This window comes from Cupressus sempervirens, chromosome 3 (assembly GCF_028749045.1).
Source record: "Cupressus sempervirens isolate cs-2001-9-10 chromosome 3, ASM2874904v1, whole genome shotgun sequence".
In the NCBI taxonomy this organism is placed as follows: domain Eukaryota; kingdom Viridiplantae; phylum Streptophyta; class Pinopsida; order Cupressales; family Cupressaceae; genus Cupressus; species Cupressus sempervirens.
The window spans coordinates 731,916,597-731,988,685 of NC_143120.1; the positions used below are offsets into that span (position 1 = coordinate 731,916,597).

Sequence of the window (72,089 nt, forward strand, 5' to 3'; positions counted from 1 at the left end):
TCATCAATGTCAAAGAGGGAGATTGTTGAGAACAATTGATTAATTGTGTATTATCTTTGATGTTACACAAAATGTCATAACATTGTTAGTCAATGTACGTCGAGCTCACTTGGGTGATGAAGATAGTTTTCTATGTTTGCTAAGCATTCTAGAGTTTGCCAAGTTCAGAAGACAGTGTCTATTGAGTTCACTCGGGCGATAAAGAGAAGTTTGCAGAAGTTGAGTGTTAACCGAGCTCACTCGGTTAATGAAGGAAATGTTGGATAGAACCAGTGTTACCAAAAGAACTTTGTGGATATGTAGTATTAACCAAGTTCACTTGGTTAACATAGGAAAATCATTTTTGAGTTAGTGTCTACCAAGCAGGGTTAGCTAACAAAGGATTTCCTTGTTTTGGCATATTGAGTTCAATTGATTTGTTTGTTGGTTCTAGCTGACTGAGGAGATGAATATTAAATATTCTAAGTTGTATTCAACTTGACAATGTGTAAGATATAAATATAAGGTCAAATTGAGGATTGAATGTGTGGAACATAATAGAAGATTTGAAGATGCTCAGAGGAAGTGAATTAGAAGGATAAGCAGAATATCCTTATTGAGTTGCAAAGATACATTGAATCAGGAAGGATCAAGTATACAAGCTAGAATTGAGATCTATAATCAGCTATTCGGTTACATCAGAAATCATGTCATCTCATTGTTACTCTCTAACCATTGTAATAGTAATCTAAATCTCTTAATAGATTTGGCTTAACAACTATTTGTAAATCCTCTAACAAGGTGGCATTTCTAGATTGAAGTGTTTAAAGACCTCTAACAAGGCCACTCCTAACAAGGTGATTAAATCCTCTAATAGGGTCACACTTAACAGTGTGTTTTGTAACTTTTAATAGGGTTGACTCCTTATAGGGCTCACTTCAGAAGAATGAAAATCAGTAACTAGTTGCAACTGGTGGTTTTCCCCAAATTGGGTTTCCAAGTTAAATCTCGGTGACACTTTTGTTCATGTTATTTATTTTATGTGTATGCAACTAAGTTAAATAAGGCTAATCATAGAAACTATCTTAAGATTTGCATTTGCTAAGTTACTGCTTCTATTTCAGTGTTTACTGAGTTACAACATTTGCTAGTGTAAACTGAGTGCATGTGTGTTTACCAAGTAACAACAAAATATAGTTTTTGATTTGTATTGATATCTAAGGGATCTGAGATTAATTTTAGTGGTAACTGATTCACCTCTCCCCTCTTAGTTACTCCTCTTATATTTCCAACAGAGGAGATTTCTCAAAGTCTCTAAAAACCATATTATTACATTCCTTCTAGATGCTTCAACAAAAGTGTGTGCGTGTGTATGAAGGGGTCAGGGGGATTTTTTGCCAAAGGAGTTGAAGTAGAGGGTGTTAAAATGGGGATTTCCATCTAATAGAAAGTTGTTATATTCATCTTCTAAACACAAAAGGAGGTTGAGCATGTGAAGGATGAGATACCAAATAGTAGTGGAGAATTCATAATGCAGGAAGAGGTGGTTAGTACTTTCATCCTTTTTACAAAGGTTGCATATATTGGAAAAACTATAACTATGCTTGGTGAGCTTATCCAAAGTAAGGATTTTTCCATGAAGCATAGTCCACCAGAAGAAGTTCACGTAGGGGATGAGCTAGTTTTCCCATAGTTTCTTCCTTTAAGTAGTATACCATCTTAAAATGGATGCACTTGATTTTGATACTTTTTAGCCCTCCCTAGTGTGGTTTTGATTTCTTTTTATCTTGTCCTCTTCCATTTCATGCTTCTTCATCATCTCTTTCTTTCTAACATAACCCTCTAGGTGTTGTTTTGATACCCTTTTGACCATATCTCATGTTTAGTTCACCATCTTCCAATTTTGCCTGCACTAGCTCCTAGTTCTTTCTGTGATACCTAGGATTGGACCTCTAGGACTAGGTGGACTCAAGTCGACCTAGTCTAGACTAGGTCATTGTCAACCCATGTTGACCTATTCCTCTCAAGTCGACCTATTCCCAGGTAGTTTTGGAGCTTAGGGCCGGAAAGGCCTCGGGGGTTTAATTAGTTTGTGATAGTTACCTAATTGGCCTGAGTTATTTACCCGCCCCAAAACTAGTATAAAACAAAGTTTGAAGGCTTCATTTTCATATCTCATTCTCAAGCTATCTCATCTCCTTCTTGCATCAAGATTCTTCTATCAAGATGGTAGTGGAGTTTGTCTTTAAGGAGAAGATCTTTGAAGGCTTCATTTTCATATCTCATTCTCAAGCTATCTCATCTCCTTCTTGCATCAAGATTCTTCTATCAAGATGGTAGTGGAGTTTGTCTTTAAGGAGAAGATCCATCATTCCAATCCATTCAATCTATTTCACAATTCATCCATGACATGTTACATACATTTTGATACATGAGATTTTGGTTTCTTTGATATCTTTATGGTTTCTTTGAGTCAAGGATATGAAAATTACATACTTGATCACATATCAAAGATAATTGCATCTTCAAAGGCAATTGTATATTTTACTTAATATTATTCAGATCTACTACATGCAAGCATTTCCTTTACATTTACATTTCTCAATTATGATCAATTCCTTAACCTAGGCCTTGACCAAGGAAAGTCCTCATCAAACCCCAACCCAAACCTTCCTTTTTTGTGTTGATTTGCAGGTTGGGAGCGAAAAGAATTACAGATATGGAACCTATTGTTCACATGCTTTTTGGATCGTCAATTTCAAATTGTCAGGCTATGTCATTCTGGTTATAGGATGTCTTCCCAAGTCGACCTAGTCCTTCAGTCTCAGATTCTGGGGACATTTTTGAGTTTCGTTCCTTTCATCATTTCATTATGAGAATCGTAGACAAATATTAAGATACAGTTCAGACCTTGGCCTTAATAATCTAGGAGGCACCAAAGAAGAAGGTGTCATCAAAAAACTACTAAATAATTAAAGGGGGTAGGGTGGTGGTCGGTTTGATTCCCTTTATGGTTCCAAATTTTGCTAAATGTATCGTATTTCAGCCAAGAACCTCAGCTAGAAGAATAAAGAGATAGGGGAAAGGAGGATTCAATTACCTCAACCATTTTTTTAGGTAGAACTTCCTTTGGAGTTTCCCATTCATAAGCACATAGAACCTAATAGTCTATACAATCTCCTTGATAATATTGATAAGGGGTTGGCTAAACCCAGAGGGAAAGAACACTTTTTATAAGAAGGAATAATTGAATTTGTCATAAGCTTTTGAGATTCCAAGCTTGAGGGCAATTCTTGCCTTCTTGTTGTGGTCAATATAATGAAGGATTTCATGCATTGTGATGACCGCATCCATGATTTGTCAACCATGGACAAATCCCTTCTAGTTGGAGTTGATAATATTATCAAGCATAGGTTTAATTTTATTCACTAAAGTCATAAAGAGGATTTTGTAGAAGGTGTTACAAAGACTTATGGGTCTGAAGTCTTCTATGGTGGTTGAGTCCTTAGTTTTGGGACCAAGACAATATAAGTATCATTGAGATATCTTAATAGTTGTCCCATCCCAAGGAAGTCTCTAGCAACCTTGGTCATGTCCAAACCAATAATGTCCTAGAATTTATAAAAAAACTTTTGGGGGAACCCATATAGGCTAGGAGCTTTGTCAGATCCCATGGCAAAAATCTCTTTTATCCTCATCATTTGAGACCTCAAAGAGGATACAAGTGTTATCATCGTCAATAACAACATTAGAGAGGATGGAGAGAAGTTGGTTCTAAAGCACATCCAAATTCCCAACATTAGAGTCTAAGAATAGGAGAGTGAAATAATTAGTGGCTAGTTTTGCAATAGTGTATGATCTGAGATTAGGAGTCTTGAGTTATCTCTGAGGTTGTGTGTAAAATTCCTTTTCTTATGTTTACATGTAAATTTGTGGAAGAAAGCAATATTGCGATCTCCCGACTTGAGCCCAAGATCTCTAGTTCCAAAAAACTTCTTCATTGCCCAAGATTTCCTTTTGATTCTTTGTGGTTGCATCTTCCTCTTTATGGAGTTCAAGGGAGAGGTCCCTTGAAACCAACTTCTACCGAAGGCTATCAAGTTTGTCTGGGAGGTCCTTTTTAGTCTTGAAAATATCCCCAAAGTTTTTCTCCATTCTTTGGTCACTTCTATGAGCTTAAGCTTTTTAGCAATTGTGAACATAACAAAGCCTTTAACTGGAGTGGACCACTAGAGATTGACCAACTCCTGAAAGTTGGGGTGAGAGGTCCACATAATCTCATATTTGAAGGGGGTACAACAAGAGGCATGTCTATTAAAACACTTAAGAAGGAGTGGGTTATGGTCCGAGGTGGTCTTGGGGAGAGTAGTCAAGGATGACTCATGCTAGAGTCCCATGAGGATGAGATCAAGAATCGATCAAATTTGACCTAGATGAGGTGGGTACCCTTTCTATTTTTGGATTAGGTGAAGGGGTTACTTGTCAGCTCTACATCAAAGAGGCTAAATAAAATTATAGAGGTCCCCTATGCTATCATAATAGTTCATTAGTCCCTTAAGCTTCTTTGAGGGGAACAAGGGAGTGTTGAAGTCACTCACGACCACAATTTTATTGCCCTAGAGTCCATGGAAGCTCAAGGTAAGGTCCTCCCACAAACCCAATCTACCCGAATGAGTGTTGGAAGTGTACATATTGAAATTGTGCCAATGGTCAGTTTGAGAAGTGAATCTAACAACCATTTAGTGTTCTAAGAAGGCATATGCATCACCCCTTACATGGGAGGGGCTTTAGATAGTAGCAATGCCACCTAATGCCTCAACAACCTCCGAATAGAAGAAGAGTGGTCCTAGCCAAAGTTTCCCCATGAGTTTATTGAAATTAGGATAGGTCATTTTAACCTCTTGCATCAAAAGAATATCCACCCTATGATAAAAAAATATATACTATTTAATATAAAATTGCTTTTGGGAGTTACTAGGGGACATAATATTCAAGGAGATTAAGATAATTTCTTACCTCTTTGATTTAGGTCTAGAGTTAGTTGCCTTCCTGTAACAATCTCCTTTGCCACTTGTTTTTGTCTTGTGGCCCTTTTAGAGGGTCTGTTTGACTTTGTTTTAGTCCCAACATCCATGTTTTTGCTCCTAGTTTTTTACATTTGTGTTTGTTAGCCGAAGTCCTCATTTGGCATCCTAAGCACCAAAAGTGCACATGACCCAACATCTTGGGAGGCCACTTCAAAAGCAACAAAATCTAGGACGTGCACCGTATTAGAATCAGAACTTACGTCTTTCTCAAGGGTAAACATAGGGGCCAAGATGTGGAAAACTAAGATACCAACAACAACCAAAGGCACATGCAACAATTGCAGCATCTGATAGAAGACTTGAACGTTTGTAGGATTGTGGATTTCTTTATTTTCTAACTCTATTGTGGCAAAGGCAACAATCGACTGGGTCATGGGTGTTAAACAACTCATTGGCAACACATCCACTCTCGAAGAACTCAAAGTCTTAAGTAGAGTAGTTTGACTACCTAGCTCCTTGACACTCAAGCCAAGGGTAGCCTTGTTTTTCAATTTCAAGTCACGTACCTTGGGGACCTTGTAGTTTGCAACCGCGTGGCCTTTAGAGTTGCATGCTTGGAAAAAAAAAGGTAGCATCCTCATAAACAATCCTTGAGTCTAGCGACCCAACTTGGATTTGAGGATAACAAAGTTAGGAAGGGCTTTATTGATGGTTACATTGACACAAAACCTACCAAAAACCAAGCACAATTTTGTCAAGGCGACCATATCCGTAGAGATGTAGTGACCAAAGGAGTTGCCTATCCACTTGAAGATCCGCTTGTCCCACTAGATTTCTACTTTGCCAGAGTGAGGAAGTATTTTCCATAGAGCCAAGATCCTAAGAGGACAAAAGAGAGATCTTTCGACGCAATGAACTTGAAAAGGAATGAACCCTTGGGCATCGTTGAGATGCCCACACTATCTTTGAGCTTCCAACGAGTCCCCACCCAATTCTTAACCATGTCAATGGTAGTGTGAGAGTTGAAAAATCCACCAACTAGAGTCAAGTTCAAATAGAGCACCATTATATCCACAAAAGAATTAGGGAGGTATATTTCAATTCCTTCCTTAATGATAGCAAAGTTATATAAAATATAATCCAATTGGCCATTAGGGGCTCCCACAAGTGTACATTTCCAATAAACTTTAGGGGAGGTTTTTGGTAGGGGGTCCAACATACTTGTCGTGGGGACATTGAATAAATTGCCAAACACAAAATCTAGAGATGAAAGTTGGGAAAGACAGTTCTCCCAAAGTGAACCGACATTTGAAAAATTTAAAGAAATTGCAAAACATTAGAATTGTTATTTAAGCAAGATACTATTATTGACATATTTGTTGCATAGGTACCATTTACTAAATAAATAAATAATGTAGAAATTAAAATCATCTATTACACCAATATATACTAAAATATAAATGAACTCTTTATCTATTACACACATTTGCTGGTGTGTGTATATATGGTGTCCATGTTAGGGGAAGTCATTTCTCCATAGGGAAGTGTGGGTCCAAGGAAGTTTCTAAGGTTGATGTGGAAGTCATAGATGTATGGGTTAACATATGGTGACAATGTATGAGACTACCTCGTACTCCTTGCAGGGGGTACCTAACTGCACTACAAATGAGGTGTACATACCCTACACTACATGACAAATTTGGCATTTTAAAATTGTATGATCCCATCGAATCAGACCAAACATTGCTATTATTTGTTTCCCACAGGTGAATAGGTTTCCGATAAAGAATCTTAAAGTTTTTGTGAGCTAATTATTTGTAGCAGTGCAATGAGGCTTCTGGTTCAACTATCAGCTTGCTTGGAGGACCGTTTGCGGTTGCTGGATCTATGGCGGTTGTTTCCTGTGTGCTGCAACATGTCGCGTGGGAGAGCGGGGCACATTATTCCGTTTGGTGAGGCAATCTTAATAACCTTCAAGCGCAGTGATTTAATGTTGCAATCATCGAGAGGTTTGTATGCTAGAGCTCCTATTGCCTCTCCATCAATGTCGTCTAATAATTGCTCTCAAAATATGGCCTAATTTGAGAGATGGTAATGCTCTGATCACCTGCCCTTCTATTATGCTTTCTCACTCAAGAGGAAGTGTGATTAGGATTTTTAGATGAGATTCCCTTAAATTTGAGGTTAAAATTGTTGGCAATGAAAATGTTAGGAGCGCTTTAAATTTTATCCGAACTCTTCAGATTTTTTTTGTGTGTTTAGTTTAAATCAAAATTTAATAATTTTTATAAGGTATTCCAAATTAAACTTTCTATTCGACATGTTATTCATTACAATAATAGGAGTTGGTCCTTTAAAACCTGGTTAGGCCCTCTCAAACAACTAAACACTAGATTTATATCTGGAACGTAGTTGAAGTTGCTGAAATTAGCACCTAATAAGTAGTTGAGATTATGTTCGTCAAGTGAGAAATTTATCATACCAAAGGTTTTACCAATCCACCTTTTTATATGAGCAAATTAATTTGCAGCATCAATTAAACAAAATTCAAATTCAAAGAACAAACCGGGTGCTAATGAAGACTGCTAAGACCTCTTTGAGTTCCTCAAGGAGGAATGGGCTTCGACCCTCTTCTGTAAGAGCTTGGGAGGGAATTCTTAATGTTTAGTTTGTTATGAGCTTTTTTGGTTTTTTGTTGTTGTGCTTGTGGCAGCCCTCGGGGCTGCGATTAGTACTATTAATTATTGGCCCTGTGTGGCTCACATTTTATCTGGACATTTGAGTTAACTGCTACTATGGTCCTTTTTAAAAAAAATTTAGCTGCTTTAGTTTGTTCCATGTTTTTTATGAGGTAAGATAGGTTGTACTGTTTTGCGGTTAAAGTGCTAGTTGTTGTTAATGTGCTATTACTGCTCTAGCTCTTGTCTGTACCATGGGCCAGCACCTTCTTGCTGCTTTTTTATTCAAAAACAAAATTAAAGTTCAAACAGTTTGGAAAAGATACGATGAAATGAATTGATCAACCAAGACTGTATCACATGAAAGTGAAGATTTTGGACAAACTATCAAAACAGAATTGATATATCATATATGTATAGTTGTAATGTATATGTACACATTGATATAAGTTATCTCTTAGTATTTGAAGGGCAACTTTGAATGAATAATTATCATGGAAATGTTATACTGCAGGTAGGCACAACTGTCAAATTTAGTCCCATGTTTTGACAAGATTTCAACTTGCTTGACAGGCAGGGCTGACTGTCAAATTTAGGCCCTTCTTATGGTGAGATTTTGACTTGTATATGCTGCATAAACTTGAAATATAATTTAAAATTTTCTTTTAGTTTGTAGGATGTAGTTACTGTTTTAAGATTGCACCTGAAATCCAACTTCAAAAAGAAATTCCCTAAAGATGATCAAACAATTGGTGGATGGAATGATATATATGCACTCTATCTGTAATGAATCTACACCTTTTATTGTCCCATTATTTGAGCTTCTTTAGTCAAAATAAAAAAGAGATGAAATAGAATTCCACTATCTCTTATGCATATATATATATATATATATATATATATATATATATATATATATATATATATATTCAAGATCAGTCTGATATATGATAATTTGAAACAATTTACTGAATTTGTACTTATGTTTGAGCAATAGTTTGATATGGATAAAGAAAGGCTTTTATATTGAAAATGTACACAGTATTTATCATTGTGAAGCTGGATGAATGGTAATAAATACCTGAGATCTATACAATCCATGTCTGGTTAAAACTGTTACTACTGAACCTAAGAACAATAGAATGGAAGGGCAGAAATTTAGAAAAGCTCATCCATTGGAAGGATTCCAACAGAAATACGAGGATAAATTAGGGCAACTTCTAAATGCCCTCGAGCATCTGAAATCAATACTCTAGGTCATGAATTTCAAGCATTAGTACCATACATTTGAAAAGCAGGTGCCTCTGTAGGCCGCCTGAACCATTTAATCCATAAAATTGTCTCTAGAACTATCACAACAAGAAGCAATATAGCTAGCACAAAGCCATAGCCAACTTTCCAGGTTTGTCCTGCTTCTGCAATATGTATTCCATAGACAATGTTAACTGCAGCAAGGAAAAGTGCTAGTCTTCCAAACCATTGATGATACCAGTTCCAATATTTTCGCACCTTCGCTTCTTTCTGAGGACGTAGCAGTAAAGCCAACACCTGACAACATAGGAAACTCCTTAGCAAACTGGTAAAAGATAATTATTTATAGGGCTTTGATATTCTTTATACAGTGCACAACTGAAATGCGGGAACAGTATCATGTAGAAATTATGAATGCAGACAAATCTTACATGTACTATATCATCTCTGCACTGAACACATTAAAGTTTCTCCTCCACAGAATCTGGTCGCCTCTAACTAAAGCTCATCTAGATGCAGGATTGCTAATTTTGAAAGATATTTATTCATTTCTTGTAACTAGTATTTCTGTTAAAAGGTATTTGCCTCAAAATCTGCTTCATTATGACCCTACAATCTTGTGTCTAACTCCAAAGTTGGTATACTATTTCCTGTAGTTTATTTGTGAGTCAAATTTAATAGGATTGATCCTTTCAGACTGCTTGTAGCTCTATGCTATGGGCTAAATTTTAAAATGATTTATTTCAGAAGGGGCTCTTTTTATAATACAATTTTGGAAGGAAATGTGTTGATGAAACTACTATTGGGACATAATATAAGGGTTTGTTACCCACGTATTAGCCATGTCACATCTTTTTGTCATATGTCGAAATAAAATCCTCTTCTTGTAAACAAGTCTCCATCATGCACCTAGAAGTAAAGTTGTTCATTAGTTTAGAGTCTTTGGACCCCTTCCTTTTAGAACACTTCACCATTAGCATGAACACTTTGAACACAATGTGTTTAGAGATTCAAAGTTCATTGGTTCATGGGTGCAATGTGTCGGGTCAATCTAGGCTTAAACTAATTTGTCAATCATTGGAAATTGTTGCTCATTGAAGTTGAACCTTGAACACTTTGTGTTCAAGTTCAACAGTTCACCCGATAGAGTTTTGTCTTGTTATGAGCGTCATTTCCAACATTTCGAGGCCCACAACCTTGAACATTGAACTCTTACTAAGTAGTTCAATTGTTCATAGTTCACGGGCCAAGAGGCTCTTGGTGGCGGAGACACGTGTCCAAGCAAGTGACGATATGAAAGCTTTTCCTTTTCTTTCCAAGGCTCATGAGAAAGATGCACATTTATTAGAAGTTGATGGTAATGATGATGAAGTGTGCTTCGGTATGTGTGAAATTGAAGGAATGATTAATGATGGAAAGTAACCTGTCTTTCAATTATGCTCTTTGCATCCACACGCTTTTCCCTTCAGGTTGCATGCCTTGAAAGACTCTTTTCTTTTCATTTTGCCTTAGTTGTTTAAGGCAAAAAATTTTGTTTTCTCTGGAGATACAAGGAGATAGCAGTAGGCCATGTTATTAGCAATGCTTATACACACAACATGGTGAGTCCTCCATTTTCTTTCTATTGGCTGTTGTTTCTTTTCTACAGATTGATTGCTTGGAAGTGTATTTTCTTTTGGTCTTTTATTTGCTTGTTGTCAGTCAATCCCAAATCCTTCATGGCCACCTTTCGCCCCGAATTACCTGAGAAAGGCAAACCATCAGCCATAAGTAGTTTTCTACCTGAAATTGAAGATACATTCCTAGATAATGAAGATATTGGCAAGTTAGTGGCTAGGTTCTCCAACCTAGGTCAATATCTGAAAAGGTCTCAAATAGTGGGTTGTTGCAAGCCTTTGGCTTTCCTGATGCTATCCCCTACCCGAAACTGGTTCTAGCGTGCCGTGATCGGTATGATGCTATTAAAAAGTGTATCCGCACATACAGTGGTGAAGTCCTGGTATATGTGAACAGAGTTGTTGTTATGGGCACGTTGAGGATTTCCCATGCGAGGTTTATGAAGATTGGACTATCAACTCTGCCTATGCCAAATTCACTACCAAAGCCAACAAATACAATCATGTAATTGCCAACAGTTGGTTACTTAAGCCTGAAAGACGCGGTTCCCGTTTTCCACATCCTTTGACCAGAGAGCACATGATCCTTGAAATTAAAGATGTCATAACCCTACTGAATAAAGTGAAAGGGAACTCTCATGCCTTCCATTGGGAAAATTGGATGTACATTTTCATCCAAACTATTCTAGGAAAGGATAAGTTTATTGATTGGGCTAACATTATATCAACAAGATTGCAAGAGGAGCTTTCTCAAGTTTTTGCAACCTTTGGTTTTTATATTTGTCATATCTATTTTTCATTCTAGCCCATGGAAGAGAATGGAAAGGCCTACCTCACACACTAGGTGTAGAACTAGGGCATGCCCATTTATGAATACTACCCCTTATTACAGAAGGATAAAAACCCAAAAGGTTTTAAGAGAGTTCATGATACCTTTTTGGCCAAACTAGTATTCGAACTCTAGGGGAAGGAATACAGGAGGCTATCAGAAGAGGCAGCTCAGCTGGTCAACATTTTTGGTAGTTTCTTTATCCAATTTCAGAAGTTCATTTACTTGAGGATTGAAGGATATGAAGGGAAACCTTTAAAATTGCCCCGACATTGTCTTGATCGTTATGTGTTAATTGAGGTATGTAGGCAACTGGCAGAAGTTGAGAGAAATTGTAAAGCCCGAAAAGGCTTTGGTTACACCTTTCCAGTAGGAATTGGACATTACAGATGCAAGCCTTTTCAAGACGCCCCGAGCCTGAGGGTGGAGATTAAGACAATGAATCTCTCATTTTATACCCCTTGTTCCAATTTCAATAGTCAAGATTTTGCATCAAAGTATTTTGAGATGTGTGCATCTTTCTCTCACGTTCCTCAATTGAAGACTATTGGGCAAATTGCCAAGATGACTATGAAGTTAGGAAAAGATTGTTGTCAAGGCTTACTTTAAATGAAATCCAAGCTTTATATCTACAACTTGATATCTTAGGAGTTTGTGAAGAAGTTGATGAAGCGGTGGTTGATCCGGTGTATATTGAATAGATTGAAGCATACCCCTTGCTTGTTGTTGATTGGTCAATTTAGAAGAAGATGACTTGCAAGCCAAAACCCTGCCTATGATAACCAGAACTAAACAATGGCTCACAAGCAAAAGACGACCCTCATCGAGTACCCTTAATGTTCAAGACACACCTACTAGCCCTAGTTCAACTCATCATTTTCACTAATGAAATTCTTCACGCTCACACTGCAGGTTTGCCGAAGCGGGACATTGAACTTGAACTAACTGTTCAAAGTTTAGTTCAAATTTTCCCCCTCGATCAAGTGGACCCGTTCGCACAACAAGAAGAAGTTGAGTCAGCAGAGTTCTAGCAAGGAGGCTTGCATGAAGCCGATTGAAATAGATCCAAGGGACTCAGTGGCTGGGAGCTCGAGTGACAGAATGGAGTAGGTAAGTAAGCAAGCGATTGGAGGGGCTAATACTCTAAGTTCAATGGCACTCAACACTTCTGCATTTCAGACACCTCCTCCAAAGGATAGCTCTTCAGTTCCTAATTGGTTTGATTTACCAATGAGTATGAAAAGAAGTCTAGTTCCTGCAACTCTCTTTGTTGAAGACATGGTGAGTAAATGCCTAGGAAAAACCCCTAAAACCAAGAAGCCAAAGGTTGAAACTATACTAGACATTGATGAAAAGATTGGACATTGGGTACCAGATGTTCTTAAACCGACAGCGGATAAGAGTTTAGATGAGATACTTCCTCAGGATTATGCCGTGGAAAAGACCACCCTTGGTTTTGTCTCTAGGTCTGCAGATATGAAGATATGGAGTGTTGGTAATTCCAGGATCTCTCATCGCATATGGAAAGACAAAAAGAATAAGCAAGAACTCAAACAATCCTTGCACAAAATGGCATAATATATTCATGAACTTCAATATCCATATACAAAGACCCAACCGAATGCAATTTCAATAATGGATGTTACTTCTCCCGCCAACAAGGGCTTCATTGAACAGGTAAAAAGGGACATGTCAGTCGCTCAAGCTTATGATGGATGGTTGAACGTGGTGAATGCTCAAGCAACCAATTATTTCTCCCATTTCACCAACACCAATGCCAAAGCCGAAAAGCTGATGATCGCTCTAGAATCTGAGATGAATGCATGGGAGTCCAAAAAGGTAAAATGGGATGAATACATCATTGAGATCTCAGAGGTTCAAGAATATGAAGTGAATAGATTTCTAACTAAGAAACCTGGAGCCAACGTCAGCGCGGATTTCTTGTTCATAGCTTAAGCTAACCTTGAATGGAGGAACATCGTGATTGAACAAGCTCTGGATGAATGTGTTGAGTTGCAGAAAGAAATGAACTGCCTGAAGGAAATATTAGCTACTGACATCAAATGTATCAATGTGAAGATCATGGAAAAAATTGATTAAGAAGGCAAGTTTTCTAAAGAAGTTGAAGCAACTTTCCTTTCCAAAACAAGGGCATTGAAACAGGCTAAATAAATTATTGTCAAGGATCTCACCATTGTCGCTAGGGCCGACTCTATGATGATCTTTTTTGCTGATCACCTGGAAGCGCAAGATAAGAAGCTAGAACACATCAATAGGATCATGATAATGTGGAAGCTATGCCTGGAGCAACTTGGAGTTCCTCAGCAAAATGAACTGATCAACTTCCTAGCCATTCACAAAGCATGGAAAGAGGCTGGCGGTGGTTTTCCTATGACCTAGGAATAGAATGCCGACACTGGCAATCTTGTTGGCAATTAGTTAGTGATCTAGGGGCCATGAGCCATAGTGATGTTATTTTCTTTTGGTTTATGTTTTCTTAAGACTTGGTTATTTGACAGTTACTAACTCCTTAAGGAGTTAGTTTCTAAAACTGATTCAAAAGCCTTACATATCTATTTTACTTGTTTTTGGTTAGATCCCAAGGGTCGACTCGTTGACCACAGACGTACTGATAATATTTCCTTTTGATACAATAGTAATCACTTTTGGTAACATTTTGACAGTGAATTAATAACAAATAGTGTTTAATTGTATGATTATTCTCTCATTATCACTCATATGATTGTATGGTTATTATTTCGTGTGGAATCCAATCTCACTATGATGGCTTATTTTCATTAATTTACGGAAGTGGTACATGTATTTATTTTTACAGTTCAGTAGGTCTGATCAGAAATCAAAATGGCATTTTGATTTATGTACTGCGGCATAAGTTGTGGAATATTCATCCTTTAAATCTGCAGCATTTGTTTGTGTTTATAAAAGGATGTTTTTACTCCTTTATGCTTTTTCAGGTTAAAAGAACCATTATTCAAAAATTATTTCATACTAAATGCTTTTCATGATTAATCTTTTAGAAAGGGAGTTGTGCCTTTAAACAGATAGTCTTTTGTTTTCCTTTTGAAGTGATAACAAGACTCAGTTGTGGCAAGTTAGTTTTTTTCGTTTGTTGTTAAGAGATAACAACTCTTGAGAGGGAAAAACTGTTTGCTAACAGGTTTAAACTATCAGGAGAACTGACCAACCACACTACCTCTCCTTCCGGAAACACAGCTTAGCAGAGAAATAGGAAATGAATGTTTACTCTGTAACCCTCAATGAAAGTTTTGAGAAATCCAAGAAAGTCTTTTAAAATCCCAGCTAACAAGCTTAGCATTGATATGTGACTTTACTAAGATGTCTGTGATCTGATCCCTGTCATCGTGAAGAAGATCCAACAGCCCGTCCTAAATAAAATGCCAAATATAAAAATGCTCATGAACCTAAAATGACATTTCCTGGAAATCTCAATTGGAATATGAGCAACTGGAATGGAATCCTAGCTATTATTTATAAGTAGCATTAGTTTCTCCTGTGGTATACCAACATCTCCCAACAACTTTTGGACCACAGGGTATTGAATTTGTAAAAGTATAGCACAGTATTTGCACTCGCAGGGTATTAAAGAGTATCGTCACTCTTGCTATCAAATCCATCCCACTTAGATGGAATAAGATTTCATTTCTATCAAATCCATCCCCAAAACAATATCCCTGTGAGCTTGGACGAGTTTAGCTTGGAGGTCATGACATAAAAAAAAAATTCTCACTTCGTAACTATTAACTATAGCATTCCCTCTAAACCCAAATCTAGTCCAATTTTATTCCAAGGGAACTACTTAGAAATACTGCCCCACAAGGAAGGAAATGAAGCAAAGATAAGCTATTATTCAAGTATTGTTAAAAAGACTGCAGCCAAACATGGTATTGATCTTAATACTATTGTTTTATCAAAAACATGGCTCTTGTGACATCCAAGAATAATTTAGGACAATTCGCACACAATTACAAATGTTATTATTCATCTATCTACAATTCCTCCAGGAACACTAAATAATATTTCTCCACCTTGCTATTATTTATCCCTGTGTTGTTTAGCAGATTTGTCACCACACTTTTGTTTGAAAAATATCTCTGAAATGTCCGATGAGCAGCAGCAAATGAACCAAAAGTTAGAGAAGTTATTATTTAACAACTTCACTCTGCATTTGGAAAGACAGCTCCCTCATCTGATAATAATTATGATTTTTGGTTATGCTTTTCGCAAAAGAGAAAGAAAGGTACAATGTCTTAAGATGCTAAAGGAAAAGATTACAAAAGAGAAATTCTAATATTTGTCTTTCTGAATAATAATAAACATGCAAATGAGGGATCAGATGGTTTTCTGTTTCACAGCCCAATATTTTAACTTGAACCCAAATCACATAAAACTTTAGAATAAGATACACAATATCAGAAACATTAGGTGCATAAATAACTAGCACATGAACTTAAAAGGAAATGACAGCCTAAGTAGTTGAAGTCCAATATACAAATTAGAAATTAATTTCTCTATTCATATCCAAAATTGTAGAGCACACGGACTCTTCTGCTTCTGTATAAAGCTATGTTGCATGGGTACCCATACTTTTAGGATGCATACTGCATTCTAGTACATATACCCAAGTACCAGGTACTTGGTGGGTACTCAGTTTTTTGTTTAACAGCTTGCTTTTATCAAGCTTAATTTAGTATGTAATCAGTTTGGAACTTCAATAAATATTGATTAATAGTAAATTTTATCACTGTTGTAGTTAGAAATTTAACATTTGCAATATGTCATTGTTATATGATTTATGATCTTCTTGTTCATTTTTAAAGTTTGTCTTCTTTGTTATCCATCTAAACATTTAGTATAAATTACTATTAGAAACATATTGCAAATTTGAAACTGAAAACAATACAAAAAATCTGCAAACTTTATCACTTTTCTTGTTTGAAAATTCATTGTCATGACTCATATTTTCAGCTTTTCTTCAAAATATTAAATTATATTTTAAAATAATTTGATGTACCCATTCATACCTGTACCTGCACACAAAGTACCCAGGTACCCCCGTCCTCGTGCAACCTTGGTATTAAGTGTATCCAACCTTAGTTTTCAACTGTCACTGATTGTTTTAAGAAACATTTTTTTTTAAAGTTGATATAGTTTTCAATATTTCCAGAAACACAGGCATTTGTATAACCTAAAGTTTTAGAAAACAACCAAAGTATCAAGCTTTTGAAGGAACTATATCTCCTTCCGGATTCTCATTCTCTAGGAGCAATCTTGGCACTTGAGATTGTTTAGTTTGAACCTAAACCCGGATTATGTTGGCACAAAATTCCCTTATAACTGAAGTATGCTTTGGTATACCAGTTTGAATTTTCCACAAAATTCTACTATTCCAAACACTTAATGATTTTGTTTCATGTCCCCCACTTAGGCTGGATATATTTGATTAGTGCAGTTAACTCTTCTGCCCCCCTAGGAGCTAATTGTCACACAAGGGAGCCCAATTTGCAATTAATCCTCATGGCCGCCCAGGGGATAACTGTCTCAACAAGGGGCCCAATTGAAGCAATGTTCTTGTGCATCACTTCTATCTAGTTTAGGATTTAACTTCATAACTTTATTTGGGAAACCATTTGGGGGCCACTTCTTGAGATTTAGGACCTAGCTGTCTCAAATTTTAGTAAGCTCTTTGCGCGTTCATTGGCATCACTTGAGAGTTTATCTTTATTGTGTTTTTTATTCCTGTTAAGGAGATGACTGGAGAAGCAGTTTCAGAGGTGAAATATCCCCCCTAGTCTTCTGGTTTCTCCAATAAGATGAAATCACTCTGCAACTTTATTGGACTAACTGAAATTCATTCCCATCTTGCAGATCCATTTCTCTCACATTCGGGGGATACCATTCTATCAACACCAGAAAAAAAAATAGCAGCAACTGATCTTCAACTGACAACAGTGATATTGAAGGGTCTCAACATTACAGATCATTCTTAGAGAAACATACATTGCAGAAGTTGGAGTGTTATGATGTGATTGTGCAAGGCATATGCCCAGCTCTACTATGAACAGGTCATGCATTGTTTAGAATTCAGCAAAATACTACTTTAACCCACACTTGTTGGCTATTCATGGTCACACATCAACTCTTGGAAATGTATTGGTAATGCTGATCCTACTTGGAGTTGGCTATACCCAAGGAAAAGGCAGATACATATGTATATGTGTGTGCAAGGTGTCTAACAATGATATTGAAGTATCTGATGATATAGAATCACAATAGTGATTTCCTTCCAGGCATGACTGTGGGTCAAGTTCAGCATTGACCGAGCAATAATATCTGTGATTCAGGCTGATCAATTAAACATCTGCACACATTGATCACTATCCATAGTGGGAGACATAAATTCAGATGACTATTAAGCCAGGGATACAGTTGTACAACTACAAACTCACTTTCAACCACTTTGGCAATTGGAAGGCTTATTTGATCTACATTATATGTACGTTGGACTCAACACCATCACAGTACTTGGAAGCACAATCATATTTGGGCATGGAGACCTATTGGAGACTGCTTAATATATACCTCGCTGTCATCATACAGAGGATCATCCTTGATCGTTCTGATCACATACAGAATACATTATCAGATCGGGTATTATCAACGGCATACTGTAATAAATTATTGGGGTGATTGTGTACACTATCATATCAGTTCCAGAAAAATAACATTATCTCTGCTTATTATTTTACATCTGAGCTCATCTGAATATTGCTTGATATTGTTTTCTGCTCTCTGTTCATAAGGCTGTTTACCATTGCGATTTTGTGTCATTTGATGTTTGGTATATTACATTTTGTTATCAAAACATTGAAAGATGAGCAACACAATGAGCAACAGCAGCTTCAATATTAATAGGCTTCCTTATTGACCCCACATCAAAACCTGTTTATCAAATATTTGTTTTTCCATCATCACCTTGAAATTCTCCTTGATAGTATCAACATCAATAACCAAAGAATTACCCTTTGCTTGAACATTTGAACTAATTGACAAGCAGTCATCTGCATTTCAACCTTTAGCTGATTGTAGCCTTTCTAAAATTTATTTTCTCTAAAACATCCTATTTGAGTCCAAGCATCTTCCATACTATACTTATTTTACCACAGGTGGCATATGTTCTCATTGGCATTCAAAAAAATCTTATTTAGCAACATATCATTACTTGTTGTAGTCATTTCTTTGAGGTCTTTATGAACTTTAATTCATATAGACTCCTTTATATTTGTTACTATCTTTTCTTTGACCTTCATTCTCTTAATATCAATAATATCAATTTCACTGTATATCTTTTTGCTTCCCCAATAAATTTAAGTCTATTTGTTATTATTTCTTTGACCGTTTTGCTACTTTGCCGTAGGACTGTTATTTGTAGATCTTTCCAGTAATATCCTTATTGCTCTTTGAATTGAGGTCAAAATAATTATCTACTGCATTCAATGGCTGAGTTGAACTGTTTATCATAGATTTGAGAGAAGAAATCAAGACTCTTACATGTTCTTTAAGTTGATCTTTAGTATGTTTATTTTTCTTTAATTTGTACTACCAGTTTAGTAGCTGAAAGTTGGAAATTGTGAATATCCCCTTCATGTGAAGAAGGATTGAGATCAACTTTGGTGATATTTGAAATGTCTAAGAAGCAATCTCTCCCGTTTTCTAAATGCACAAAAAACGAGGTTAAATTCAACTCCAACAAACTATGGAAAAGAGTCTATTTTATCTGGCAAAAAACAGTCAAACCCTTCTTCAGTGAGCAGCTGGCATGAAGTTTCAGGCAATCAGCCCAGAAATTAAACCCCCTATTTTTTGGGCAAAAATTAGATAAAAAAATTACAGATGCTTCCATGAAAAAAACCTGCCAAAACCATAGTTCCATGGGGCTTGGGAGATGGGGGGACACAGGGATGGGAGGGCCAGGGCTTTAATTTGTTGATGGTGAGGGGACAGCAAGGGGATGGCATAGGAGCAATGATGGAGGAGGTGGCACGATATACAAAATGAGGTGAACTGAAATTTTCAAGGCACTATCTGCAATATGACATCTCTGCAATGCCCAGCAAAAGACAAACTAATTTTCGTATGTTAAAGGTTGCCTTTAGTATGTAATAGCAAGCGACTTCAGGGGTGTCTATGGAGGTGGCAGAGGTGGTGGTTTTGCACTTATCTATCAATCTAAAACAATTATCTTCAAATTTCCATGAGTGTTGGAATGAGAGAGTATTAATATCTTTTTCTTAAAACAAATATAGAAAAAAAATAAAAATATACAAATCTGTTAACAAACCTGAAGGATGCCCAACACAAGTATGAATATTCCAAGTCCTCTATGTGCATGGACATTGGAATCCAATTTATTGTACAGTGCTACTCCAAGAACTACGCCTGCCACCCCGAAGATGAATCCAAAGGCCTGAATACCAACATGCAGATAGTACCAGGCTGGATCCCACTGTCGAAAGTAGCGTGCTATGATTGCACCTATTGGAAGTAAAACCCCCCATGCAAAAATGTTCAGAGCCCCATGATTTCTTTTCAGAGTATCAGTAGAGCTAGAAGTTGATGACGTCCCTGCATATTCAAGTCATTAAGACTATTGTCAATTCATCATTACCTTGAATATCCTCATATGAGTAAAACAAGTTAAGGAAGTTTCTTTGGAAAGGGCAGCTAGACAGAAGTTAGGAACATCACAGAATGGATAAAAGATTATCATTAGACTGTTCAATGTCAATTTAATGAACAAAAAACCATCCAATTCTTGCAGTTAACAATTTCAATCTCACCTGTAGTGAAGTCAAGTGTTGTATGAAATGCACTTGAATGTTTTGAGAGTTTGTCGTTGGATGGAGTTACACTCCCAGATGCATATAAAATATTTTGTGATTTAACAGGCTCAGAAAATATTAATTGGAAGGCCAGATAAATGGTAGATCCTCGTGATTGAACACTTGCAGAGTTGTTTATAACATCCAAACGGGTGTTATCTACCTGAACTGCTTCTACACTTTTACCCCCTAGATAATATTGCTTAATACTTCCAGGTCCATCTTGTTCGATCCATCCAACCATGGCACTAGAACCCACCATAAATTCATTTTTTGAAAATGCCATACCTACCCAGCCAGTTGTGTAAGGTGCGGATAGTACAATGCTTATAGTATAATCATTTTGTTCATACTGCAATAAATCCAACAAATTTCAACATTTTAGCAGCAGAAAATCTGAATCATATATATGAACTTTGTTGGAAAAAAAAATATAGTGGTGCAAAGCACTTCTGTTCTAATAACTAGTGGATACTTTAGACTAGCTTGCAACAATTATTGCAATTTATAAATATGAAATTAGAACTTAAATAATAATCAATAAGATTTCAGAAATAACAGGTCCTGATATGAGTGTGGCCGACATACAAGGGCCAATACACATTGAAATGAATAAGCCATGATTAGGAGTTTTTAACATCAACAACATTTTAGATGTTTCCATAGTGTTGTGATTTGTGTAGATGAGAGTATATTAAAAATTTCAAGCACAACTGTGGGGATAAAAATGTAGAAACTAATATTTGGAGAAATAAATATCATAGCATTGCTGCCTAATCCAATGCAAGGTGTGTCATGCAGACCTGAATAAAACATTTAGTGAGGAAGAATGGCATTCTATAATGCAATAACAGGCAGAGACATTCAAGCTTTGCTCAATAGTTTTTGAAGTATATAGTTAGATGCTTTAGAATAGAATATAGTTAACTCGTTTACAGCATTGTGGTTGGATATTGATTCTTACAAGTCACAATTTAAGTAACCCTCATTAGTACCTAATCCTGCTTGTTCAGCTATACCTGCTTAAAGGCTCTGTAAGGGATTGTTCTATCCCATATCTTTGATGAATGCCTAACATATTTTTAAAGAGTAATTGCTTTAAATGAGAAAATATATATTCTTAAGGACCCTGAGGAAAATAGGTGTCAGTTTCACTCATAACAAGAACCTGAAACTAGTATTCCTACAAAATAACATGAAAGTTAAAACCTTTGAAATTAATTATGATATCCAGTACATGCACTGAATGAAATTGCACAAACAATTGGAAGATGCCAAAAGCATACTAAACTGTAACACTCAGACTCTGTCTGCCTCTATCATAATCGTTGTTATAAGCAGCATTCTTGAACCTTGGCTGTTTTAACATAAGATACAATCATTTTTCTTTACATGCAACAACTTTTTAGGTACAATCTTTTCACTAAAGAAAGTTTGTTTACTAATTTCTTATTTCCAGAACAATACAGATATATGCCCCCTAAAGATAAGATTATTAACAAAATTAATGTATCCAAGAAACTTTGTTTATAGATAGTCCATTTTGTGAAACATCCGAGCATAAAATCCATTGTTGAATGTCGTGTTCCTTCCTGTCTTCTCAGCACTTGCCTAATACAACTTAAAAAATAAATTAAATTAAAATAAATTTAAGATTCGTATTGCAGGTTGGCGCTAAGTTTTGGGGTCCAGGGCTCCCATATAAACTCATATATATGTAAAGGTTTGATTACCATTTGGAGGGGGCAAGGAAAATTTAGGTGAATTTACTCCTGAACTGCATTTTTTGAGACAAAACCCACAAGGAGCTAACCCGAAGGTAAGATGAAAACCTTCCTTGTGTCCTAATAAAATCTGACTTCCAAAAGAAATTTGCAAGGCTGAATTGGAGCTTTTCCCATGTTACAGAAGATAGGCATCACAAGTGGAAGGAGGCTGATTACCAATGCCTGTTATCTTCAGCAAGGAAGACAACCCTAACACCAGATCTACAACCCTTATTTCCTTACAGCTATGGAAACAACAGTGATCAGATCTGAAGTTTATTTCTACGACCACTTATACAAGTGGTTGCCAGCACCCAAGTGAATCTTCTCGCCATTTCCCGTCTGCACTTGTGCAGTCCTTAAGATCTTCATCCAGGACATCCAGGCTGATCCATAAGGAGCACAAAACTTGCATGTGTATGGTAACATAACTTCAAACAAGACAACAGGATAGCTCCACTGCTTAGATCTGATGGCATCCACGGTGACAGCTAATCAGCCATAGGGTGTACATTAACAGTGAAGTAACATCTGGTTGAGGTTAACTTAACAGTTACACTGTCAAGCAAGTGTGGGGATTGACACCTGTTTAGTGTTTATATATAAGACATTACCTTGATATTATTGATGAATTCAATATCTAAAATGTATGAATTAAAGGCTGTTCTAGTTCAAATAGATTGAGAAAATTCAGAATTGTTTCAACTATTCTTGCCTAATTTCATGTTTCAATTTTGCTTGTCATGTCAATGAAATCCAGGGTGTATTGAGATCCCATTTATGCAAATCCATGCAAAAGATTGAGGGGGAAATCAGATACCTGTGAATGGAATGGAAAAAAGGAACCATGAGTGATAAAATGAAGTTGTTAATATTTATGTAATTATGAAATGAAAGCAAGGAGCTGACTAGGTAATTTAGCCTACGAGTCTATGCAGAAATAAGATCAATCTTGAGAGGAGCAAATCAACAATGGAGTGCTGGAATGTCTAATCCAAATGTTGCTAAAGGAGGTCACTCAGTTGATGACGGAATCTCAATCAATCCATCAAACAAGACAATTGTAGCCAATTTTTTTGCAAAAGGGGAAGAGAATCCATTTGAAAAAGAATGACAATTACCACCAAGAGAGTATGAGATGACAAGGTATTATGTATAGTGCTCTTAACCCAACAATTCTCTATGACATGTACTTTGTGAGCATTATGAGATGAAAACAAAGAACGAACATAAGATTGGAAGGGGATATCATCAAGATCAACCCCAAGAGATACACAACAATGCCATATTTGAGGATGCGTATTTGATCAAAATTTGGTTGTCCCTAGTTGGAAACGTCCCTTGAATGTAAGGATGCCTCAAAAATGTCCCCTGCCATCCCCCAAGATTAGAAAAGTTTGGAAATATTTCTTAAACATAGGCTAAAAAGTTGGAAATAACAGAGGTCGGCTAACCATTTCTCTTGTATATATATGTATGTATATATTTGTGTGTGTGTATATATATATATTGTATGTATATATTTGTGTGTGTGTATATATATATATATGTAATATGTATATATGCATATGTATATATACCATAGTTATGGGACTTGGACTCGCCGTTGACTTGGAAAGTCAAAATTGGGCTTTGACTCGCACTCGGACTTGGCAAGGACTCCGAAAATTAAAAAATCCATGAAATTCAAAGATTTTTAAGGATTTTAAGATTTTTTCATGCATATTTTAGTCAATTAACATCGAATATACAATAATTGAAATAAATTGAAGCTACTTAATACACAGAATTTTGCATAGATCACATAAGTATAAAAGTGAATTTCTGAAAGAAATAAATTGAATAACATAATATAAAGTAATAAACATAATGTCAAATGTTTACAATATTCATGGATTACGAAATCCATGGAATCAAAATTTCAAAACATTTATCAAAATGACAATTAGGGTGTAGAAGACTAAGGCTCATAGTAGCCTATGTCCTCCTATGAGTACACCTAAGATAAGTGAGGAGTGGATCTCATCATCATATGCAAAGACCACTGCAAGGACTAATACAGCTGATCGCATTTTTTACGAGGCTTCCTTTTGGACATCGATCATTGAGATTGTGAAGGTAATTTTCCTTTTTGTCCTCATTTTATTTTATTTTTATTTTATAAAATTATGTTATAAATCATTGTTCATTTTTAAAAGAAAAATTTTAAACTTATTGTTTCTCTTTCAACTTTCATAAAGAATGCAATTCATAGAGCCGCTTGCTGTTCTCCTATGAATTGTTGATGGAGAGAAGCCCTCAATGGGCTACATTTATAAGGACATGGATAGGGTGAAGGAGGCTATTTGCTCTTTTTTTGCAAGGAATCGAGATAGGTATGGGCCTATATGGGATGTCATTGATAGACGATGGCACAATCTACTTCACAGGCATATACATGCAACAACCTACTTGCTTAATCTAGCATACCAATTTAGCCCACATTTCAAGGTTGATGATGAGGTGTGGAGTGGCCTCTATGATGTTGTAGAGAGAATGCCACCTGATTCAAGAGTTGGAACAATTGTAGTTCGTGAGATTGAGTTGTTTAAGAAAGCTCAAGGGGACTTATTTGCACGGGAGTTGTGCAAGAAAAATAGGACAGAATTGATGCTTGGTAAAAATCTATGACTCTACATCCTAATTTCTAATTCTATTACCATTTTAAATTGATAAAGTCAAATTTATTAAATTGATTTAAAATTTTCTTGTTTTAGATGCATGGTGGGAGATGTTCAACAGTAAGGTGCCAAATTTATAGAGGATTGTGATTTGCATCTTGAGAGGATTGTGATTTGCATCTTGAGCTAGCCATCTAGTGCATCAGGATGTGAACATAACTGGAGTCTATTTGAGCATATACACTTGAAGAAGCGCAATAGGTTCATAGTGCAAAAATTGAATGATCTTGTCTTTGTTCACTACAACCTTTGCCTTTGCCATAGACAGATCCAGAGCAACGATACATTGTCGATTGTATTAGAGACTATTGATCCACATGCAAAGTGGAACACAGAGATTATTGATCTTGTCTTTAGTGATGAAGACATAAACTGTGTTGATTAGGTGGATCGGGAGGCTGAGGCAGTAGCGATGGCAGTCGAGGAGGCTAGAGCACGAGGGGATAGAATGCAAGAGCCTGAGGCTAGGAGTAATGGATCTGAGTTTGATGATGAGGATTATGTGGTTGAGGGTGAGGGTGAGGATGAGGATGAGGATGCCCCTAAGGTTCACCCTCAAACAAAGGGAGAGAGGATGGCTCTACAGTCTTCCATGACTTATCTTAGGCATACTCATAGAAGGACATAGGCTACTATGAGCCTTAGTCTTCTACACTATAATTGTTATTTTGATATATGTTTTGAACTTTTGATACCATGGGTTTCGTTATCCATGAATATTGTAGACATTTGACACTATGTTTATTACTTTATGTTATGTTATTCAGTTTTTTTCCTTCAGAAATTTGTTTTTATACTTATGTGATCTATGCAAAATTGTGTATGTGCATTAAGTAGCTTCTATTTATCTCAATTATTGTGTATTTGATGTTAATTGACTAAAATATGCATGAAAAAAATCTTAAAATCCTTAAAAATCTTTGAATTTCATGGGTTTTTCAATTTTCTGAGTCCTTGCCAAGTCCAAGTCCGAGCTCAATTTTGTCTTTCCGAGTTAGAGGGGAGTCCGAGTTTTGTAACTATGGTTTAAACTAAGGGATTCATGCTTAAAATTCTTGGGACAATGTGACGGCAAGACCATCAATCATACTATAAGACCAAGAGCTTCTAATAAAGACTAGTTTGCTATTTTTAATTCTCCCAGGATGAGCATGAAGAAGGGGTATAGAACAATTTTAGAAAAACATGGAAAATTGGAAGGCTTGCAAAGCATAAGTTCTTGGCTGAATAGTGGTGATCCATCCTTAATATATTTCTAGAGACCAAGGCTTAAAAGCATTACATTGGGAAATGTAGCTTGCATGATTTGTTAGAGAGAGGATACAATATTTTGTGTTTCTTGGTGATTTATAATGGTCAAACCCAAATGCCTCTTTGGACTTGTGAGAAAACAATATAATAGCATGTGCTGCAGCCCTTTCATCAAGAGTCAAATGGTTGCCATAGATCTCAACAACTAATCAATGGGGTTCATATGTGTGGCACACTCTAGGATGTATTAAAATCTCAATTTGGCATTTTTTACTAAGTTCCAAACATAGAAATTGATGCACAAGAAGCAGAAATACAGTCTGACCAGTGACCTTACCTTTCTGCTGCAATGATGGGTTCTGATATCAGTGTTAACTTTCTGACCTTGATCTTCCTGAAATCTTACTATTTTAACTTCTAGCCTTGTCTAAGTAATGAAGATGAACTTGGAAGAACTACTAGTTTTGCCTGCATTTACCATGTTGATAAAGAGATCTACAAGGGTATTTTTTATTTTCCAAAGCAAAAAAAGTTAATTACTGAAGGAATTGGGTTGTCACCCTTATAATCTGTATAGTGTAGGGTAAAATTTTTAACATGATCTGTGGTGGTGGTGAGACATACCCTCTAAATACCACATGGCCATTGTGCAAGACTAGACCTCTGACCTCATTCTGACCACAGGAAGCTATAGTCAATCGAGCCAGGATCCTGCCCTAGAGATCTACTATAATTTGCCTCGACAAATTTTCATCAAAAGTTGTGGTGTTGGCTTTTCTGCAACAACAGTTCAGCTGACTGTGGTATTTGATTGAGCATTTGACTTCTTTAGTAGGTGCTAGGACCCCCTTCCACTTGATTTTGAATCGATGCATACATACTTTGATAAAGCAAATTGCTGAGTTTTGTGCATGTGCTATTCTTTTTGATTGGATATTATTTCAAGTACCTTCGCAAAGGATGTAATAATAGGCGCCCATGAGAAGTTATCTGTTGCAGTTGGTGAACTACTACCAATGATAAGTAGAAGATCAATGTTGGTTGCATAATTGTTGCCAACAATAGGTGGAAGATTTATGCAGTTGGATATATCTTGCTGGCAAAAGCATAAGATCCATGTTAGTTGGGTGATTCTTGTCCATAATAATGAAAGGTCCACATTTGCTAGATCACTCTTTCCCAAAACAGTAAAGATCATGTTGGAATGTGAAGTCATCATATTCTCATCTAGTTGTGGTTGAGTCATCAAAAGGGGTTGAACCATCAGAGATGTTCATGTAGTGCGCTGTTAAGGCGCTTGCCATAGGCAAAAACAGCATAGGCAGCACAATTTTTTTTGATACTTTCTATAATTAAAAAGTTTGTATGATTGGACTTACTATAAATAGCAAGTTATTTTGGTTACTTGTCAAAAACAGTAATTTTGACGAGTGTTTAATATGTAGTTGTGTCCTACTTACTAAATTTAGTAAGTGGTCTGTATTTCGAACTCTGCAACTCAGTTGTCATAGACAACGTGGAAGCATGACTGTTCATACGTTATGAACATTGTTGTAACTGTGAAAATTTCAAAGAAATAAAAGTTAAGAAATTGGCCTGTGGTCTTTTACTGGTATACTTTTACCAGGTTTTTCCACAAAATTCTATGTTATGTGTGATTGCTCAATTCTGTAATTTTCTACATCTGTATTTTTCATCTCAGATACATGATTTAGGCATATAATAAAATGTACTTATTAGTCAAATTCTTTTTCCCATCGAAATGGTAAAAGGATCCAGTTAAGTTGGATAACTATAAGTGAAAGATACTGGAGAAAGGATGAGTAGTGCCTGAATTAATGAATGGCATAATTTTTTTAAGATGAAACAAATCGAATGGTTTTTATTTGTGTGTTACATCCCTTCCTTGTGAGCTTTTTTAGACAATCATGTGATTAATCAATTTTTTGAGTTCATAAAATATGGTTATGATGATTTAAATTTCGTACGTGGAATATTAGAAAAAAATTATGATGGATTTCATGAATGATTAATGTATACTTTAATTCTATCAATGAGTTAGGATTATATTGATGATAGAATTTGATCCTTCTTTGTCAACGGATGCAGGAGAAGTTCCATCTTGCAATTGGGGAAAGATTATTGTTAGCGTAAATGCATGTGAATGCATGGTGGAAGGTTGAGAATGGCATCCAAGCTGGAATGATAATTGTTCTACCAGTCATCAAGTCCAAGAGGGGAGTTGGATGTCTAGATGGCTACTTTTCTCTTATGTGGTAATTTAGTAATTTGGCCTTATAATTAAATTCAATGCATTGGACCCTTGTCAATTTTAAGGAACGGACATGGTAATCTCTTCAGTCATTTTTATGTGTGTGTGTGTGTGTGTGTATTTATATATAGGAAAACATATATGAAATATGTAGACAAGTAATAAATTTAAACATGCATGTCAATGATCATCAAACATACAAATGCTAGCCAAACAATCATGTGAGGATCCATGCATAATGTTGTGATTTAACACAAAAAGGTGGATGTATCCACAATGATTGAGAAGTTGAATACACAAGATGAAAATTGACACTAAGTGATAATACTTAAACACAAGATGATAATTACATAAACACACAGATTTGATTTTTAAATATATGTTAAAAAAGCTATATATAGAGTGTTATTCTTGTTCCTTGCTCTTGTGTGGCATGATGTTTTATCATTATCAATTGCCTTTATCAACCTTTGGCTCATGTTTGCATTGTGGAGGGTTGTCGGGTAAGGTAGCAAGAGTAACTCCTCTTGCCCCCCTAGGCAAGGAGTTGCTCTTGCAGCCAACGACTCATCTTCTTGCTTGCTGGCCTGTTTATTCAGACAGCATTCTTCCTCGTTTGGGGAGTTCTGGATTCTTACTTGGAGGATACGAATTCTTCATAGCAACTCTGCATTCCATGATTGTTGATTCTTTTGGGGCTTTGTTCTCTTCAATTTGGAGAAGGATCTGCTTGCCTTTTTGGATTGCATTTCATTTCAGTTGGATTACAAGTATGAAACTTGCTCTTCTTATTGTTGTCTTTCTGATTTATGCATTCATACTCTATAACAGAGCAAGGATCATTCGATCACATGCATTCAAATTCCTAAACAGTGAAAGGATCATTTGATAACATGTATTTATGGTTTCATGGTAAAGAAAGGCCCATTTGATCATATGCATTTATATTTTTATAACAGAGAATGGATCATTAAATTACGTGCATTTTAATGCTTACGATAAAGAAAGGATCACCAAGCATATGCTTTTATATTACTATTATGTGAGAGAAAAGACCATTCATTCATATGTAGAAAGGTGTTTATCAAAAGTTATACTTGATCTGAACGGATTATGCATCCAATACATTAAGTTGTCAAAGTTAAAAGCTCAGATCCTTCATTCCATCAGATCAAACAAATAATCTTCTTGGTATTTGCATGATTTCCTTTTGTGCACTAAAGAATATGAGAATATAGAAATATGGTTCCATGTGTGATGCATCTGTGTATTTTTTTATCTGCTATATGACTGAAATTTATATCTGCTATTCGGCTGAAATTGGATGAGAAAATTTATCTTCCTACTTAAGTAATAATAGAATGATCTGCATAGGCAGAGATCCTACATGAACCACAGAGATTTAGCAGGATAGGCAAACCTTTCTTGAGGCTATGTTTGTACCAATTCTAATTTAGATGAATCTGGTCATGTTTTTATAACAGTAATATTTGATCATATACCATGAGTCTTATTATACTGCTCCCTTTAGGACTTACCTGATTGGATGAAACCTTTGGGTCTGCAAGTCTTCAAGACAACAAACTACCAATTGATTACTTGTCCACTTGAATCGTATAAACAGATTTTCTCAACCTAACAGGTGGGTTGATGTTTAATGGCCAAGATGTTGGGAAAAATGATTACATATGAACAAGGAGTCCATCAAAATGTGGATATCTGACTAAGAGGTCTTTAAGACTCTTAACGAGCTTGGTGGTGACATTGACTGTACAGGAATTTGTGCTTGACAAACCTTAATACCTTGGCCAACATGGTACTATGCTATGGGTAGTAACCATTAGTCACTAGAACCAGCAAGAAATGTCTAGGTAGGGAGGTCATGTTGATAGACAAAGATTGGTATAGGTTTTCTGGCTATGGCAGTTGTGGGTTCTACACCAAATCTTGGATGGCGAGAAAATTGAAGCCGTTTTCACATGCCCCTTGGGATAGGCCAGACAACTTTCATGTGGAAGTTATGCAGGTGACGGTTAGGTCATGAATGTAAGGTCAAAGGTTGGGTGTGCAAAAACCACAGAAGATACTCTTTCACCCTTTGGAGATCGGAAAGCTAGAAAGTGTATAGTAAAGATTGAACCAACAAGTTGAGGTTTTATTGTTTATTCTTTACTAGTTCCTTCTGTTGTTTACTTTTTATAGCAATCTATTTTTAGTTTCTTTTCATATAAACGTTAATGTTACATTTCTTTCGAATTTCTTATACTGCTGAGTAATGGAATTTGTTAGTTAAAATCAGATTCATGTGAAATTCGTTGGTAACTTCCTTTTCAGTTGGTTAATGACATTTTTATTCATGTTTCTAGAAAATCCAAGTTAGTTATTTCAGTTATGTTGTTAAAACATAATCCTTTCCCTTGTAAGACAATTTATTTTCCTATTTATTTAAGGATAGTATAGTTAGTATGTTACATTGTGAAATTCTTTGCATCATTTTATTTGCCATCTTTAGTAGTAGGTCAAATTATTTTATTTGCCATCTTTAGTAGTAGGTCAAAAGAAGTTTTGACAAGAGGGCTAAAGCTAGGATTTTCAAGGAAGGAGATCTTGTTCTCAAATGGGATGCTGGCAGACACTCCAAGTGTGATGCTATGTGTCGTGGCCCATATTTTATCATTAGCTGTAAAGAGGCCAATGCTTTTCAATTATCCAGGCCTGATGGTGATATACTGCCAATTCCAATTAATGGAATTTACCTTAAATCTTGCGTCTAGAGAAGGTTAAAGGATTTTTGTACATAATAGAGTAGTTTCTCTGTTTTAAATAAGTGTGCGAGCACAGGTTGTCTCTATGAGATAGCAGGGTTTTGAAGTTTTCTAGTTGTAGAGGTTACAGTTTTGTTTGCAGAGCAAGGCTCATTTTTTATGACTCCATAGCCCAGTGGATTGCTTAAGGCCACTGGTCCATGCTTAGCAGGAAAGCATCCCCTCTGAGTCGCCAGAAATGTTAATCATTTTGCCACGCCCCCCGCCCCCTTCCAATTCTCTTTGTTTCCATCATTGAAATCCAATTAGAGATATCTATTCATGGCACTAAGATTACACAGTGTGCTAGGCATATGTGGCTAATAACCCTAGTTTTCCCCTTCAACAATATAATTTTATATTATCTTTTATGAAGGGTCAGATTACCCATGCATCACTTAAGTTGGGTCCCCTTGTTCGGTTCATCTACTTTAAGTGTTTCACCACGCCCCTTTCTTTTATATAATAAATCATGCTTTTGTCGCGTGTTCTCCCTAAGTCCAAAAGATTTATGGCGGGTCCAGTGATGACATCACGTAGTGGACAGGTGTCGGCATTTCGAGAGTTTGTGGAGCGTCAAAGGAAGAAATGTCTCAAAGGCCCATAATCAATCACGGTCGTTGATCTGGAAGCACATCAATGCTTCTTGTATTCCCACTTTCTGAAGATGCTCAAAGATTAGCTAAAGCTGAAAAGCGACATGTTGCCACGTGGACAAAGTGGGACCAGACTTAGATGTGGGCCACAAAAAGGGAAGTGTATCAGAGCAAGTGACAGTTGACGTTTTCCAGTTGGTTGAGGAGATTGACAAGGGCAAAAGAGGGTTAGTTTTGCAACACCATCTGATTATTTTTTATCAACAGTTGTTGCTTCCCCGCATTTTGAAAATGCTCAAAGTTTAACCAAAGCGGGGAAGTGAGGTGTTGACAGGTGAACGTGGTGGGCCAGGCTCATTTAAGTTCTCTTCATCACAAGGTTGCAACAGTTAGAGGGCTAAAATGTTTTCAATTTTCGAAGCAGCGATAAAGGTATGAGATGAAGACATCGCAATTTCGCAAGACCAAAGAGTTAAATAAGAAAATGAGTTGCAAAGCCACAAAAAAGGCAATTAACAAGTCAACCTAACAGTAAGAAAGCTAGGCAGGGTGGTAGAATGCTTAAAGGTTATAGGGCCGCATGGCAAGTTGACTGATGTTTTATGTTGAATGATGACATGACTGACCTAGCATGGTTGTGAACACGAAATTAAGCAAATCCTTTAATGGTGAACAGGCCTCTTGATCACTTACAACCACTCTTTGGCATTCCCCATGCCTAGTAAATGCAGGTTTCATCCTTCTGCCACCATGGTTATCCATCTATCCAATCAAAGCAGTTGTGGCTGCCGTTTTTGTCTCTTCAAGGCTCAATTTGCACACAAGATCAGATTTCCTGCATATGGACGTGCACCCAATCAAATCTTCCCCAAATCTGCAATGATTGTTCTCTACAACTTAAAGGCAGTAGTTGAGTTTTGCTTCTGGTAGAAGTTTTCTCAGTTATGCTTGAGCTATAAAAGCGAGTTTTGTAACCCTTGGAAGGGTCGGTCTTTCTCTGATTCTATAGCAGTTTTATTGCATGCTCTACTATTGTAATTTCCTTTTGCCTTTGAATGAATGTATTTCTCTACTGTACCTCTTTCTTCATTAATATATTGTGCAATATCTTCTTGCCTTATGTTGATGTATTGCTTTCGTTCTTTGATTGTACGATTGTATCTATTTGGCCTTAAAATGATATAGAGTGAAGTTCCTTATAGCATTTTACTGGTCTCTGATCTTCATGTGGTTGTTGAGTTAAGCAAGGATTGAATCTATATATTTTGAGATTATATTGATGAATTGTGCATTTCTAGGTAGAGATAAGACTGAACATACTAATTGGCGTATCACCCCTTTAGGTTAGATTAGGTAGTTTGATATTCATGCATTTCCTTCTCCCTTTTCCTTCAAAAAAGTAGTTAGGTGCACCCTGATAGTGAGGAAACCGACCTTCTCCAGAGACTCAATCTCATTGTTCAAGTCCCACAACTTGGAGATTGTTTCCATGTTTCACAAGGTTGCTTTCAGGTCAAACTTTAGGCAAGGTTGCAAACTTTTGTCACAAGGTTGCAAACTTTTGTCACAAAAGGGATGTCAGAGAATGGCCATGCACAACGGATGGTATGGTGAAGATACCCACACACACCATACTATTTGATTATTTGCTTATGTGAGATGTGGATGCAGGTGCTCTAGATATGTGCCTTGTATCTCTTTCAGTGAGATAGTCTGTAACAAATCTTTGATCGTAGATAATATTGTTATACATATAACCTTCTTACTCTGTAAGGAAGGTCAAATTCTGCTAATTGCATCACTTTGTTATATGATTGCTTGTTAGGCAACATGAGACACAATAAGATAATAAAACAGCCATTTAATAAATAATGTTGAGTTCCCTGTGCAGATTAGGACTGTAGCTCCAACTTCTTATTGGCTACCTTAAATTACTTGTAAACTGTGAAGATGATCTTACAAACAGCTTCTGTATCTAAAGGGCTTCTTTACCAATTTTTATGTAAAATCATAGTTTCCATAAGCAACTCAAAATGCTTAGCATGAAACCTAAGGAGTAGCAGACATCTTAAAGCTTCTACTCAGCTAATAGCTTGAATCGGCCAGGTTGAGAACAAAATCCTTAGAACAGAGTTTGAAGAAGAGTCTTTCCTGGAACTTATTGATCAATGCATTGACAAATTTATACTTATGAAGGCTAAAGATTATTAAGTGAACAGGAGCCCACTAGAAACTCAATGTCAACAAATTCAGTTGTTCACGTACAGAAATTTGAAAGCTACTACCAAGATGGAATTAATAGAGAAATTAACCGCTGCATGATAATAAAAGCAGGACAAATTTTTATTTTTCTTAGCATGGATTGCTTCTGGCAGTAGCCTAATCTGTTAACAATTTTTTATCCTCTTTAGAACAGGTAGACTGTTATACAGTGCATCACACATAAGAATGCTTGGAACAGGTAGACTCGTAAAGGCGTCAAGAATTGAGGATAAACATGGATTGTGTTTAAGCTTGACAATTTGGGGGCTCATTAAACATGATGAACACCACTTTCTATGCAACTGAATGAGTTTAAATTCATAGACTGCAGCCCTCTGGGTTCAACTAGGCTTGTTGCATCAGTACCATCATTTTCTATTCTGAGTTCTCTGGGTTGCTCCCAATCCATTTCTTTGCTTTAGTGCACCAGCCCAGAAAACAACCGAATGTACTTCTATGCAGTTGAATGTGAAAGATTACATCTGCTCAATAATTTTCTATGATTGCATGTTGGGTCAACTTCTTTCATCTTTGATACATGAGTGAGATTACAAGCGATGACTTGATACAGGAGAAGGTAAAAAAAGATTACCTGTTTTCTATACTTCCAATTTTTAAGTTTTAGATAACAGCATTGATTGTTTTTAAACTAGCGTTTAGAGTGATCTACCTCATTCATCATTAGAGAAACATGTTAGAAGAATTAACTACATATATAGACATGTGAACAGAGTGAGAATTGAGAAATAAGAGTGTCGCAAAATAATAGCACTTACAGAATTAACAAATACGGAGACAACAAGATAAGAAGTTGAGGGCTTTAGAGAGTTTCTGTGAGGAACTTGGGATGCAGGCGAACACTAGCAAGACTAAGATCATGTTTTTTTCTTTAAAGAGGAAGAAGCAACAAGTTAATTTCCTCTATGAAGGAAATATGTTTGAGATTGTGGAGGAATATAAATACTTGGAAATTGACTTTCACAATAGGCTCAATTGGGAGACATGTAGGGCTGAACAGATGCAGGGGAATGGAGAGCTTTTTTTCTTACTTCAAAACAGGTGTAGACAAGCGAAACTATGGGATCAGCAAAGTAAGAAGACTCTTTTTGGCCTGCCGGTCACTCTAGTTGTGTTTATGGCTGTGAGGTTTGTGGGATCAGCCTTTCTAACCACAAGTGAAAATAAATTGAAAGAATATGAAAATCTCTTATCACTACTAGCATTAAAGTCAAATCAACAATTCTGTATGAGATTCTCCTGGCTGAAGGAGGTATGTTCCCGATGGAAGCTTCAGCAGTTATCCATTTGTTAAGGTATTTAAACAAAGTTGAAAATATGGTTGTCATCGTTGGCCCAAGTTCGTGGTCAATGAGAGATTAGTCCGTAGAAAGATGTGGAAGAGGCAAAACAAGGCATGGTTGAATAAGTGAGACATTGGCATACAAAAATGTCCCAACACCAAGGAAGATATAAAAAGAAAATCCACTATGTGAAAGAGTTCAATCCCGCTGGGGTTATAAAGATAAAGACTACTTATAGATGACAATGAAAAGTAAAGCCTGATTGCTAGTGGCACAGTTGAAAACTGGATCTCATCATCTGCAGGGCGAGATGGATAGATGGACAGTTCTCAAGGAGGTTTGGGACAAAAGACGGTGTATCTTCTGCAGTAAAGGATGTGTTGGAACAGAATGGCACTTCGATTTTGAATGTGCTGCATACTAGGATATCCATGAATAAAATGAGAACAATTTGAACAAGAGTTAAACAAGACTGCACAAAACCACTGGTTTACAGATAAAAATTCATAACAGGAGGGCTGACATTGAAAAGAACATGAAAACAGTTTAGGTATCTAATGCCTAGTCCCTTAGACTGTTTGATATCATGGATATCAGTAAAATACCTCTGTTCATTCATTCATGGCAGAAATGTCTTATCAGAGAGGACATAAATTTTGATAAACACCCGAAGCATTATGTCAGAAGAAACTTTCAGTCAATGACTAAATGTCTGTGAGGATCAGATCAGAAGAAATCGTAAGAAAATGACTTATATTTCACGGTTATTTTCAGTTAAACAGTCAACGAGGCTGATATGTGCCGTTTGTTAACAACATACTAACGATAGGATACAGAGCTCTTGATGTACAAGTTCTGGAAGAGATTAACCTGTCATTTACCCTACAACTTGCAATGAAACTGATAGTTTACGTATGAAAATTTATATACATATGACGGACTAATCTTAATCTAACTACTTGAACAAATTAATTCACTGTACAAAATAACAATCTCTAAACAATAACATAGTTAAGCGTCTTCTTCTTACAAGATTCGACTACAATATCTATCGTTCGACCACTATATCAAATTCTTTGAATGTGAGAAAGGTTCTTTTACTCATTTCTGAAAAAAATATTTATCCAAATCGTCAATGGAATTCTGACTACTGAGATTTGCGGTAGGGAGCTGTTCCGATTTGCATCGATCAGGTTAACATTACAGTAGCATTCCAAAAGCTATAATATAAATAATGTAACAAATAGGCGGAACCACTCAAATTCTGCTTAATCCACGCTGAAAAAGAAATAAATGAGAGGCCGCAGAAGCTGAAAAAGAGCAAAATACCCGTAGAATGTAATCTTTGACTTTTGTGCAGGCAGAAGTTTTGAATGTGAGTTCAAGTGCAGGGTTTGCGTTACAGCTATCCGCCGACTGCACATTATGCTCTGTTATAATCTGAAGGAAAATCAGTAGCAACATTATTCGCCCCGTCTTAACATTTTTTCTCTGCAGCGCCATCGGAATAGGAAGAATGGTTTTCTTTATTTTTCTAGATCTAAATCAGAGAATTGTTTGAGGTATTTGTGGGCATTGATCTGGATTTATTAAGTATACCGCTGATTCTCTGTTGTATTCTTTCACATAAAAACAATGGAAGCTGACGATTTGATTTGCAGGCATTATGTCTGAATACCTGCAAATAACCAACTCATACGCCAACTGGCCGGCTTCTTAGATTCTTTTCGAAACTTAGTCAAACACCCAACTTAATGGCCTGCAGCTATATTTTAAGTAGCCACTCCATTTTGAAAAAAAATAACAAGAATTAAGCAGATCCTCATTGAATGGTGGATTGGTTTATATATAAATAGTTATTCGGCACCATATATTTATGTTTTCTTCCGCTCAGATGCATTTTTCTCACATTTTCCAAAAATTAGCCATACATATTATGTAGTTTTTGTATGGGTTAAGGTGGTGGTTATGGAGATGGATACACATGTTGAGGTAGTTTAGTAGCCAAACCCATCCAAATAGAAAACGATAAGACAATGAAATAAGGTGTGCATACGAAGTAAGGCGGTATCTTGGGAGAATCCTTATGAGCTAATCTTTCATATTATTTTATTAATATTATATTATTGTCAATGGTGAGGTTGAAATCTAATTTTTTTTATTTTACTGAATTATATTTCTAAGATAAAATTTAGGTATTCTTTATGTTTAATGGAAATGTATAATCATTGTATTTTTTAAACATATAAAACTGTACTATGTTTTCCATCTATTTAAATGGTTTTAACAAAATTATTTTTCTGTATTCTTATTGAATTACAAGAATATTAGTAAGGAGCAATATTAATTTTGTTAAAAAAAAAATCAGGTTTTTTAGATACTCCACTTCATTCTCCATATATTTTAAACTCTCTCTACTCTCACATTAACGGGCCCACAATCCATGAACAGGAATGGTGGAGTTGGCGGCCCGTTTCATAATATTTTGTTTGCAGCTCTCTGACATGTTTTCCTTATCTGGCACGGAAACTTCACAATTTTTTTTTTAGGACATTTTTTTTTAAAGCAAACTCTTATTTTGTAAGCTAGAGTAAAATGTTTTATTATTATTCGAATATTTAAATCGATACATTTAAATATTTATTATAATGTTATTTTAAATATTCAAATAAAAATTTTAAATTAATTTTTTAAATTTGACTATGTAGAATTATATGTAGAACTATATTTAATTTAGTTTTAATAATTTGTTTAGGTCTTATTTAAATTTATTGCAATACAATATTAGATAGGTAAAATTTTGAGTATAGCTTTTAATAAAAAAATTTATTTTATGAAACTTTTTAAAATCACATTTAAACATTAAATCAATATAATGAATACTTTTCAATATTTTGTAATTACTTTATTCAATTTCTACTTTAAAATAATTGAATTCGCAATATTATAATGCATCATTTAAATATTAATTATATATTATTGTTTCAACTAACTAAACAATTATAATGAAATAATTATCTGGTTCTAAATTATTTTCAAATAGAAAAATAATTAGTTTTAAATTATTTTAATATTATTTTTAAATACATAATAATTATTTTAGTATTTTTCTTAACTCTTTACTTATTCTTCATCCAATATTAATTTCACACTCATTCTACTTATTTCTAATGCTTAACTTATCTTCCTATTGATTTATACTATTGTTAATGGTGTAGTTAAGTATAATTTTAAAAAATATTTTATTTTATTTTATTTTTAAAATAAGTTAAGGATTCTACTTATTTCTAATGCTTAACTTATCTTCCTATTGATTTATACTATTGTTAATGGTGTAGTTAAGTATAATTTTAAAAAATATTTTATTTTATTTTATTTTTAAAATAAGTTAAGGATTCTTTGGTTTAATTGAAATTATAAATATTTTCTTGTTAAAGGTTGAGCTCATTTTGAATGGAATTTTGAGTAATTTTGTTTTAAAAATGAATAACAAGTGATAATATAAGAATTCAAAAGAACTACATCAACTTTTGAAATTGATTTTGATTAAGTGAGAATTGTTGAAGTGGTTGTATACAAGTATCTAAGTTCTAAAGAAATAAAATAATTTAATTCCAAACTTGTTGTCTAGAGTAATTATAGAGTGAAAGTAGATAATACAAAGTATCTTAGCTTATTTTTGGTGAATTGGTAAATGTGCTCTATACCTAAAAGATACCAAGATACCTAAATGTGTTCTTGAGTTGATCTTAATAAAATAGTAGTTATAGTGTAAGCTCTAAGAAAATCATATGCATCAATTAAAAAAGGTATTTAGAAAAATAAGGAATGGATCTATATGTGAGGTCTTGGTATAACTAAAATATGATATAAACAATTAGACAATACTTAGAGGTTGAACTTGTATAAATAAAAAAAGAGTAAGGATGAAAAGATGGTAAAACTAATTTCAAAAGTTGTTTAAATAAATGAGTAAAAATATCTTCCATCCTCTTATGTGGTAGTTTTTAAATGGAATGTGAGAAGATTGAAAGAGCTATTAAAAAGTAATTAGTTGTACGAATGTACAAGTCATTTGAAGGTTAGAAGGGGATGCAATGGCTTTTCTTATCAAAAAATAAAAAAGAGTAAATGGTAGTATACAAATATGCCATCTATAACTAGATTGTTGATAACTTAAAGAATAAACCCTATATTTTGGTTGGGGACTTTATTGTTAAAAACAAAGAAGATAATATTGACATGTCTTAATTTGATTAAAATAAATGATCTATTATTTTCATGCAAATATAAGCATCACAAGATTGGGTAGGCTTTCGACCTCGACAACTACAACACTATCATGATCGGGCACAATTTTTCCAAACTCTATGCTTCTATGTTGAACATTATTTCCTCTAGAAAGCTTGACAAGAGGGGTTGTCGCGTGAGGGGACAAGCCAACTTTCAAACTAACTTCCAGGCTACAGATTGCATCTTGAGTCTTCAGGGTATTATTGAGGAAGCTCATTGTCACTTGATGAAAGTTTAATGTTGCTTTGTGGACTTTTGCAAAGCCTTTGACTCTGTTATTAGGAAGGCTATTTTTCTGTAGCTTAGAGACGTTGGGATTTTCGTGACTCTTTTGACGACTATTATGAGATTATACAAGTATGTGGTGGGTAGATTTAGGACTCCTCATGGGTTATCCGACTCGATCTTGAGCACCATTAAGGTGATACAAGGTTGCCCTCTCTCCCCCACTTTATTTGGCATCTACATTGATGAGCTTGAGGCCTTCCCTCGTGATTCTTCACTCCTCAACGACAATTGTTACTTGCACCAAGTCTTGATCTCGATTCTCCTTTTTGTGGACAAAAAGTTTTTTTGGCTTCTTTTGGAAGAGCCTCCAATGACTTCTTGATGGCTTGGCTTCCTTCTGTGACTTGAGACGGTGGTGAACATGGGAAAGACTTGTGGGATGATCTTTATCTACCTAAAGACTTTCCATCTTCACTTCTATTTTAGGGGCGCGAGATTGAGATTGCTTCCTTATATACTTACCTCGAGGTTAAGTTCCCTGGTCCCCACTTCAGCTTAAGACTTGACATGCAACCCAGAGTCAATAAAGGGCTCAAATCCCTAGCTATGCTTGAGAGACAATGCTTCAGACATCACTTTCAAGATAGTACGTCCAAGTTGTCTCTCATGGACCAACTATTCTCTACATCTTTTGTGTGTGGGGGGGCCTCTCTTCTTAACACTGACTAGACCTCTGTTGAGAGGGCTCAGATTCTTCTCCTTTGGCACCCCATCAAATGTCATTGATCCACTCCTTATAACATTATTCTGGCCAAGTTTGGGGCTCACCCATTCAAGCTTGTGGCCATCTTTGACTTTGTTTGATTTCTTTAGTGCCTTTGGTGCTTCATAAACTTTGCCAACGAGCATCACATATACTCTTACTTGGCTTATTACTCGTTTGTGTCCATTTCTAGATTTGACACTGATGGTAGAGCCCATTGCTAGTATATGCAAGCTTTTGTGTTGCTAGGTCCAATTGAAATTGAGATTGATCACCTCCCTCCTTTCTAGTACTCTTTGGATGCCCCGACCCACCTTCTCCCCTCTCAACAAAAGTTTAATGGCCATGTTCGACTTGACATCTACAGAACAATACACTACAACTTGGTATAGCCGCATGGGTGGCCTTTAGCCAAGGGTGGCCCTCTATGTTGAGCACTTTTTGGACATTCAAGATGGTGTCATTGTGTGCCCCCTTTATATGTCTCACCAATGGAACCACGCCCTCTACATCTCCTTGGGCTCTTTTTGTGTCGGCTCCCATCGTCTTCGAATCCAAAATAACCACCAAATCAACAAGAGTCAATCGAATCTACCGCCTTTGTACCTTGGTTGAGGTCAAGACTAAGTTTTACTTTATCTTCTGGAGTCCCATCTACTACAAAAGCATAGGGAGGTACCATTGCCTATTCAGAGTGTAGGTCCTTCTTGTCCTCCTTCAACTACATCAACCAGTGTTGCCTTGCTCTTTACCTTTAGGAAGCCACACGGCTTCGCGACCACACCTTGTAGGCTCTTTTCCCTTTTAGAGAGGTTTCTAATCAACTTATCACTTTCTTTTTCTTGCTGACATCCCTTGCCTAGGGCTCGAAGTGATGACTTGACCTTCTGATTTCTAGTCACTCCAGGCATGTAAGGCCTCACAGTGGGTATTTTTAACAGCAACACTCCACTTCCAACAATACTCTGCAATAGTCCAAGGCTCTTCGCAACCCTAGAGCCTATCCTTCGGCATTGTAGTTTTTTCTTAGTCAAAAAAGATCCTTGATCTTCCTGCTTGGGTTGTTTTGTTTTCTCGTTCCTTTTTTGTTTCTTCTCAAACATTGTTTGATGTTCACATTGTTGGTTGTTGCCCTTGTTGTTTGCTTTAAGTCCCTTAGACTTGTTGTGGTCTCTTGTTGGACATTAATATATTTATCTTATCTTATCTTATCCTCTTTGGATAGAGAAAGGGTAGCTTTGGGTTTAGTTCACATGGTTTAGCCACAAATTATTTTCAATTTATAAATAAAAATATGGTAGAGAAAAAGTAAATGTAATTTATTTTCTTGGTACATATCTTCTAACTCAAATACAATAAGGAGGACATTCTTTTTATTTTATCACTATCTATTTACTAATGATAATAATATTAAGTATATAATACAAACGAGGGTGTCTACAAAAGTTATTTATGGGGGTTGTTTAGTAAGAATTCATTTGTAATAGGACTTTATTGGATGAAAATTTTGCACATTTTGTAAAGGAAGAAAAATAATTGTGCTATGATGTATTTTCTCTTGTGTTGTATAAGGCTAATAATAAATCAATTAGAAGTTAAGTGTGTGTGTGGAGGTCATTCATGTGGGAGGTGTTATGCATGCAACCATCAGAATAATAAATCTTACTAAGGAGGGACTTGGTAAGCTTTAGTATTCTAATGGTTGCATAGATGTTGGTGATCATGTGGGTCTCTTTGGAAATATATCAATAAATGACTTCACAAGTTATTTCCTATAGAAGAGAGTATTATTCAAGTTAGGAATTGGAGACTAGTCACTATTTTCAATGTCATATAAATTCTTGCTGAAGTATTGTCTAATAGATTAAACACAGGTTTCCTAGACATTGTTTAAATGTGATATTTGTAAAATAGTTTTCGACTGGGTAACATAGATGTAGTTATAATTCAACATCCATCAATCTTTCTATAAACTTAAATATTTTCTCAAATGGTAGACAACTTAGGTTGATCATATATTAGATAGGAAATTACATGAATGCTTCAACTCATATTCATTTATTTTGGAATTATTTGAAAAATAGCACACCATAATAAAGTGATACGTGCTAATTAGTAAGTTTAAGAATATTGGCTTAGGCTTTGCTACTGGTGTTAATGCTTTTAGGGGTTTACACTTAACCCTTAATAAATTGAATGTCACTAGCTCTTTGAACCTAACAATATTATTGATCTATAAAAGAGTACTACTAACATAGAAGAAATACTATTATCGCCTTTTGCTTGACCTTTTTTTAACAATCTTTCTTGCCATTTACTATGCACTTGTTATAATTTGAAAAGTGATAAAGCATAATGGTTGTTACTTGTTATGATGCTCAATATTATTCATGTGTAGACTAGGAAATTAGGGAGAAAACACATGAAATGAATGAGACCACCATGTAAGCCAAATTTCATGCAAATACACCTAATTTATGCATTAGAGAAATTAAATTTAATTGCAAATAAAAACTCAAACCATGAGTCAAATTTCATGCAAATAGACCTAATGTACATGATAAAGGAGTCAAATTCAAATACAAATCGAAAGTCAAACCAAATGCATTCAACTTGAGAAGCCTCCATTGTTTCTTTCTGCTTATACTCTAAGGTAGGTCCCTATACAATTTTTAAGTTTATTTTGGCTAGTAGTTGTGCTCAATTTTTTTAGTATATATTTGTGGAGCTAGTGGCCCCATGCTTATGAATTTTGGTTGCTTATTTTTTGAACAGTTATCTTAAAAACTATTTAAAATAAAATCATTAATAAAAATGATTTAGAGAAAAAGAAATGTGGAAAATAAATTGTTGCTCTACTAAAATAGGAGAAGATTTTGTTTTATCCTATTCCTAACATTTAAAATAAGCATGGGAACACTATAGCTAATCAAGCAACCACATGGGGACATGGGGTAATATTGCTCTCACATTTTTGGTGCATAAACACAATTAAAAGCTAAAAATGGCAATGATGTGAGAAAATTTGAAGATTTGTGGTTAAAAGAATCAAACAATTTAATAAGAAGAGCTTGGTGGAGGAAATAATTAGCAAGTGGGGTTAGAAGTAGAGAAGACATGAAGAGAAAAGTGGAAGAGAAAATTAGAATGAAAGGGAGTTAAGTAGAGAGAATAAATTAAATTAATTAATACTTCCATACATCAGAAATAAGCAATTTGATATATTTACATTTATTTTATTTAGGAATTGGGATGAAAAGAGATAAATAAATAAATAAAAGTATTTATTTAATCCTATAGGTAAAGTTAGGACATCCTGTAGGCAAGAGCCTACAACACAACAGTAAATTGTAAGGCTCTTATCGAGGAGGTCTTGGGTTCGAATCTACCTATGCTTAATAAATTAATAATTAATAATAATACATAATAATAATCTTGGCTTCGGCCTCTTACAGATTAAAAAAAAAAAGAACAAAAAGGTTAGAACATCCTGAGAACCAATTTGTACAACTTGATATCAAAGAAAGAGGGACTAAATAATTGACAATGCTATTTAATCAAGGTAGCAAACTAGATGACTTGCTTTTTCATGATTAACTTTGCAACTAGTTATCTTACTATATATTTTTCATAACAACAAAAATTGCACATTTTGCACTTGTACCCTTTTATTTTGGAATTATTTTGCCTGCTTATGCAATAACTAGCATGCGAAAATGATGAAACAATAAAATCTAAAGGTTTTTGGGTCCCTTCAAAATCTACTTTTGCCTTAATAAAAAATTAGCATGCAAAAATTCTAATATTCAAATGAAACCATATAATTTAATCTTATCTTGGCATTTTTGCCACGTACACTCATTCTAAAGATCCATAATCAATTATACTTAGAACATTAAGTGAATACATGAATTAATTACATTCTGGAAAAAGCATATAATCATATCAAGGAATATATTCATGTTGTAGGGCTCAACCTAGGGCCTATTTATTGTTCTCAATGAGCCAATGCAAACTTTTAAACAAACAAATCAAGTTTTATGCAAGATCAAGCTAAGAATTTCAAGGTAAATTTAAGAAAACATGTGAAATTAGCAAAAGATTAGATTTGTAGGTCTAGCTTAGGTCTACCAGCTTAGTTAAAATTTACATTCTTTAAATAAAAATTTAAAATTTAAATTCATTTTTATACTCTTGGCTTATAGGCTTTAGTTCTCAATAATAATTAAAAACCACTTAACAAATTTTAATATTCTACATTTAATTATAAATTAAATACTTAAAATTTAAAATATTAAATTTTACATTTTGTAAATTTCATATAAAAGGATTTATTTTTTAAAAATAGGTTGATATTTGATATTTTTGCAAAGCATTTAATAGTACAATAATAAAATAGAAGATTTGAGATCACATTAATAATTATTTTACATATGTTTGGAAAATAAAAATTAAAAATAATATTCTAATAAAAAACACATCTAGACAAGAGGAGAGGCCTTTAATCTTAACAATAATAATTATAAGTGAATAATAAATAATCTAGACTTCCACACATAAACTATTAAAAAAAAACTTTAATAAATTTTAATTTAAAAAAAGTAAATAATACTTGTAACATAAATATTGTCAAATTATTTTATAATGAAAATAATTTAATTTAATTTTATATATATATATATATATATATATATATATTATAAAATATTTTTATAAAGAAAAATACATGTACATACTTCAAAAAAAAAGAAGGCCGTGTCATATGTATAATATCACATTTATAACTAATTGAATTTAAAGTAATTAGTGAGAAATATTGTCTCTATTTTACTAGAATTAGTCATCATTTGCAAAGAAAAATGACAATTTATAAGTGTGACATTGATTGAATTTAATATAATTGGTAATAATGAAGTATGTTTTCTTATAAGATTCAACTTTCGTTAATGTGGGATAAATAAAATCGGTCTATAAATTACTTTGTTATAGAAAAAATTAAAATAGATAAATAGTGTCATATTAACTTTAAATTAATTAAATTCAAAATAATTAATAAAAATTATAATAAACTTTTCTATTAATTTAATCAAAATATTTAATTTTTTAAAACTATGATTAAATAAAACTTAATTTATAAATGACTTTGATACTCATTTTTCATATATTTAATAATTTATATAATAAATTAAATTTTGATAAATATACGGAGCAAAAAAAAATCATAAATATGTTTTTATCCTATTATAATCCTCTCATTTAAAAACACCACTATTAAAAAACAAAAACAAACCGATACCTATTCAAGTGTATCATAAAATAGAACGTCAGAACGTTGTTTTGCTGTTGGCTGTAACATTTGATTACGAAGTTACAACTAAATAACTTGTCAAGGCGATGAAAGTTGAAGACGTCATAGTGTTTGTAAGTAGGTCACATTTCTTATTTCTACCCACATTTTCTCCCCCTAAGCATCAAGTGAGGGTCCCATTTAGTAGGTAAGCTTTCGCTTAAAACATTTCACTGCCTTAATGTCTAAGAATTGGATATATATATATGATAAACATTTATTTAATAAGAACGTGATAGTTTAAATATTCATTATTAATATTTCTATTAATAAATCATTTGTAAAATAAAGAGATACTTTTAAGTTTTCCGTTTATTAATCTTTGTTGGAAGCAAATAATTTTATGGTATAAATACACATACACTACACATTATTTCTATTATACACGTACACTTTATTTTATTTCTATTTTATTAAAATGATTTGTAAATAAAATTCTTAATTCTTAATTTTAAGATTTTTCAATTTTCATTTTCCACTATTAATAAACTTCGTATAGACATTGAATCGTGACTTCATTTGCGGAAGGAAGTGAAAAATGCGATCTCTCTTAAAAAAAATATTAATCTGGTACAGATATGAGGGAAAGAAAAACTAGTAAGTTTAACTCGAAACCAGCAATCTTCCAAAACCAGATGTTCTTCAGAGATTTGACATAATGTCTCGAACATTCTTCCTAAATTGAATTTTCTTCAGAGATTCGACATAATGTCTCAAACATTCTTCCTAAATTGAATTTTCTCCAGAGATTCGTCAAACTTTCTCGACCTCTGGACACTAATCGAATATCTCTCAAGATATTTGTCCTAATATCTCAAACACTCTTCCAAAATCAATTTTTTTCCAAGAGATTTATCCTACTTTCCCAAACACTAGTCCTAAATCGAAATTTCCAGACAGATTTGTCATGATTTCTCAATTCATAATAATTTAAGCCCTTACTCTAGTCAGTAGCACTAAAGTCACAGCCTGCCGAGCAGAGTTTGAATCTTACATGAGGCAGAAATCAAAATTTGCTAGAACATTTTTCATATGAATTGTGAGAGAGCAACATACCCGGAGAATGAAATCGTTTCCGACATTAACACAATCGGTAGTATCAAAAGCAAGATCGAGCTCAAGATTTGCATTGCAGGTGTCCGAAGACTGCGCATAATATTGTCCGATCATTTGCAGAAGACACAGCAAAGCTGAAATCCACGCCGCCTGCAAACTCAGCGCGCATTTCGAATGAAATGCAGTACGAAAATACTCCATTTGCGCAGAAAATTCAGATCTGAGGCCAGAGATCTCTCCTTACATTTATGACTGCCTTTTTTGCGTTTTTTTCAAGGTACACTGATGATATCCCCCCTTTTCACAGGCATTAGAAATTCTCCGCCATGATTGTGTAAAACGATATAATAAGTTTACAGATTACATACTCCACCTCCGGTGGTTGTGTTTTAGACATTAACAATACTTTAATTAGCTTGACTGTTTCAAAATATAAAATAGGGTTTCATCCTCTGCAAAAAAAATTCCGAGTTCTTTTCATGGCGATCTTGAAATTTAACTCCTACCGATTCCGTGACTTTTCCCTCACCTAATGATGTACTCTGAATTGTCTCAACCACTTTCACATGATAATTCCCTGTCCTTCCCTACCTACTTCTGACGTCTTTCATCTCCCTTTCGAAATATGTTGGATCTACCAATATTTTCCCGTCCACTACTTTCTGTACCTAAGAGTTTTTATTCTTTGGTGTCCCCATCACTTTTGGATATTTTGTTGGGATGCAACATCGAGAGTGTGCCTTTTTCTTTCAACTCGAATGTGTAATCATAACATTCAATTTGCTTTATTTGGCACTTCTTCAAAATTTCAGATGAATTCCCTTGTGTTTTTGGACTAATTACTATTCATAGTATTTTCTTTCATAGGATTATGTCATATGCTTCTTCAAATTTTCAAGTCAAGTCTATTTTGTTAACTGATCATAGTATTTACTTTCTTAGGATCATATCATATAATCAAATCTTTCTACTTCAAAATACCAATTTATTTTTTGTTTTAAGGTTTATCTATAAGTGCATGACTAGTCTAAAGTTAAGTGATTATTTATATTTGTACACATCTTCTAAACCAGCATGATGAAGAGAATGATGTATTAACCAATAAGTTTGTTTGGTAATAAAGCATTCAAAGGATGATTTTGCAGCATTACATCATCATCACATATTTGATGCTTATGAACTTGGTCTTCTTTGAAGAGCTCGACTTCTATTTGCAATAAACTGATGTGATCGCCTCGTACGAAAAATAGAAACCCTACTATGATGCTTAAATTTATAGAAAAAAATAAGTGTAACTCAAATAATCTAACAAAGCACAAATAGTGAAATATTAAGATACTTAATTCACACGATATGTTTACAATAGCATCTAGTTTATTTAGCTCAACAAGTTCCATGCCATCAAAACTTTAAATATTGTGTCACCTATGTCATCTACCAAATGTTTAAGTCATTAGACCAAATTTTGATCAATGATTACAACATTCAAGAGGGTCAACATAATATATAAATAAATGTTGGGACATACAAAATAATAAAACTCTTCTACTCTTGTCCAATATTTTAAATATTTTAACCTAATATGGGGTGAAGGTGGCTTTTTATTTTTTGTTTAAAAGATGGGTAAACTTTTGAGTTAGAGCTATAAACAGGGGAGGCCACATATGAAGGACCTCATCTCTAATGGGGTTTGAACCTTAATGGAAAGAACAACAACACGACAACTTAATCATCACAACACCCCACTATTGGCAAAAGGTGGCTTTTTAATTATTTAAAGGATTATTTTGGTGTTTGTTTTAAGTTCAAATGAGATGACCTACCATCATTCCATGCTAATCTCTTTTATTTTTGTTTACAATTAATAGAATCAATGTGATATTTTGGTCTGGCAGATATTATCTTTTTCTTGGTGGGATTTTCTCTAGTAGCTCAATCGAATCTCCATCAACGACTAGTAGTAGGAAGCCTCAAACTTTGAGTTGGGCATGGAGAAAGATTTCATTGGGGGGGATGGAGGAAAAAGCAACAAGTTCCATGAGAGGAAATGATTTTGGTATTTTATGTCATTCTTTGAGCGTGACTAATAAACCTTAGTCTTAGGCATTAAGTAGTGCATACTTGGGATCTAGGTAGAGATCTCAATCATATTGCATGCATTATTTTTTAGTATGCTATTGATAACTTGTTGTTGGACCTAAGTCATATATATGGTTCGAGGAATATAAATTTAATGCAACACATTCCTCAACTATGTTATGCTACATTATTAAATGTCGTAGGTTCTTGAGTTGATGGAAGGTACAAGGCATGACTAGCATCGAAAGAGAACTCCTACATTGAGGGAGTTACCTTTGGAGAAATGCTTCTTCTTGTAAAATAAATTTCTATTATATTTTCTACTTTTGCTACTACTACATATTATCTAGAAGTAAGTCAAATGGATGTAAAAATTAGTTTCTTCAATGGGTGTATAAACTAGTTTCTTGAATGGGTGTCTTGAGAGAGAAATATATACATGAAATAGCAAGATCAATTATGGTAAAAGTATAGGATAAACTGGTTTGTAGGTTGAAATTTTCATTGTCTGTTCTGTAATAGTCATTATAGATGCAATATTCGAAGTTACACACCTTCACATTGGACCTAAGATGTTTTAGGAACAAATGTGATAATTGTATTTATCTCAAATTAATTGATGATCAATTTATAATTATTATCTTGTTTATCAAGATGACATATTATTCATTTAAAGTAGTAAAGGAATTAGTAGAGAGCACAAATTTTCATTTTCTTCTTCCTTTGAAATGAGATATTTGAGGGCTATGAATTATATTTTATGTGTGGAGATCGATAAAGACCGAGTTAGAATGAATATTTGGCTCGGTTAGAGTAACTATTTTAGGAATCTATTATAGAAGCTTAATATGTATATTTATAAAATTATTTATATTTTTCATATGTTGGTACTAATTTTTCATTAAACAATATCTTGAATTAGATGAGGATTCTAAGGTTATATTTAATGTTTTATATTTTAGTGTCATAATTATATTTATATATGACATGATCTTTTTAAGACTAAACATTTCCCAAGTGGTGGGAGCTCTTGGTAAGTTTATGTCTAAACCTAATACAGTGCATGAGACTTACATAGATAGATTGTTTTATTATTTTTAAGGGAATTCAAAGTACAATATATATTATCATTGGACTAAATATTTGAGTCAAATAGTCAATATATATGGTATTTATTTATATTAGGCTAGCTTTTTGTCAATAAGAGATCCATGGCTAATTATTTGTTTAATTTATTTGGAGGATGTATCATATAGATGAATAAGTGACAACATATTATTTCATAATCCACTATGGAAGTAGCTCATTATGACTGAAACGTGTGCTTATTAAGGGGCAATTTACTTACAAACTTCAAGTACTATGTGTGTTATCTTTGAGTACAAACATGTTAAGATCAATTATGATAGCTAAAGTGTTATTTTTTTGAACAAAACTCATTGTACCATTCTTGTATGTAAAGCACATTGATGTTCAATTTCACCTTATCTCGACATGATTGAGGGTGGTAGATTTGTGATACAAAAGGTTTACCCCTTAGTTAATGATATGGATTATCCCACTAAGCCACAAAGCACAAAAAAAAAAGTTGGTATAGAGAGGCCATGGACCTTGCATCTTCTAGCATTTGATTTATATTTTAGGCCTTGTTTATGTTTCACAATGGAAATGTCAAGTGAGAGAATGTTAAGATGAGAGGTTTCATTAACCTTGTAATATTTTTATTATAAATATTAATTGTATTTAATTGGGTAGATAATAACTAATTAATAAAAATATATGGAACCCCATTCAAGTGTAGGGAACAAGGAACAAAACCCTTGGTATAGCTTGGGACAGATTGTCCAACTTACTACCAATACATTACATGAGCCCCATCTTATATAGTATGGGTCTTTATATAAGGCATACCATCTATAACATAAACTTGCACCTTTATCCCTTAACTAAGATACTATTGTATAATATAAAGAGGATTGATTAGTTCATACACTTGAAGTGAAATTTGATAGGAAATGATCTTAGGTTAATCATCTTTATGGATCCTTCAATTCTTCCATGATGATTTGCAAATGGAAAACTTAGACCCTACTTGGAATAAGATCATTTTTAGTAATCCTTGGATGAAAAACATTAATAGAATGAAATGTAATCACTAAGACTCCTCATTAAGCCATGAGATGATGTAAAGATCATTGTCTATCTAGAATCTTAGGGATAGTCAAAACGAATATTTGTGCCCACAAATTAAGAGTTAACATGAGTTGCCTATAAGGCCATATATTTGAACAAATATCCAGTCCTTAAGTTTGTCCAAGGGGAGATTGACAACCATACATAATGATAGAGGGAGAAATAATAGCCAAGAATATATGGAAATCAACATAAAACCCAAATCCATAGACAAATTAAGGACTCTCTAAGTACCTGTAATTTTATATAGTGTCAAAGAATGAAAATGACCAAACAACCAAGATACATGAGACTTCATCTACACACACACATATTAATGTATTTGTTAGGAATACAAACCTTACGAGTTATGTATTAAGAAGCTAGATAGTTCTAACCAAAGGTAATCCGATATATATCATAAAAATCTTTAGATAAGTTAGAGTTGGCATAGAGATGTCTTCATACCATATCAGTGAGTGTACAATAATCGTATCTTATTCATAGATCATTTTTATGAAAACTTAATATTTTTCAATATTTATATCCATAACCACAAGTGTACATAGAGATTTAAATAAGCTAGTATGCCTACCCTTGTGACTATAAATATAAGTATGGACCAAATTGTGGTGTCCACCAAAAAGAATTTCCTTCCTCCCTGAATATTTGAGTTTTGAAATTAATTACCTTACATAACTGTTTAATGAAAAAATGGACACACAAGATAGGATAGAAAAATACAGGGCCTCTACTTCAATACAAGAGAAAGAGGGGCTTTCAAACATAACTCTCAATACAACTCAAGTTAGACTAGCGAAGCCCATGGAGATAAAGGTATGTTGATGCTAAACCCAAATTATATTAAGGAAGTAAGCAAGAAAGCCCTCTTTCGTGGAATGTAAATTTGATTAAAAGTATGTAAAGGTAAATGTGCAAATGAGCCAATTGATTTAAAGAGAATTATACACTACAACATTTGGGGTCAAATTGTGATGACAGGATAATTTGTGGGTGATTTTCATGTATTTTTTGCAATTGTTCCCGACGTCATCGCAATATCGATGTTGGCATCACAATTGTGATACCCACGTGAGTATTTAAAAAAAAAACATGACATAAATCATTCCCCTTTTGTTTTGATTGATTGTGGAGAAATGTGCATAAAAGAGGGGTGAGAGCTCTGAACGAGGGTGGAGAGCTCTGAATGTTGGTGGAGATTTCATTGTTGTGTCCTTGTGATCACTGTATTTCATTGTCATACCCTTGTGATCTCTGCATTTCGTTGACATGCCCTTCGTGGATACCAGTGGAGATCTAGGATTTTGTTGTTGTGCCCTTGTGATCACTACATTTCATTTTCATGTCCTTGCTTGGGATCTTTGTATTTCCTTATCGTGCCCTTGTGATCTTTGTTCCCTTACTCTGCTATTTCATTGTTGTGTTGTGCCCTTGTAATCTTCATGCCCTTTCTCTGTGATTTTCTTCAAAGGGAGAATAGGTACCTATGTAACTGTTCTTTTCTTTTCCTTCTAAACATGTATCTCTTTATATTTCCCCCAGCATGTGACTAGAGAAGAATTTCTTTCACTTGGGGTCCTAAGTCAAAGATCTGTTCTAGAGCCACCATTCCCTTGGGGATGTTATTGGTATGGAGATTGAGGATTCCATCCTCAACGTCATTCTTCTTGATGTCATCCTGATCTTAATATAATATTCAAACATCCCTCCAAAAAAAATCAAGTTGAGGCGATTTTCTACCCACATCACTATCTAGTCTTAGGCAGGGTGGGTAGAAATTCATTCTCATTCTTTGTCTCATTTTTTCGCACATGTCAAGGAAACAGTCTAGTGTTAGCCCAATATTTTCAAATAGGAGACAAAATTTTATTGCTAAGCCTTTGAGTTCCCAAAGCATATTCATCCATAGTATCTCTACAACAAATGAGCAACATGATTTGATAAAAAATGAAAACAATGAAAATCAAATGAATAGGAATAGAGCTAATACACCAAGGAATTATTTTGAAATGGATTGTAAAAAATTACCGATGTAGATTGGATTTTCATACCTACAACCATCAAAGACCTAGTATAGAGGAAGAGGCAAAAATATATTTTACATAATATTTTTATCAAGATGAATTAACAAAGATTTAAGTACCTAAAATCTATTGGCTTTGTTGGCCAGAAGTCCATTTTCTATCCTCTGGAGGCAAAGTACTCAAGGACATCATATCTGCCTAGTCTAGTACTTGTTCATCAGAGATTAGAGAAGATTCTCTTTATGTATTTGTATGTATCCCTTGATATTTACCCTAACAAGTGATTAGAGAAGCTTCTCTTTATGTATATGTATATTTATATATACATACATATGCACACATATGTGTGTTTCTATGTATGTATGTATATATAGAGAAGCTTTTCTTTATGTATATGTATGTGTGTATATATATACACACATACACACACATATGTGTCTGTCTATGTATGTATGTATATATATAGAGAGGTCTTTTTAAGGTGCTTATTACATCTTAGCACAACATAAAAATTGATCCAGATGCATACATATTCCAAAATCCAAATAATTAAATGATAAAACTCACTCAACCCATGCTAAGTGACTTATCTCAAAATCCTACACACAAATAGTGCAAACTAGGAAAAATGGGTAGAGTTCACAAAAAATTTTACAAAAAAAACCATAGAAGATATTTTTAGAAAGAAACAAGCCATAACCCAAATAAATTGGTCTAGTTGCTAATTAGCTAGGTTGATTACAAATTTCGATAGAACTGTCATCAGCTTAGGTACAATAAAATGAACAATTAGTTGTTCCCAGCTAGTAGGATCAAATATAGTTTTCCAAGGTGATAAAATTGCATATGTAGATGCATCACTTGCATGCTAGGCATGAAGCGCATTTCTTAGCTTATAATGAATGGTTGGATATAAAGGATCGATACAGTAGCCCAATAATGGAAGCCATAGATGTAACCATGCATGTATTGACACAATCTCCTTGCGAGGATCCCAAGTACCTACTATTGCTGTTAATTTGGGCATCGCTATATGATCTAGAATGTTATGAATTACTGAAGCCAGTAGTAACTTCTCCCATGTCTCCAAAAAACACAGCATAGGTTCAGGGTCCCTTGGCTCCTAGGAATTTGTGGCAACTATTCTCACTGTTGGAAGAATAACTTTAGTGAAGAGTTAAGTGTAAGGAGTTGAAGAAGCAAGTTTTGCTTTTGTGTAAATACCATAATCATGAGGCTCATTCCCTTGCAAAAGCCTTTGCCACAATGACATTATCTGTAAACCATGCAAAGGATGTTGAAGTGGTTCCCAACCTTGAAACACTCTCATAAGAAATGGAAAAGAAAATGCAGATGTAACACATGACAAATTGTACAACTTGTAGTCCTCCCAATATTTGGACTATAAATTCTCAAAGACACTTGCAAGTGATTTCAATGTCATAGTACCTACCGCAACACTTTCTTGGATTCTATCCAGTACTCCCATTGTAGTGCCTGCCCCTAAGTTACATTTTTGCTTTCTTTGCCAAACTCTTTTAGGCCAGTTTTATGCTTGATGTTTAGTAGCATTACTTTCAAATTTTCAGATATTGTTTCAGATTTAGTTTATTATATGATGAGATTACTTGGTACTCTATATTTCATGTATGCATGGTGATTATTCCATGTTTTCAGTTATTGATGATGATTAGTTAGATGACTTATTATCATATGTGTTTTTTTATGGATACTTACCCCATACTACATGTGTATGGTGTGCATGTTTGTTTTCTTTATGTATGGTGTTTCTGATGTGGTTAAGGAAGGGAGTCATAGTCACCTGCTAGTCGAGATCTGCACGATGCACCACTTCCTACCATTGCTTGTTTAGCTTAGAATATTGTGTTTGTACATGCGTGGATTTTATGCACGTTGCAGGTACCGGGTATTGACTTCCCTGAATTGCCAAGATGAGCTTACCCTATCGCATTATCTCAATGGTAAGAGAGGGGAGATAAATTCTTAAGTCCAAATCCTAAACCCTTAAGCCATTTGTCCTAATTGGTAATTAGGACAAGTATTTGAGTTGCCTACCCATTGAATGCGTTAGATGACGTTAGTTTGTGATTATAACTTTTTAGTTTGATTTGTATGTATTTTTCTTGATGGGTTTTCGTATTTTATTTTATGGGTCTTTGGTGTATTTTCTATTAATTAAGTCTAATTAAAAGATTAAATTAATTACTTAATTTAATAGAAAATTATTATGACATTTTAATATTTAACTATATTTAATTAATTAAATAAAAAGAATTAAATTTAGAGATAAAAAGTTATAAGGATAAATATAGAATGTGATAATATTTATTTAATTTAATAATAATATATTTAGAGTTCATTTTTAAATAAATGCTAAATATTATTATTATTTAAGTTAATAAATATTTTATCAATTAAGTTTCGAAAATAAATTAAAAGTGAAAAAGATATTAAATTATTAAAAAGATTCTAGATCGCATGATGCATGCATGAGATTAAAGTTAATTAATTAATTAAAAATCGAAGTCAAGTGGAAACTAAATAAAGTGATTTAATAATTCATTCCACGTGCATGGAAAAGATTTAAGAAAGATTAATAAAAATTAATAGGAATTAGAGTATTGTGAGCAAGGAGTCCTCTTGGGTGAACGCACAATTAGTGCCCCAATTTGAGGAGAAAACTCCTTATCACCAATTGAGGGTTCATTTTTGAGAAAGATGAATTTTTGGATGCAAATTCTGGAAGTGAATTTCAGAAGGAGAATTCTGGGAAAAATTCCAGAGAAAAGTTCTTGAAGAGGAGCGAATTCTCTCGCTATTTTTGAGGGTTGCGTACTAGCATCAGGTTCAAGTAGGATCTTGTGTTTTTGATTACTGATTAATTACACAATTTTCCTTTCCTGTCTTCTTCGTGCCCGTGGATTGTAAATCTGAATTCTCTGTGATGAATGCTTAAATATTTCAATATTGTAAATTATTCAATGCCTGTCATTAACTTTTGCATACGTGGGGAATAGAAAAATAATAAGAAAACCCTCTTTTTCTCGATTAAAGAAAATAAGATTTAATTTGGGAAGGGTTTGAATTTAAAGATGAAATTCTAAATTAAAAATTTGGATGGTTGATAATATTTTCTCTATCAAAGTAAAGATGAAAACAATTTCAAAATATATATATATATATATAAAATTGTTTAATAAATTTTACATATTTATAAATTTTATTAAATAAACAAATTTATTTTAAAAGAAAATGTTTAACAAATCATCATAATAATAAAGTATTATTATATATATATATATATAATAAAAAAATTGGATTGGGGAAGGGCGGCTTAACCACCCCTACCCCCTTATTTATTAAAGGAAGACGACTGTTGTGCGCAGTCGTACCTACTGATGCAGTACGATTGTGACAGCAGTCATGCGCTGCAATAATTAAATCGTAGGCAGTGATTTGTAAATCACTTAGTTCATATTTTAAAAACTTTAATATATGCCTTTTTAAAAATAGTTAGAATTCGATTTTGTTATGTGGTTTAATTTTAAATATTATAAAATTGTATTTAATTTTTATTAAATTTTAATCTTATTAAATTTATGTTATCATTTATTAATAACTCTATTATTAAATTATATTAATATTTTATAATTCGATACAATAATAATGAATGTAATATATTTAAATAAATCATTAATTAATTTAATTGAATATGATTTAAATAAGATTAATTAATAATGGAAGTTATTAATAAGGATTTAATCATTGATGTTAAAAATTTATTATATTGATTTTAATAAAATCGTAATTATATCATTAAAAATCATTAATGGTTATTTTTATAACTTAACAAAATAAAAGATTATCCTTAGAGTATTCTGTTAGGAAATTGACTTTTAACATGAGGGTCACTTTATATATATGGGTTGAATAAATGATTAGGTTAAATTATAAGGGTAATATTGAGAATCCTATACACTTGGAATGTACATTGAAATGCAAACTGAAACTTTACTTTTAACCCTATTGTGTACTTGAAATCAAACCCAAACTTTGAAAGTGTACTGTTTTGTTTGTGTTGTCTATGCTTTGGGGGTTTTGGGGCTGATTCGATGGTGACCAATTTAGGTTGTTACCAGAGGCTCGGGGGTTATATGCTTGTGATGTTATGCTGATGTTGGTCTCAATCTTGAGTATTTTGCTCAACCATGTATGTGTTGATATGCTCTATGTTGAGTGTGTTTATATTGCTGATTACAATTTTCAATGCCTTGTGGGATGGCGAGATTTATGTTATGGGTTATCTGACTTAACCATTTTTGAGTCATCGATCAGTTATATTTGATTTGCCTCCCAGTCACTTTGAGAAGACTGAGATGTTTTGGATATTTTTTATTGATGATGTCATGTTGTGACATGTTTGACTTGACTATTTTGGAGTCTTCGATCAGTATTATTTTTGGGATACTTTCCAGTTGCTCATTGGAGAACTGATGGATAGTGTGATTTATCATTTGATGCTATTCAGTTGCTCGTGGAGAACTGATGTGATTATTGTGGATTATACTTATGAGGCTTTCCAGTCACTTGTATAGGACTGAGGTGATTTTACCATGATTCTTTGATTTGTGATTTCATGAGCTTAGGGTAGGTAATCTATATGTAGTGTCACGAAGTGGCTTGCAATGGGGGTTGGGGTCCTAAGTGGTTGCTAGGGTAACTCATTGTGAGTTGCTTTAATAAGTGATAATATTTACACTAAATGAGAGTAAAATGAACCTAACAAGATTACTTGTATGTTCTCACCCATGCCTCGAGTGCTAGTATAGACTAGGATGGGAGTAGAGAGAACACTTGGTTATGACCTTGCATTCCATAGTATGCCTCGTTAGTATGAGAGTATACTAGTGGCTGTAGGGATCACTAGGGGCCCAAGATTCCTAAGGGATTACTTGGGTAACTCTGAATGTGCTTCATGCAATGAAACTTGCCTACTTATATAGTAGATTCCTATGTGTCTTGTGTGCCTTTGGGTGTAGATGTCGATCTATGTGTTGGAACCTTTGAGTTAGTATACTTTTAGGATTTCCTGGACTTAGAGAGTATTTGTGTTATGTGATTTGATATCCTATTTGAGACTTGAGACTATCTCCTCAGCACAGTGGGAGTGGGCCATTTAGGTTCCATGCGGTCGGGTGGTAGTGTTTTTTCACTCTTACCATTGAGATTTGTCCGTAGTCACCGTGGTTGGAGCTTCTTGGATGCATTTTCTTATATTGATGATTAGCTTGTAATAGGTGATGTTATCTACTTTGTAGGATCATCTTATGCTTTATTCTAGCATGATTAGATTTCTTTACGTGTATGTAGTAGTAGTATGTTTTAGGAGTGACATCCCTATTATGATAGTACCGATGATTTGATCGGTGGCTTGGGATGTTACATGCAGGGGATGGCTAGGGCCCACGATGGTCTAATGATGCTATTAACGGTTGGGAGGAACCAAGCACTTAGATTAGTTACGTTTTATGATAGATGGATGTATCATGTATGTTATTAATTCATTTATTTTATTGTATTGCATTTGTATCATGGATTTCAAGAGGATGATGTATCTTTATATTCTTTTAGCCTTTCATACCCTGTGACATGTACAGTGGATGATTGAGCATTCTGAATTTCATTTGCCAAGAGGCATTTAGAACAAATGTATATTATGGACATTGGACTTTACATTATTCTTTCATGTGGATGTGGTAGTTGTTAGACTTAGAATTAATTAAATTTAAATGTGACTCAATGTCTTGGGATCCTTAAGAAATGTAACCTGTTATGTATGCTTTAGTTGATTGTATGTTATTGTTTCCGCTACTAGGTGTTTGATGTGTATGTTATTCTTTCTTATTTTTTTTAAAAATAAATGTTTAGCAAACTTAGTAAAATTTTAGGTTATTCTTTTGGATCCCTTGGCGGGACGTTACACCCATAATATCCTCTATGTTGTCTAGTTGTTGTTTCTGTCGTTCAATCTCTTTCTAAAGCCATTCATCTCCTTCTAGTATATTACCATAGACTCTCTCTCATGCCTTAAATTTTGATCAAACTTCTCAATATCTACCTCTACCATATCTAAAATCAACTTCACATTGTGTTGTAACTCTGGCATAGGTGTTTGATCCTTGATAGCTTTCATTTAGCATTCAAGTTTTCAAGATTGGTCAAAATCATGCACACAAATAATGAGGACCAGGAAAAATGGGTAGAGTTCTCAAGAACTTTTACAAAAACATATCATAGAAAATATTTTTAGAAAGAAACAAATCATAACCCAATTAAATTGGTCTAGTGGCTGATTAGCTAGATTGATTACAAATTCTTGTATAACTATCATCAGATTAGGTACAATAAAGTGAACAATCAGTTGTTCCTAGCTAGTAGGATCAAATACAGTTTTCCAATGTGACAAAATTGCATATGTAAATGTATGTATGTATGTGTATGTGTATATGTATATGTATATGTATATATATATATATATATATATATATATATATATACACGTATGTATGTATGTATGTATGTATGTATGTATGTATATTTATATGTGTGTGTATACATACATACATACGCACACACATATGCGTGTGTCGATATATGTATGCATGTATATATACAAAGAGATCTTGTGGATTATGGATTATGGATTATACAAAAAAACAAAAAAAAACAACATTAATCATTCCCCATTTTTTTTGATCGATTGTGGAGAGCTGCAAGTGAAAGAGGGTGGAGAGCTTTGAACGTCGACAGAGATCAATGGAGATCTAGGATTTCATTGGCGTGCCATTGTGATCTCTATATATGTATATATGTATATATATATGTGTGTGTGTATATATACATACATACACACACATATCTGTGTTTCTATGTATGTCTGTACATATGTATACAAAGTGATCATTTTTAAGGTGCTTATTGGTCCAACTGCATACATATTCTAGAATCCAAATAATAATACAATAAAACTCACTCAACATGTAGGATGGCCACAAATGCAATGGCAATGCCTATTGGTAAGTAGATTTCTCTTTTCTCTCTCTCATTTTTCATGTGCTTATTTCACTTGAACTATTGACATTCCTGGATGTACTTGTGTTAGATGTATGAGAACACTAAATAATTGTGATGAATTTCTCATGAGTAATGAAGATGGACTTCCCTTGAGAGTAGCCCAACTTCCAGGTGTTTTAAAGATTGATCCTTTCAACCATTTCTTGTAATTTCCTCTAAAATGCGTCTTAATGCAAATCTCAGGAATGTGCCCATATTCTCCACAATAATGACAATTATACCATGCATTGTAATCCCAATGATGAGTATTACCTTTTCTTGGTGCATGTGCTTGTTTTTCAGATGTCCAAATAGATTTTGTCTTGGATCTACACTCATGGGCTCTATGTCCATATTTCTCACAAATATAGTAATGTCCTTCAAATCTAGATGTAGTGGGTGAATCACTTTTCTTTGTTCTACATTCATGTGCTTGGTGTCCTACCTTCTTGCCATTAAAACAATTACCAATAAACTTAGGTTTAGAAGTTTCCATACCATTCTTGTTTTTGCAAATGTTTTCTTTTTGTCCAAGTTTTCCACGATGATGACATGTAGGCTTGTCTTTGGGTTTTTCATTTCTTTGTTCTCCACTCTTTGATGATTCTCCTTCTTCAATAGATGAATTATTATTGTTCTATCCTAGTCCATAAGTATCTATTGTTGAACTTGGTGATCTCACCAGTTCTTCAAAATATTTGATAATTTCACTTGGTTTGTTCATTCTTTCGAGAAGTTCCTTTTTAGTCCTTAACTCATTTCTTTGTTGCTCATTTTGTGACCTTAAGCTTGTGACCTCCAAGTTCTTCCTATATGCTTCCTGAGTAGAAATTATCAACTAATTCATCATATCCAACTAATTGTTTGTGATCTTCTGTACTTCAAATGATCTTTCTTCAAGTCTAGTTGTCATCTGTCTTTTATCTTCTTCAACCATGATTTTGTCTTTTTGTGCTTTCTAATTTTTCTCTATCACTTCACATAGTTTCATTGACTAGGTTTCTCGTTCTCTCTTGAATTCTCTTACCTCTTTCCTTAGAATGTTTCTCTTCTCTAGTAGTTCTACTATTGTTGCATTATTGTCACTAGCTCTTCCATTGTCAAATAGTCCTTCAGTATCAACTTCTTTGTATTGGGTGTCATATTTCTAACTTGCCAACTCTTTCCTTTTTGTCAAGGATTTCCTTAACTCTTCTCTCGCTCCTTCAAGTTGTTGCAATATGATCTGGATTTCAATCATCTGATTCTCAATGAATTTTCCCATCAAGTATTCCTCCATCTCCAAGATCTGATCCTCTCAAGTTGTTAGGCTTCTTCCAAGAGAGCTTAGCTCTAATACCAATTGTTGGAAGAATTTAATGAGAAACAAGATACTGAGAAGGTGGGGGTGAATCATGATCTTAAACTTTTACTTACAAAACCAAACTACTGATTTCACACCTAATACATATCATATCTTAGATCTAACATCAAAATTGTAATGCTAAATTGTAAATAAAAATTAGATCCATGAAAAGATTCAACACATAACACAAATGATTTGGTTACCCAGAAATACTTTGATGTGAAGATAAAAATGGGTGGGGATGAAGCCAAAAAATCTTTACTATTGCGACAATAAAGTTAACCTATTGGGGTTACAATGTTTGATCATAATATATGATCTATCCCGTGAGGGGTGTTGGGTGATGCGACGCGCTCCCTTGCCCACAGGTGGTTAATTATGTGGTGTTCCATGTTCACTAACAGTCATGGCTTTTGGTGCAACGGCAAATGGGCCCAACAATTGGTATCAGAGCCTGGTTTTGGCTTGGTCATGGGTTCAAATCTCCCCGGTGCCTTCCCGACCCGCGTAAGCACCTGGTATGCGCGTCGAGGGGGAGATTGTTGGGTGATGCGACGCGCTCCCTTGCCCACAGGTGGTTAATTATGTGGTGTTCCATGTTCACTAACAGTCATGGCTTTTGGTGCAACGGCAAATGGGCCCAACAAGGGGTATGCTCTATTAAAAGCTTTGTGAGTATTAGGTCTTACCCTGTTAAAGGATTTTACACTTACAATCAAGTAAGGACTATGTTAGGAGAGTTACATAGACCTGTTAGGATCACCCAGTTAAGAGATTTTCCTTGACTCAATCCTGTTAAAAACTGATTTGGTACCTAACCCTTGATTCGTTCAAAAAATTAATTTTGGATCTCCTCTATTCAATGTCTCAATCTAATATCTCCATTTTGTCCTCCACTTCTTGGATTACTCCATCTGATCTCCTCTCAGACTTATCCTTTCTTGATCCGTTCTATCCTTGTTCACTCCTTCACTTGTGCATTCACCCATTTGTTCACACACACACACACACACACACACACACACACACACACACACACTTCTTCTTCATTTCATTGATTTTAGAGCTAGAACCCTCTTTAAATATATGATCTTTGAAAGTTTTGGATCATAATCAACAATTCATAAATCATCTCTCTTTCTATTTCCCTTTTGATTTTTTGATTGGTTGTTTTTCTTTCCTCAGGATCATTATCATCTATAAAGATGTGTAAACTCGTTACTCCATCTTAACTATTTATAAAATCATTAAATGTATATAGAAGTCAACCAAAAATAGTTTACATAGGTGTCTATGTGATTACTATTGATGTTTGGTAGCTTCAGTTGGATAAGGGCCTATGAATATATATAATTATATATATGAGATAATTTATATATATTTGAGATATGAGTTAATTATTATGTGATACACACACACACATATATAATGTGAGAAATTATATATTGTTATTATATTAGATATTTTAATACAATGATATATATAATTATCATTATGTTAATGAATGGACATGTCCCTTCATGGGAAATGTCTACTCTTGACCCTTTCTCTATTATAAATATAAGATCGTTGTCTTTGGAAAGGATATACCAAGAAGGGAATTTAATTAGATCTATAATGATCCTATTAAAATCAACATGGTATTAGAGCGGGCTGCAAATGTGAAGGAATATGTGGAGAACACTTGCATTAGAAGATTAAAAATTTTATCAACTTTGAAGTCAAATGAATCCATTGTTCATATTTGAAATCATGGGCACCATGCAAAATTGATGAAGGCATACGAGAAATCATGATATGATCAAACCATAATGCCAACTTGACACCTAGCAAGCACAAAGTATACCAAGGCTTGGAAAATAAAAGAGAAAACACTACAAGCTGGCATTACATGTGGGTGTAGTCATGATTTAGCTGATACCTCTTATATATTTGGAGAAATCAGGATCAAGCGCTATCCGAAGTGCATACATAATTATGGTTGCAAAATTGAGAAGCTATAGTCGGTGATTCTAATTCCTTCTTTCAGTAATTTACAGGTGGAAAATATACAGGGAACCTACTATGGAGGAATTCCATGGCTTCTTTCAAGTGGTGTACCCAAGTTGATGGTTTAGAGGCATCTAAATTTCAAGAGAACAAGGAGGTTTAGAGTCCTTAAGTCATATGTTGAATTAATGTGATCCATTTATTATATATTTGAGTCTTTTGAGCCAAGATATAAAGGCTAGAAAAACCATTTGTAATAAGTTGTCAAATTTGTAAAAGGAGGCCTTAATATGATCAATAATGTAAAAAAATAAAATTTAATAGGTGAATGGATCTATTGGTATCCATCTAAAGTCATTTGAGTCATAATTTTGGTCTAGGTTGGGTTTATATGAAAGTTGTAATACAAAAATGCATAAAATGTTGTCAAAAATGCAAAAGGGTTAAAAAAAATATAACGGGTTGGTTTAAAAGGTGGCTGGGAATATGAAAACCATCACAACCACTATAAAAGCATTTTATTGGTCGTTCCAAATAGAGATGAATGATTGAGAAGAAGAAGAGGTCATTTTGAATCAATTGGTTTCTTAAGAACTTGTCATTTTGATTGGTGTTAACTATTTTTGTGTTGGTTATAGGAATTGTACATCCATTTATAGCCTAGAACCCATGTATATTATATACACTTGAATAGAAGGATAAATAATCCTCTTTCTCTTTTTGGTTTGGAGCAAATTTATTAAGTTTTGAAGAAGTTATGCTAGTTTTGGTAAAAGTGGTTATTTGCAGATTTGAGGATGCCCAACTACAGTTGGATTGAAATATTTGGTACAAACATTTGGATGAAACAAGAACTCTATTTATATTCATTGGAAATATATATTAACTATCTTTCATTTCCAATTTGTTTGAGTTGTTTTTATTCAAATTTATGTAAGTTATGTGTAATTGAGTAAAGAATGGTTTTTAAGGATCTTCGTTGAAGGTACATACAATAAATTGTGCTTATAGGATATTTATGAATTGTAAGAATTAATGTCTTATAGATTAAAAAACAAGACTCAGATAAGGTTAAATGAAAACTAGTTTGGTTTTATTTGGAATTATCTTGTGAAAGATATTGGATACCCTAGGTAGGGTTACATGTTTTACTTCTGGTTTATGACAGAGAAAATGGGTCTTGGTGCAGACAACATAATTTATAATTGGTATATTATATTGAACTGAGATTTGGATATGTTTTAATAGGTCTAATTTGAAACAATTCCACCAAAGGGTTTTTCAAGAAGACTTTTAGAAAAGAAGTTATGAATAAAGGAATCAAATATAGAAATCAAGATATGCAAATGGAGAAGGGTTAATGTTTTTATATTAAAACATATTGTGTTTTGCCTCATGAGATGCCTTTATATAATGAAATTATTTCATAGATTTTGAAGGGATCAATATGTATCTAATTTATTGGTTGATTTGTAGGATGCTCTGCATCATATTAGTACTAGAGCTTGAAGAGCGCCGAAGGAGGCAATCCATACTAGGACCTTGAAGATTTGGTTTTGATTTGTTGATGAGTTTTTGGTTGCAGGTGCTCATCCATCTTGATTCAAAAGGAGGATGTTGTGTTTTTGAGTTGAGAAATATGTAAGTTCTATCAAGGGCCATGGGAAGGTCCAGTGGATGCCAAGAGACTAGGGAGAGAGGCAAAGAGAAGGACTCCTAGGTGAGGCACATGGAGAGTTGGTTTTGGTAAGTTTGAAGCAACATGGTAAAGGTGGATCTTTGACTGGTAAGGCACCATGGAAGTTGCAACCATTACTGATACACATATAGGAGTATTTGAGAAGGTGATTTTAAGGGCAGTCTTGTGTCCTTAAAAGAAAATATGATGATGATAAAGGTATGAAGAGGAAAATGAAAATGAAGGCAAAGACAAGGATTTTTGATCTAATCTTTTTTCTTATAGGTTGTTGATTCCATGCTTCCAAGGGACTTGGAAACATTTCAAGATTGAGAGTATGGTGCAGAGGCACATAAATTTCAAGAGAACAAGGAGGCTTAGAGTCCTTAAGTCATATGTTGAATTAATGTGATTTATTATATATTTGAGTCTTTTGAGTCAAGATATAAAGGCTAGAGAAACCATTTGTAATAAGTTGTCAAAATTGTAAAAGGAGGTCCTAATATGATCAATAATTTAAAAATATTTATTTAATAGGTGAATGGATCTATTGGTATCCATCTAAAGTCATTTGAGTCATAATTTTGGTCTAGGTTGGGTTTATATGAAAGTTGTAATGCATAAATGCATAAAGTGCATAAAATGTTGTAAAAAATGCAAAAGTGTTAAAAGAATGTAATGGGTTGGTTTAAAAGGTGGTTGGGACTTTGTAACCCACCAAAACCACTATAAAAACATTGTATTGGTCATTCCAAATAGAGATGAATGAATGAGAAGAAGAAAAGATCATTTTGAATCAATTGGTTTCTTAAGAACTTGTCATTTTGATTGGTGTTAACTATTTTTGTGTTGGTTTCAAGTATTGTACAGAAATTTACAGCCTGGAACCCATGTATATTCTATACATTTGAATAGTATGATAAATAATATTCTTTCTCTTTTTGGTTTGGATCAATTTTGTTAAGTTTTGAAGAGTTATGCTAGTTTTGGTAAAAGTGGTTATTTGTAGATTTGAGGATGCCCAACTACAGTTGGATTGAAATATTTGGTATGAACACATTTAGATAAAACATGAACTCTATTTATATTCATTGGAAAGATATATTAACTAGATTTCATTTACAATTGGTTTGAGTTGTTTTCATTTAGATTTGTGTAAGTTATGTGTAATTGAGTAAAGATTGATATTTAAGGATCTCTATTGAAGGTACAAACAATGAATTGTACTTATAGGATGATTTATGAATTGTAAGAATTAATGTCTTATAGATTCAAAAATGAGACTCATATAAGGTTGAGTGAAAATTTCTTTGGTGTTATTTGGAATTATCTTGTGAAAGATATTGGATACCCTAGGTAGGGTTACATGTTTTACTTCTGGTTTATGATAAAGAAAATGGGTCTCGGTGCAAACAACATAATTTATAATTGGTATATTATGTTGTATTAAGATTTGGATATGTTTTAATAGGTCTAATTTGGAACAATTCCACCAAATGGGTTTTCAAGAAGATGTTTAGAAAAGAAGTTATGAATAAAGGAATCAAATATAGAAATAAGGATATGCAAATGGAGAAGTGTTGATTTTTTATATTAAAACATGTTGTTTTTTGCCTCATGAGATGCCTCTATCTAATGAAACTATATTTTGAAGGGATCAACATGTATCCAATTTATTGGTAGATTTTTAGGATGCTTTGCATTAGTCGAGCAAGTGTTCCTATGAAATAGATTCATAGTCGATGTCTATATTTGGTAAGACTTGCATAACAATGCAATCAAGACTTCCCTATCTGCATGGATGGTTTAAAATCCATTGTTGGTCCTTGTCTGATTGATATCATAAAATACATGGCTTTTGGGAAGATACCTACTGACAGTGTCACCACCAATACTTACAAGTATTTATCGTCAACCATTCTACAAATTTCCCCCTCGCATATGTAGTGCCTGCCCCTAGTTCGCATTTCTGTTATCATTGTCAAATTCTTTTAGGTTGATTTTATGCATTGATTAGTTTAGAGATATTGGATTTACAATATTATGATATTATTTCATGTTTTGGATTACATATATACTTGTTGATTTCATTTCACATGACGTTAATGATGTCTTAATGATTCCTAACTACTAAATGTGGTTTCTTTTGTAACAATGTTAACATGATGTCTTTAATGATGATTATGTTGTATTGATAGAGATGCATTATTATATGTACGCATTTGATATTAGACTTGTGATGTTTACGATACTTACCCCATACTTGCATGTGTATGGTGTGCGTGTTTATTTTATCTTTTTGTTTGAAGTGTTTGATGTGGTTAAGGGAGGGAGTCGTAGTCACCTGCTAGTCGGGATCTACATGATGCACCACTCCCTGCCATTGTCTGTTTAGTTTAGATATATTATATACATGTACATGCTCGTCTTTTATACAGGATGCAGGTACCGGGCATTGACTTCCCTGAATTGCCAGGATGAGCGCGCCCTATTACAAATACTCAAATGGTGAGAATGGGAAGATAATGATCAGGTCCAATCCTAGCCATAGCCTAAAATACTTGTCCTGCAAGGAGGACTCGTAATAGACTGTCTACCCTTTTTAAACCCGTGAGTATTTTGTGCGTATGTTGTTTTGTGAGTCTTTGATGAATTTCTATTAATTAAGTCTAATTAATAGATTAAATTAATAATTTAATTTAATGGAGAATTATTATGACTTTTTGAATATTTAATTATATTTAATTAATTGAGAAATTAATTAAATATAAAGAATTGAATTGGAAGATAAAAGCTATAAGATTAAATTTGGAACATGATAATATTTATTTAATTTAATAATAATATATTTAGAGTTCATTTTTAAATAAATGCTAAATATTATTGTTATTTAAGTTAATAAATATTTATCAATTTAAACGTTCAAAAATATATTAAAAAGGAAAAAGATATTAATTTATGGAAAAGATTTAAGTTCGCATGAATGAGTTTTAAATATAAGAGATTAATTTAAAAGATTAAAAAAACATGTGAACTTAATAAAGATATTCTAAGAAAGTGTGCATGAGATTTTAAAAGGTTATTAAATTAATTTAAAGTAAAGTAAAGTGGAAAGTTAAATAAAGTAATTTAACAATTCACTTAAAGTGCATGAAGGAATAATAAAAGAATATTTTAATTTAAAAAAAAGAAAATTAATTGTGCATGAATGAATTAATTAAATTAAATAATTATAATTTTAGACTGGTGGTGATAGAAACCCTAAAGGGTAATTAGATTCTTTATTAAAGGATTTTCGGGTCATTATTGGGGAGACAAGTTTTTAGACACAGGTTTCAGGGAACACACTTTTGGAAAGGGGAACAAAGAAATCTTTGGAAGCTTGGAAGGGTTCGAATTAGCAAGGGTTTCACCAGATTGTTAGCATCAGATCAAGGTAGGGTTTGTGAACCATTCTAGAAACACTTTCGGATCTCTGTCTTCTTCGTGCTTGTTGAAAATTGCCTTCTCAAATTTTATTGAATGAATCTTGCTACCTTTCTTCTGAATCTTTTGCTATTTGATTTCTTCTGGGAATCGGGTTTGAAAAACTATTTAGATAACCTCGTTCTACAATTGAAAGGAATTAGTGTTAAATCGAGATATGTGCTTTGGATCAAAATGGAATTAAGAAATTTAAATTTGGAAAGGGTTTGTTTTGGAAATGGAAATCTTAGGATTGAAAATTCGAAGGGTTCGATTTATTTTCCTATTAGACTAAAAGTTTAAATCATTTATAAAAATAAAAAAAATAAAAATAAAAATAAAAATGTATATATATATACATGTGCGTATTAAAGAGAAGGTTATTTAATAAATTCTATATTTATAGAATAAACAAATCTTTTGTTTATAAAGATAACATTTTAAAATAATAATAATAATAATAAAGTTATATTTTATGCGTGGGTTGGGTGGGCGATTTAAATTTTATAAAAAAAATATTATATGGGGAGGGGCGGGTTTTACCCACCCCCTACACCCCGTGTCCTCCTTGTTGCAGCGGACAGCTGCTGTCGCAACAGTGACTGCTGCTGCGGCAGCAGCCTGCTATGGTAGGGCTGCCGCAGGGTTCAAAAGGGCTGTGGCCAGTCTTAAAAGCCGGCGGGCTATAAACGTGATTCATATGTATGATTTTTTTTTAAAATTGTATTTTATTTTTAATTCAATTTTAATTAAAATTTAATTGTGTTTAAATTTTAATTATATATAAAATTTTAATTATTAAATTTTAAAATTATATTATTATTATTTTTTATTAATAACTAAATAAATTATTAATAATTGGGATATAGATAAACAAAGTTATTAATTAACTTAATTAAATCTGTTTTAATTAGGAATTATTAATAACAAGGGTTATCTAACAAAGTTGTACACTTATTTATTATTGTTAATGATTATTGATAAAATTGTAATGAATCGATTAAAGTTAGTAAAGTGTTACTTTTATAATTTAAAGAAATAAATGGGCACACTCAGACTAATCTTTTAAGAAAATTGACTTTTATTATGAGCATAACTTTATATATATGAGTCGAATAATTGAATGGGTTATTGGGTGGGATAAACTGAGAATCTTATATGCTTAAACGTTCATTGAAATGCAAAATGAAAACGTTACTTTTGACTTTATTATGTCTTTTCAAATCAAACCCAAACTATGAAATTGTACTGTTTTCTATGTATTGTCTTTACTTGTGGATTTTGGAGTTGACCTAGTTTGACCAGTCTAGGATGTACACCAGAGGCTTTATCAAATTTCTTGTATACTATTTATGGGATGAGATGTTGTGATATGTTTTGTGATTCATATTGGAGATTATATTTATGAGGTTTATCATGTGGAGAAATTATGTGTACTTGGATGGGAGAACCATCTTATTAGGTTGCCTGTTAAGGAACCGAGCTTGATCTTTATGGGTGTTGTGGTATGGGACACAACTGTGTTTTTATGTGCTTAGGAGAGGTTGTCTAGGTACGTGACTTGGGAGTGGCTTGCATAGGGGTCTGGGACCCAAAGTGGTTAGTACCAGGGTAACCTAATGCAAGTTATGTTATAAGTGATAATCTAGTAAGTAAAATTTATGGGGGGTAAACACACTAAAAAGATAAGTTAGAGATATTTGATCTACCCATGCCTTTAGTGCTTGTATAGACTAAGGATGGGAATGAGATGAGTGCCTCGTCTTCTTGAGAGGGCTTTCTAGTTTCCATATGTGTGATGTTGAGGGTCCGAGGTTCATAGTAACCAGTCCAGGGTAACTCAACGCTTGAGGGTCCGGGGTCTCTTAAGAGATCAGTCCAGGGTAACTCAAGCAGCCATGTGATGACACTCCCTAGTATGTAGCCTGAGTCTCCTCTGTAGTTTTTGTGTATCTCTGGTGGTGTATCTATTGTCGGATGTGTTTATTATGGTTATTTACTTTCATTGATGATGATTGGTGATTCATGGATGATGTACTTTTGACATGTGGCTTTTGACTTGAGGTGACTGTCTTTTGTTGACTTTATCTTATGATCTTGGTATTTGGTTTATACTTGGTTCATGTATGATGTTTGATTATGTGGTGTCGGTATTGGATTGAGTGTTCTTACTTTTGGATTATTTTATCTTATTGAGTAGCATGTGTTACCTTTGAGGTAGTTTTGGCTATTAGGAATTCCATGCCTAGGAATGTTTCATGTTTGATAGCCGTATGTGGATCGTTCATTATCTTCCCTGCACGGTGGGAGTGGAAGCCTGACTAGGTAACCACGCGGTCGGGAGGTAGTGCCTTCTTACCATTTGGGTCCCCCTTCACATTGCTAGCTGTTGGATGTTCGTTGCAGAAGATGTACCTTTATCATTCTTATTTCTTATCTTAGATCCTTCTTTTCAGATGATGTATATATGTTATCATGTATTCTGATTTATTGTATCTATTTTCACATACCCTGCGACATGTGCAGTGGATGTTATTTAGTGGATGTACTTTCATTGTATTAGATATACTTATGCTTTGCTTATGCGATTATGTATCTGTTATTTCTTTATGATCATGAGACATTGTACTTGGAAACTCAAACTAATTAATTTAAAATTATTAAATGTGACTCAACGTAAAGGAACCTTTGAGGAATTGAAACTATATCTGTAATTGCAAATGTGTATTTGTTGTGTATGTTCATATTGCTTCCGCATTAATGTTATCTTGATGTTGTTTAAACTTTAAAAAAAAAAATAGTTCAGTAAACATTGTAACATGTTAGGTTTATTTCTCTTGGGTTCCCGAGCGGGGCGTTACAGCATAATGCTAGTGACTTGAAAAGGTCTCCCTTCAATTTACTATGCATTCACAAACTGAAATTTTGCAAAGCATGGCTTTATCATGCCAAAATGGGATCTACGAGCATACATTTCTCCAATCCCATGTAAAATTGAGACTTTACAAGAAACATGACACAACCAAATTTTGAGTGAATGAAAGTTTAAGGAAAATGTTAATAAGAGCAAGGAATAACATTGTAGTTATTTTCTGTAACATGGTAGTGGCAACAAGAAAAGTACAAAAGAAGCACATAAATTTATATACTAGGAATCAATGCTAGGAGAATACACTATCACGTCATTGGATATTGAACATTGTTCTATAGGACGAGAAGAAT

The 72,089-nt window shown here is 34.0% G+C and overlaps 2 protein-coding genes across 14 annotated transcripts; one reads left to right on the forward strand and one right to left on the reverse strand.

Moving 5' to 3' along the window:
• The first annotated feature begins 6,496 nt into the window (after positions 1-6,496).
• LOC149568855 (uncharacterized) lies at positions 6,497-37,739 on the forward strand. 12 transcript variants are annotated; one of them, XR_016362666.1, is made up of 4 exons: positions 7,108-8,292; positions 17,288-18,105; positions 28,148-28,314; positions 37,725-37,739. XR_016362666.1 is itself a non-coding variant. In XM_089821737.1 (2 exons), exons 1-2 carry the CDS (start codon positions 6,835-6,837, stop codon positions 28,219-28,221), a joined length of 255 nt encoding a protein of 84 aa, XP_089677863.1. In that variant the 5' UTR covers positions 6,641-6,834; the 3' UTR covers positions 28,222-28,402. The 12 variants fall into 12 exon arrangements, 2 of the variants coding, with proteins under 2 accessions (XP_089677863.1, XP_089677862.1); XR_016362660.1 differs by lacking the exons at positions 7,108-8,292; positions 17,288-18,105; positions 37,725-37,739 and adding exons at positions 6,639-7,015; positions 34,172-34,356; XR_016362662.1 differs by lacking the exons at positions 17,288-18,105; positions 37,725-37,739 and adding an exon at positions 6,643-7,015 and having other exon boundaries at positions 8,199-8,292; positions 28,148-28,402.
• LOC149568856 (cytochrome b561 and DOMON domain-containing protein At3g61750-like) lies at positions 8,682-47,610 on the reverse strand. 2 transcript variants are annotated; one of them, XM_089821734.1, is made up of 4 exons: positions 46,961-47,610; positions 20,260-20,653; positions 19,761-20,044; positions 8,682-9,232 (listed from the first exon to the last, which is right to left on the reverse strand). In XM_089821734.1, exons 1-4 carry the CDS (start codon positions 47,159-47,161, stop codon positions 8,951-8,953), a joined length of 1,161 nt encoding a protein of 386 aa, XP_089677860.1. In that variant the 5' UTR covers positions 47,162-47,610; the 3' UTR covers positions 8,682-8,950. The 2 variants fall into 2 exon arrangements, with proteins under 2 accessions (XP_089677860.1, XP_089677861.1); XM_089821735.1 differs by lacking the exon at positions 46,961-47,610 and adding an exon at positions 36,603-37,073.
• Between the last annotated feature and the right edge of the window lie 24,479 nt (positions 47,611-72,089).

Excerpts from the sequence above, each read along its gene's own strand:
- LOC149568855 (XM_089821736.1), top strand. The coding sequence starts at position 6,835 with ATGAGGCTTCTGGTTCAACTATCAGCTTGCTTGGAGGACCGTTTGCGG. Across the intron at positions 7,016-17,287 it reads AATGTTGCAATCATCGAGAG|ATCCATTTCTCTCACATTCG; the intron begins GTTTGTATGCTA and ends CCCATCTTGCAG.
- LOC149568856 (XM_089821734.1), bottom strand. The coding sequence starts at position 47,161 with ATGGAGTATTTTCGTACTGCATTTCATTCGAAATGCGCGCTGAGTTTG. Across the intron at positions 20,654-46,960 it reads GAAACGATTTCATTCTCCGG|TATGAACAAAATGATTATAC; the intron begins GTATGTTGCTCT and ends GATTTATTGCAG. Across the intron at positions 9,233-19,760 it reads TTGTGTTGGGCATCCTTCAG|GTGTTGGCTTTACTGCTACG; the intron begins GTTTGTTAACAG and ends CTATGTTGTCAG.